The sequence below is a fragment of the Pipistrellus kuhlii genome, unplaced genomic scaffold (assembly GCF_014108245.1).
Source record: "Pipistrellus kuhlii isolate mPipKuh1 unplaced genomic scaffold, mPipKuh1.p scaffold_m20_p_23, whole genome shotgun sequence".
In the NCBI taxonomy this organism is placed as follows: domain Eukaryota; kingdom Metazoa; phylum Chordata; class Mammalia; order Chiroptera; family Vespertilionidae; genus Pipistrellus; species Pipistrellus kuhlii.
This window is the reverse complement of record NW_023425522.1, coordinates 9143063-9213629: the sequence shown is the minus strand read 5'-3', so window position 1 is coordinate 9213629 and position 70567 is coordinate 9143063. Positions and strand designations below refer to the sequence as shown.

At 48.8% G+C, this 70567-nt stretch overlaps 3 protein-coding genes and 2 long non-coding RNA genes across 10 annotated transcripts in view; 1 reads left to right on the top strand and 4 right to left on the bottom strand.

The window, feature by feature from the left end:
- LOC118726936 (C-type lectin domain family 10 member A-like) overlaps positions 1–101 on the bottom strand; it is a 3362-nt gene extending 3261 nt beyond the window's left edge. For 2 of the 4 annotated variants that reach the window (XM_045586588.1, XM_036452284.2), the window contains exon 1: positions 1–101. This exon is cut by the window's left edge. The gene's annotated coding sequence lies outside the window, so the exon portion shown is untranslated. The other 2 variants (XM_036452282.2, XM_036452283.2) reach the window with 1 other exon arrangement.
- Positions 102–4814: 4713 nt separating this feature from the next.
- LOC118726942 lies at positions 4815–8700 on the bottom strand. The gene is made up of 3 exons (XR_004990441.2): positions 8565–8700; positions 5808–5815; positions 4815–4825 (listed from the first exon to the last, which is right to left on the bottom strand). It is a non-coding gene; the product is annotated as an uncharacterized LOC118726942 (long non-coding RNA).
- Positions 8701–10491: 1791 nt separating this feature from the next.
- CLEC10A (C-type lectin domain containing 10A) lies at positions 10492–16250 on the bottom strand. The gene is made up of 10 exons (XM_036452280.2): positions 15973–16250; positions 15181–15260; positions 14490–14606; positions 14063–14158; positions 13899–13970; positions 13725–13796; positions 13535–13621; positions 13299–13450; positions 11094–11200; positions 10492–10958 (listed from the first exon to the last, which is right to left on the bottom strand). Exons 2-10 carry the CDS (start codon positions 15245–15247, stop codon positions 10802–10804), a joined length of 927 nt encoding a protein of 308 aa, XP_036308173.1. The 5' UTR covers positions 15248–15260; positions 15973–16250; the 3' UTR covers positions 10492–10801.
- An 8318-nt stretch (positions 16251–24568) lies between these two features.
- On the bottom strand, positions 24569–34579 carry ASGR2 (asialoglycoprotein receptor 2). Of its 3 annotated transcripts, XM_045586589.1 has the most exons (9): positions 34563–34579; positions 34081–34234; positions 30320–30439; positions 29806–29901; positions 29240–29311; positions 27339–27425; positions 27106–27251; positions 25206–25312; positions 24569–24807 (listed from the first exon to the last, which is right to left on the bottom strand). In XM_045586589.1, the coding sequence occupies exons 2-9, from the start codon at positions 34202–34204 to the stop codon at positions 24651–24653; spliced, it is 909 nt and encodes a 302-aa protein (XP_045442545.1). In that variant the 5' UTR covers positions 34205–34234; positions 34563–34579; the 3' UTR covers positions 24569–24650. The 3 variants fall into 3 exon arrangements, with proteins under 3 accessions (XP_045442545.1, XP_036308185.1, XP_045442546.1); XM_036452292.2 differs by lacking the exon at positions 34563–34579 and having other exon boundaries at positions 34081–34304; XM_045586590.1 differs by lacking the exons at positions 30320–30439; positions 34563–34579 and having other exon boundaries at positions 34081–34305.
- LOC118726943 lies at positions 32970–53100 on the top strand. The gene is made up of 3 exons (XR_006742537.1): positions 32970–32979; positions 37603–37621; positions 52858–53100. It is a non-coding gene; the product is annotated as an uncharacterized LOC118726943 (long non-coding RNA).
- Positions 53101–70567: the final 17467 nt, after the last annotated feature.

Sequence of the window (70567 nt, the reverse complement as noted above, 5' to 3'; positions counted from 1 at the left end):
AGGAGTCAGTCACCTGGGATCTACCTTTTCCTCAACTTTGGCAGTCAATCATAATTGGAACCCCGGCAGAGATTATGTGAGTGAAGATGCTATATATAGGGCAAGCTTTGCTCCCACCTCCCCAACCCCATCCATCCTGGGTGTGTCTGGTCTTTTTGGTCTTCTGTTGAGTTCCTTGACTTCCTCATTGTTGCCATTGTGAAGAGGAACCCCTCTCAGAGGGGTCGACAGGTGGAGTCTGTTCCTTCTTCTTTGCCCCATACCACATTTCACTTCCTGCATCTGCACTTTCCAGAGATGATGTTGTCTCCACCATTGCACACCCAGATCCAGAGGAGCTTTTTTCTCATTTCTTCCTCAATCATAACCCAAGTTCCTGGCATCTAAGCTTCCTCCGGGGCATGAACCACCAAGCTTCCCCAGCTCTGACCTAGTTCTGCTCACTATTTCAAGAAGGACGGAAGAGAGGGGAGATTCAAGATAGCGGCAAAAGTAAACATCTAAACTACTGCCGGGCACAACAATTACAAAACTACAACTAAAAGACAAACGTCTATCACCCCGAACCATGGGAAAGCTGGCTGAATGGAAACTCTACAACTAGACTGAAAGAGAAAAGAGATTCAGAGCACAAGCGCTGAAAAACTGAGATACAGGGGTGCGCGTGCAATATGGGCTGACGGTGGATCCTGGTTTGAGGCGGGCAATGCTTTCTTCAACTAGAAGGAGACAAGCTCCCAATCTCTCTGAAATCCAGTTTCTGGGGAGAAGCTAGACTGTCTGCCATCGCGTTAGAAAGTGAGGGTGGCTTGCTTACAGAGCTGAGCGCAAGAATAATTGTTTGCTGTTCCTAGGCGCAAGATACAGAGATGTGACTCGGGCAGAAAGGCAGAGAAGGCTGATGGGCAGCCATCATTGTTTGCCACGCCCTAGCCTAGTGATGCCCTGAGACTGCACCCTGAGACTCCGCCCTGCACAATCTACAAACACACCCAAGCTCCAAGCAGCAGCTTTTGCATATGAATGGCCTCCTCTATTCCAGTTTAACCTAGCAAACTTGAAACCTAGTGCAGACAGCTCCAAAGCCTCCAAGCTCCAAGCAGGGAGGAGAGGACTGTGGTTCTTGTTGTATCTCCTGTAGATTGGCCTCAGACAGTAGCTGAACTGCACCCCATTGAAGATCCAGAAGCCAGTGTACCTAGTGGTCAGTGTGAGACACCAGATTTCAACTCCTTACATCCATAAGTGACACATTCAAGAGGCAGACTCAGTGAGCACCGAAGCCCCACTGAAACAAGGCCTGCACCATAAGCATGTCTCCATCACAGCAGATCTTTCTTTATAGACACAGTGGGCCCTCACAGTCAACTGGCCTGGAGGTCAATTCCTCCCAGTGTACCAACAGCAATCAAGGCTTAATTACACCAAGTCTTTGCACTCAGCCCACAAAAAGGGTGTACAAAGGGAACCACCTTAGGTGATTGGGGAAGCTGAGCTGCTGGCCCCTATAGGTCACCGACCACACAAAGCCACTCCATCAACACAGAGAGGCAGCCAAATGAGGAGACACAGAAGCATGTCATAAATGGGAGAGATGGAGAAAAGTAAACTACTGGATGAGACAGAGTTCAGAATCACATTTATAAGGTTACTCGAGAATATTCTAAAGACCTTTGAGAAACTTGATGAGACCTCCAAGAAGCTTTGTGAGACCTTCAAAGACCTTAATGAGAATTCAAAAAAAAAAAAAAAAAAAAAGGAAAAGAACCAGTCAGAAATTAAGCATACATTGTCCAAAATAAAAAATATTCAGAAAGTCAACTGTAGATCAACGTACCCCAAAAGTCAAACCAAAGTTCTGGAATATGAGGAAGCAAAAAACACCCAACCAGAGAGGCAGAAAGAAGAATCCAAAAGTGTGAGGATAGCATAAGGAGCCTCTGGGACAGCTTTAAGGGTACCAACATCCAGATTTTTTGGGGTGCCAGAAGAAGAGAGAGAGCAGGACATTGAAGGCCTATTGGAAGAAATAATGACAGAAAACTTTCCCTACCTGGTGAAAGAAATAGACCTACAAGTTCAGGAAGTGCACAGAACCCCAAACAAGAGGAATCCAAAGAGGACCACACCAAGACACATCATAATTAAAATGCCAAGGGCAAAAGACAAGGAGAGAATCTTACAAGCAGCAAGAGAAATACAGCTAGTTACCTACAAAGGAGTACCCATACAACTGTCAGCTGACTTCTCAACAGAAACTATGCAGGCCAGAAGGGAATGGCAAGAAATATTCAAAGTGATGAATAGCAAGAACCTACAACCAAGATTACTCTACCCAGAAAAGCTATAATTCAGAATTGAAGGTCAGATAAAAAGTTTCACAGACAAGAAGAAGTTAAAGGAGTTCATCACCACCAAACCAGGATTACATGAAATGCTGAAGGGTATTCTTTAAGAAGAAAAAGAAGAAGAAAAAGGTAAAGGTAAAAATTATGAACAACAAAAAGACATCAAATACATACCTACCAACAAGTGAATCTAAAATCAAGTGAATCAAAAATCTGAAGAACAAAATGGACTGGTGAATATAATAGAATCAGGGACATAGAAAGGGATTGGACTAACAATTCTCAGGGTGAAGGGGGTGTGAGGGGTACAGGAAGAGATTGGACAAAAATCTTACACCTATGGATGAAGACAGTGGTGGGGGTAAGGGCATGGGGTGGGGTGGGGAATCAGGTGTAGGAGAGCTATGGGGGGAACACCTGTAATAATTTGAACAATAAAGTTTTATTATAATTTTTTTTAAAAAAAGGAGGAGGGAAGAGGGTTAAGGACAGTAACATACCTGGCCAGATAGGGACAGGAATATCTGGGAACAGGAACAAACTTTGATTGAGCATCACATTAACCATTCAGTTCCCATAGACCCATGGGAGAGGGGATTTGAAGATGGCAGAGGAGTAGGTGGACCTTTCTCCCACCTCCTCCCAGAATTTAACTAGAACTGACCTAAATGGGGAATAATCAACCCTGAAATACCAGCTGAAGACTGGCTGAAGAAGAGACTTTTAAACAGGGAAAGGCAGAGATCTCCTCAAAACTGGTAGGAAAGGCAGAATACGGTTTGGCTCAGTCAATAGAGCATTGTTCTGTGGACTGAAGGGTCCCAGGTTCAATTCCAGTCAAGGGCATGCACCTTGGTTGTGTCTCCAGTGAGGGGTGTTCAAGAGGCAGCTGGTCAATGTTTCTCTCTCATCGATGTTTCTAGCTCTCTATCCCTCTCCCTTCCTCTCTGTAAAAAACCAGGAAAATGTATTTAAAAAAAAAAAACTGGTAGGAAAGGCGGGGAGCCAATGGGCACTGGGCCAGCACCCAGGAGCAGCGGGCCAAGGGAGAGGAGGGTTCCCCCAGAGAGAAGAGAGGCCTGGAAACCAGGCAGGGCACAACAACCTGGACAGTCAGAACTAGCAATAGCCAACACGCACCAATCAGCATCAGTGCTTCTAGTAGCCAGAGACCTGAACCGCCCAGGGACAAAGCCACTATTTTAAAGGGCTTGTACACAGGATTTTCCCTCCCAGACACGCATCCTAGATTTAGGCAAAGGGAGAGCAGTGTGAACTGTGAGCAGATAAAAGTGGTCTCGGCCCTCATAGCACTTCCATTCTGGTGGGTGACAGATACAATAAATGAGTAAATATATATATATATATATATATATATATATATATATATATATATATATATATATATATATATATATAATTTACATGGTGATAAGTGCTATTGAGGAAAATATAGCAATGAAGTGAGATGGGTCAGTTCTTCATAGGCCATCAAAAGGGTATCAAAGGGGTCCTCCAGGCAATTGCCAGCAGAATTATCAGAATAGTGAGAGTGGGGAAAAGCATGAGGGATTGGACAGCACTCCTGAAGGCCATGCCCGCAGCACCTGTCCTACCACAAGCGATAGTTCCCGCCTTACTACCTATAGAGACCCTATTGGCATCCACCACAGTATCCCAACCCTCCTGTGCAGGAACAAGTGATGGAGGATGCTGACATCCAGGGTGCAAGAGAACAGGAAGAACCAGTGTGACAGAACATGTATAGGGGCCATAGACCACGACTCCACAGGGGCCCTCCTTCCAAATGATAGCCTACCGTACAGAGCTAACTGGTTTGACTCAGTGGATAGAGCGTTGACCTGAAGACTCAGGGGTCCCAGGTTCGATTCTGGTCAAGGGCATGTACCTTGGTTGCAGGCACATCCCCAGTAGGGAGTGTGCAGGAGGCAGCTGATCAATGTTTTTAACTCTCTATCCCTTTCACTTCTTCTCTGTTAAAAAAAAAAAAAAAATCAATAAAATATATTTTAAAAATGACAGCCTACAGAGGATGCAATGAAGAAGATAAAGAATATCCAAGAGATGAGACCCAAACTCAGCAGCCTCCTCCATATTGGTCCCACTGCCAGTTCAATGACCATCCTAAAGCACAAAATGGCATGGGGACCAAAGTAGCTGATTCACCAGCTCAGAATTTGTCTGCTTCAAAAGCTGAGCAGGGAGGGGCTGAGTAAATGCTGACTTACCATCTCTACTATTAGCTAGTTTAGTCATCCAACAAGAAGAAATTAATATGAAATCTCAGCAATAAGAACAGAACAAAAGATTAAAACTGAAGCTCTCAAATGCTTGCTTTTTGCCCATTGATCAGATACCTAGAACTATCTGCATTATCCATATAGCATGCAATTTTATTATTTTTATCTAAAGGTATCTATTTCAGGTAATGGCACATGTGCTTGCTTTTTATAAGCCTGGTTTTTCTCAATACACTTTTAAAGGTTGTTAAATTGTTTCATCTCTGGTAAAGTTGAGATTTTCAAGAACCTTGTTTTTAATTTGTAAGAAAAGTTTATAATTTGAGCTGAAACCAGTTTGGCCCAGTGTATAGAGAGTCAGCCTGTGGACTGAAAGGTTCCAGGTTCGATTCCGGTCAAGGACGTGTACCTTGGTTGCAGGCACATCCCCAGTAGGAGGTGTGCAGGAGGCAGCTGATCGATGTTTCTAACTTTCTATCCTTCTCCTTTCCTCTCCATAAAAAAAAAATCAATAAAATATATATTTTTTTAATTAAATCTCATTTTTTTTAAAGTTTACAACTTGATTTTTTTCAAAAGTCGACAAACTGCAAGCACCATTTAATAAAGGTCTTAAATTAACAAACAAAAAAAGTATTGGGAGTCAATAAAGACCTTACTGAGAAAGTGATAACTGAACAAAAGCCTGAAGGAGGTGAGGGCGTATGCCATGAGAAGCTCTAGTAGGAAGAGTTTTCCAGATAGAGGGCTCAGCATGTGCAAAGGCCCTGGGTGAAAGCATGTCTGGTGTTTACAAGGATCATCTCTTTGCCAGAGATTCTATAGAGAAGTGAGCTTGATAGAAGAATAGATGAGTCATACAGAAAAAACATGGGTCAGCAATTCTTTGGGGTCTTGTAGGTTCTTTTTGAGGATTTGTTTTCTCCACGTTAGGGGGAAGACTTTGGAGGGGTCAGAGCAGAGGATTGAATGACATGGCCTATATGTTAACTGTACTATGTGACTGCTATCTTGTGGATTTCATGAAAAGGGTCAAGAGTAGAACCAAAAGTCCAGATAAGGATCTATTGTGATACCTAGGAGATAGATGATGGTGACATAAGCTTGGAGGTGATGAGAAGTGTTCATTTTGGATATATTGTGAAGGTGGAGTTGACAGGATTTTGCTGACAGCTAGCATGTGGGCTCCATAGTTCACCTTCTAATCTCCAAAATAAATTAAACTTCGAGCATTTTCCATATACCACTGACTCCCTAGAAAATGCAACTTATTCCTGACTTTTGCAATGACGATGCTTAAAGCTATGTCATCACATTTTGTGAGCATGGTAATAGTGTGAGAGAAGCACTGTTTTGCCATCACTGGCAAACTGAGAAAACTTGTCCACATGGGTAATCTTGGAGAATTTTCCTTTGAATCCCTGCTGTAGTTCTGTTTGGTAAGCCTCTCCTCCCAAAGTCTGACTCCCTTGCCACGTTCCTGGAAGTATCCTTTCCTTTCCTTCACCAGGTTCAAGAAGTTTTCTGTCATTATTTCTTCAAAAAGGTTCTCAATTTCTTGCTCCCTTTCTTCTCCTTCTTTCCCAATAATGTGGAAACTGTTATCCTTTATGGTGTCCCAGAGCTCTCTTAGATTATCCTTATTTTTTTAATTATTATTATTTTCTTTTTCTGTTCTGATTGGATGTTTTCTGCTACCTTGTCTTCCAAATCACTGATTTGATAATCTGCTACACCTAACCCATAGTTTATACCTCCTTTTGAAGTGTAATTCTTCATTTCAGATATTGCATTCTTCACTTCTGACTGGTTCTTTATCATGGTTTCTATGTGCTCTTTTGTGCTTACTATCTCTTTGTTTATGTTCTCACTGAGTTCATCCGTTCTTCCCCTAAGTTTCTTGAGCATCCTTATAATCGTTGTTTTGAACTTTATATCTGGTAGATTGCTTGTTTCCATTTCATTTAGTTCTTTTTCTGGGAATTTCTCCTGTTCTTTTATTTGCGGATGTTTTTGTCTCCCCATTTTTAATTTTTTGTTGGTGTTGTTAATACTCACCCAAGGATATTTTTTCCACTAATTTTTAGAGAGAGTGGAAGGGAGTGGGGTAGGGGAAGAGAGAGAGAGAAAAGCACCATTGTGTGAGAGAGAGAGAGAGAGAGAGAGAGAGAGAGAGAGAGAGAGAGAGAGAGAGACATCAATTGGTTGCCTCCCACCTGTGCTCCTAATGGGGCCAGGATTGAACCTGTAACCCAGGTACATGCCCTTGACCAGGAATCAAACCCACAACCCTTTAGTGTGTGAGCTGATGCTCTAACCATTTAGCAATGCTGGCAGGTTTGTCTCCCCATTTTGGCTGCCTCTCTGTATTTTTTTCTATGCATTAGGCAGGTCTGCTATTACTCCCAGTCTTGGTATGGCGGTCTTATGTAGTAGTTGTCCTGAGGGACTCAGTCACACAGTCTCCCTTATAACCTGAGCAAGGTGCTCTATGAATGTTCCTTGTGTGGGTTATATAAGCTATCCTATTGTAGTTGAGTTTTTATTGCTCTTGGCCCCTCTATGTATAGACTTGAACCTCAGGCTGGCTGACTGTGAGAATTAATCTCAACCATAGAGTATGAGATGCTGTCTGGGTACTAACCACATTAAATGGAATTCACCCCAGCAGGATCTGCTGCCTTCTGAGGCCTCCCTTTGAATATGATGCTTTTGGATCCTGCTCTGATGTGGTCTGAAGCCCACCACTGGATGTGTTTCTTCTGGGACATCTTGGGAGGGACTCTGGTGCATGTCAATGTCAGATGCTTGCCCTGGGTTACTTGTTTGGAGCAACAAAGCAATCCACCATTTGTGGTTGCCTCTGTTGGGCCTGGGTGTGCATAGGAGGGGTCAAGATGTGCACCAAACCTGGCTTCCAACATCACCAAGCCCAGGAACAGGTCAGCAAAAGGCCTACCCTACGACATGCCAAGATCTGCTTCCACTGCCTCTGCATTCTAGCTGCCTGTGAGGTTCAGTCACTGAAAGAGCTTCTGGCAGTATGGGACCTGCATGAAGAAGGTTCTCAGTGATTCATCAAGCACCCACTCTGATGATTTTCATGTGATGCTGGTGGGCAAAGAAAAGTGAAGTTGTGCTGCCTCCAGGGGATAATTTTGTCCTTCCCATACCTTCCCTCTGATATCAACCTCTTATTTTAAAAATATTTTTATTGATTTCAGAGAGGAAAGGAATGGGAGAGAGAGATAGGCACATCAACGATGAGAGAGAATCATTAATCAGCTGCCTCTTGCACACCCCAAACTGGGGATGGAGCCTGTAACTCAGGCATAGGCCCTGACCGGGAATCGAACTGTGAACTTCTGGTTCCAAGGTTAATGTTCAGCCACTGAGCCATGCCAACTGATTGTTAATTAATTTTAATTAACACTTTTCTATATGCCAGGCAGTTGTCTGGGTGCAAGTAATACCACAATGCATGGGTCCTGGCCTCTCGTAATGGGAGCACTTAGTTATGGACTGGTTCTTTAAGGGATGTCCCAATATGCTTCACCTGTGTGCCAAATTTATTGAAAAACATAACAATCTCCATACCTCCCTACATCCATTCTCTCCACAATGTCACTTTGAGGCTCCTCCCATCAGAAGCTGTTCTATTTCCTGACTCCTAGAAGTGGGGCTGCCTTGTGATTTTGGCCAACAGGAGTTAACAGAAGTGATGCTTCAGTTCCAAAACTAAGACTGCAGAGTCCTTGCACGCTCCCAGTTACTCTTTGGAACCCTGCCCAAAGGCATAATGCCAATCAGCCCAGGCTAGCCTAAAATGGCCCAGTCACCCGCATTGTCCCAGAACTTAGTCAGCCAAATGTCAGACATGGAAGTGAGGCTGTCCTAGACCAGCTCCCAATCAGCCCACCAGCTGGCCTCAAATGCATGAATGAGACCAGCTAACGCAGTGGTTCTCAACCTGTGGGATGTGACCCTTTTGGGGGTTGAATGACCCTTTCAGAGGAGTTACCTAAGATATCCTGCATATCAGATATTTATGATTCATAACAGTATCAAAATTACAGTTATGAAGTAGCAATGGAAATAATTTTATGGCTGGGGGTCACCACAACATGAGGAACTGCATTAAAGGGTCATGGCATTAGCAAGATTGAGAACCACTGAGCTAAGGTGAGTCAAGTCTTGCCAGACCAAAAACACCCAGCTGATCTATAGACTCATTGGCTATAACAGATAGTTATTGTTTTAAGCTGCTAATTGGGGTAGATTGTTAACAATAGCTAACCACTACAATTGGGGGTGTTATCTGCTTCTCCTAACAACTTTGGGATATTCAAAAAAGTTAAGAGTCATCTTTCCTTATCACCCTAAGATTAAACAGCTTTTAAGTGACAGAAAATAATGTAACTCAATCTATAGGAAAGAAAATGCTCTATTCATTATAACATAGGACTTTCCAAGGCCTCACCTACCTTCCTCATTCTGTTATTTTATGGTTGCTAAAAATTAGTCTTTGTGAAATGCATAAGGTTCCACAAAAGAGTATATACTGTGTGGTTTCATTTATATGAAATTCTGGGAGATTTTTGGGGGTGAAGGAAATTTTCTACACCTTGTTGGAGTGGTAGTTACCTAGGTATTTATATTTGTCAAAAGTCATCTCTACTCTTTCAAGGAGTTCATTTTACTGCGTAAGAATTGTATCTCAATAAAGTTTACTTTTAAGGTTACAAATTTTATAGGGAAAGGGAACTCTTTTTTTAAAAATATATTTTATTGATTTTTTACAGAGAGGAAGAGAGAGGGATAGTCAGAAACATCGATGAGAGAGAAACATCGATTAGCTGCCTCTTGCACAGCCCCAACTGGGGATGTCCCCGTAACCAGGGTACATGCCCTTGACTGGAATCAAACCTGGGACTTTTCAGTCCCCAAGCTGATACTCTATCCACTGAGCCAAATCAGTTTCGGAAAAAGGGAACTCTTATATACTACAGGTGGAAATGTAAATTGGTGCAACCACTATGGAAAATAATATGGAGCTATCTGCAAAAATTAAAAATAGAACTACCAAGTGATCAAACAATCCCACTTTTGGGAATATATGCAAGTGAAATGAAAATGGTATATCTGCATCCCACGTTCATTGCAGTATTATTAACAATAGCCTAGATATGGGAACACTTAAGTGTTCATCAATGGATGAATAGAGAAGATGTGGTACATATGAGCAATGAAACATTATTAAGTCACCAGTAGAAGGAAATCCTGCCATTTGCCACAACATGAATGGATTTTGAGGGCATTATACCAAGTGAAATAAGCCAGACCAAGAAAGGCAAATACTGCATGGCATCACTTATAAGTGGAATCTGAAAATATCAAATTCATAGTAAGAAATAGTAGAAAAGTGGTTGCCTGGGTGGTGGGGGTATAAAATATGGAAAGGTTGGTAAAAGGGTACAAATTTTCAGTTATAAAATGAATAGGTCTGAGGATCTAATGTAAGACATGGTGACTATAGTTGATGACACTGTATATAGTTGATAAACACTATATAGTATAAGTGTACTTTGCTAAGAAAATAGAACTTAAGTATTCGTACAAAAAAGATAAATATGTGAGATTATATATGTGTTCATTAACTAGATGGGATCTTTCCTTTACTATATATATATGATCACCACCATGTATACTTAAGTAACTTAAAGTTTTATATGTCAATTATACCTCAATAAAGCTGAAATTTAATTTTTAAAATATATTTTATTAATTTTTTTTACAGAGAGGAAGGGAGAGAGATAGAAAGTTAGAAACATCGATGAGGGAGAAACATCAATCAGCCGCCTCCTACATACCCCCTACTGGGGATGTGACCACATCCACGGTACATTCCTCTAACCGAAATCGAACCTGGGACCTATCAATCCGCAATCCGACGCTCTATCCACTGAGCCAAACTGGTTAGGACTGAAATTTAATTTTTAAAAGCACCTTAGGAACTCTATATAATCTTTGAAAGTTAAGGAGAAATTCAAAATGATGGCAATGCTCCAATCTCCCAGAGCTTGTTTCTCTCCCACAGAGATCTTATTAGGGGTGTCTGGGGAAGACTCTCTCCCCCATCCCTGCCATTTCCATGGCTCAATGGTCCACAGGAAACAGCTCTAAGGAACACTCCTATCTGGACTTGCTAATGCTGGCCTCACAGGTCCAGCGGTAGAGCCTCTGGCAGACGTCGTCATTCCATTTGCCATCCGGGTGGAAGTGGGCACAGTCCTCACCTCCACCGAGCCCGTGCCCCTGCCAGTCGTCTGGCTGTCCTGGCTTCCAGTTCCTGAGGGGGAAGGACACGGCAAGTTGGGAAAGTCATATGGAGCAGAGTAAGGGCTGAGGAGAAGAGGCTGTAGGTCAGATCCTGGAGGAGTAGAACTGAAAGGGGAGGAAGAGCACAGGAAGCAAGAGTACTCACTTGAAGTTGGTCTCATAGTCTGTTCCATCCACCCATTTCCAGGCTCCTTCACGGTCGCTGAGGCCCATCCAGGTGTAGGAGGAGCCTATGTGTGCCTGGACAAAAAACTGGGACGACAGAATGACAACAATGTCTTCTCCCCATCCCAACCGATTCCTTGGACTAGGAGTTCTAAACGTTACATGTACGTTATATCAGCTGAGGAGATTTAGGATGTTTATCCCAATGCCCAGGCCAATTTCTGTCACGCTCTGCTTCAGTAACAGAGACTGGTGATTCCATCACTGTGCGAACATCATAGAGTGCACTTAACAACCTGGGAGGGGCTAGCCTACTGCACACCTTGGCTGTAGCCTATTGCTCCTGGGCTATCAGTCTATATGGTGTGTTACTCTACAAAACCACAAGAGATGATAAAAATCAAACACAAGAAGAAAGGATACACAAAAGGGGTACAGTAAACACGGGTGTATGATATGAGGCTCCTGGCAGCAAAACACAGCATACGGTTAAACAACAAACTCTTTTTATAAGTAGAAAGAATACACTCTAACATAATAATAGTATTTATATATATAAAACTCTATGCAACCGGTTGACAGAACAACCAAACAGCCAGCCGGTCACTATTTCACACACTGACCTCCAGGGGGCAGATGCTCAATGAAGGAGCTGCCCTCTGGTGGTCAGTGTGCCCCCAAAGTGTGAGTGCCACTCAGCTGACCGACAGGAGCCGGACACTGGGCTCATGACTGGTGAGCACAGCTGCAGCAGTGCTACCAAGCAGCAGCAGGCACAGCGGGTCTAGGATGAGTGGAGCAGTGCAGAGCCCAGCCTGGATTTAGGCTCCTCCCCAGCTGCCAGCCACTTCACACACTACTACATCCCCGGAGGGGTCCCAGATTGCAGGAGGGCACAGGCCAGGCCAGGCTGAGGGACCCCACCAGTCCACAAATCTGTGCACTGGGCCTCTAGTAGTATTATCCTACATAATAAAAGAGAAACATGTAAATTGACCATACCTCCGCTACACTCACCAGCCAATCAGGAGTGGGTATGCAAATTAACCCAACAAAGATGGTGGTTGATTTGCATACACAGGTACTGGGCAGAGAGCAGAGAGGGAGAGTTGGCGGCTTGGAGGACTTGGCAGAGTGGGAGACCATGGGCCAGAGACAGAGCAGGAAGGGAAAACCAAGAGCAGGGGGAGCACAAGGAATGCTGGGAATTGTAGTTTTGGTGGCAGATGGATATCCTAGTAGGATATCATGTGTCAAACCCAAGGCCCGCGGGCCAAATCCGTCCCGCCAGGCCTTGCAATGTGGCCCGCACCGCGCTGTCATTACTGCACTCCGCTGCGTTTCCATCACAATGACAGTTTATGACAGTTCAGTAAACCATTCGGCCCGCGATTTAGGCTGGATTTTAGATTTTGGCCCCTTCTCTGATTGAGTTCGACACCCCTATCCTAGACACTAGAGCAAAGTGAGTCTGGAGCAAGTTATGGTTGTGGTGAGGGATGGAGGGAAAGCAAAGGTGAGAGACATAAGTAAAGTCAGAGTGTCTGGGAAAAATTAAAGGGAAGATATCCTAAAACTTCCAGGAATCTCCACCAATGAAGCAAAGGGGGGGAAATGCCTCTATTATTCTGTGAGCAACAAACCAAACTGGGTTGGGGTCTCAGACAATTCACTCATATGATTGCAAAGACAGACAGAAACTCCTAGATTGGAGAGGGTGCAGGTGGGGCTGAGGGACCCACTCCCCCCCCCACCCCACCCCCGTGCACAAATCTTTGTGCACCAGGCCTCTAGTAAATGCATAAACCAGAAACAGTTGTTTATTACCATTTTCAAGTACACTGTCCTGTGCATAACTGTAAGTGCTGGGCTTTTATACATATGGCTGGCAATGAGGTAGGTCTGTTCACACCAGCATCAGCACACACACACCTGAGCAATGTGCTGCACTACCCACTGCCCACTAGGTGAAAGGAATTTTTTGGCTCTAGTCTAATCTTATGAGATGACTGTTCTCTCTTTGGTCTGTCCTTGCTGACATGTCACTGTGTGGCCCATGATTATAAATCCCTCAGGGTGTGGCTCACATCCCCATGGTTTTAAAGCTCCCTGGTGATGCCCATGTGCAGCAAGAGCGAAGAACCATTTCTTTAGCGGGGCCAGTTCTCGGGACCTGAGCCCTCACCTGCTCCTCTCGGGAGTTGATGACAACCAGGTGGGCATTCTCCAGCTGACAGTACTTCTCAGCCTCGGTCCAGGGCTTCCCAGAACTGGAGAACCAGTAGCAGCTGCCTCCATACTCCAGCCAGCCAACAGGGCAGCAGGCATTTTGAGAGTCTGAAATGGAAAGAGAGGAGGATCTGATGTGCTGCCAGATATGAGCAAGATATGGGGCCAGGCGCTGCCTCACACACCACTCACCATTGCTCTGGAGCGCAGCCATCTGACAGTGCAGGGTGTGCAGGTCTTTGACCAGCTGCTGGACTCTCAGGAGCATTTCAGAATAACCTGAGACACACAGAGGACAGTGGGGACAATGCAGGGGCCCCGCTGAGGGCCCCCCATGCCCTCCCACCACATCAGGCCTAGGGACAGGGAGAAGGGGCCTGACCTGCTTGGAGTTGCTGCTGCTCCTTCTCCAGCTTGCTCTCCAGAGAAAACACCTTGTCATTCAAGCTGCGGGCTGGAGGGGAGGGCACTCAACACCCTGGCTGCTCCCACCCCACCTCTGTCCTGAGAGCCCAGCCCCCACCCTTGCACACTCACTCCTGGAGAAGCCTCTCACCTGCCTGCAATTCCTGCTCCTGGTTTTCCACCACAGCTTTCAGAGATGTTATTGCTGCTTGTAAACTGCCACCTGGAGGACATGGAGGCTCAGTGTTTAGGATTGAGCTCCCCTCTTTCCCACCATGACCCCTCCCATCCAGAGCCCCTTCCAGCCAGGCTCACCCTGGGAGTGCAGTGCCTGGACCTCAGCCACCATGTTGGAAGTGAAGTTGCTGAAAGTTGTTCTCAGGGTCTCCACATCACTCTGAATCTTGGCACCTGATCAGACAGGTGGGACCACGAGTGCTAAGCTTGGTCAGTCCTCTCTGCGCTGGCACTGAGCAGGGCACTGGACATACATTGGCTCATTGGGTCCTCACAGCCACCCGACTTAAAGGGACAGGCTCTGTTGTTATCCAAGCTTGTAGAGGAGGACACTCAGGCACTTGGACTACATTACCCATGAGTAAGTAACAGAGCACATTTCTAACCCCAAATAACCAGATGGCAGGGCCAGTGACCAGCCATCTTTATCCACCATGACCATCATCAGTGCCTGGATTACCGAACCCACTATTGCCCCCATCCCTGCTTGTCCCGTGACACTCACTTTTGGACCCAATCACAATGATGCCAATCATCAGGAGAAGGATGAGGCCCAGAGTGAGCAGAAGGGGGCAGGGTCCAGAGCAGAAATGCTGCAGGAAGGCTGGGAGAGGAGGCAGCCCTACAAGAGGAGAGGATATCAGGACATGGAGGTTGAGGACAGGAGAGACACAGGGGAGGAGGAGAGGGCCACAGGGACCTGTCAGGGATGAAGGGTGGTGCAGGGAAATCTGGGGAGAGGTTGTGATGCAGGAGGTGCCCAGGCATCTGACCCCTCTTGCAGTCACCTGAGCCCCTCATCCCTATGTCAACACGATGGCAATATGTAAGGTCTTATCATCAGGGCTGGGACAGGGGGCAGGAGGACAGAGTGCGCTGGGGCAGCTAGCCCTAGGCAGGCTTGTGCGTATCTGTTTTGTCAGGTTAGCCAACGTTTTTTTCCCAAACATGACTATTCACCCTCCCAGTATAAATGCTCATGACCTTCCCCAGAGTATAGCAGGGCTGCGTTGGTGCACCCTAATCCTGTCCTTCAGAGGATTGTGAATCCTCTTTATACTGGAACCCCCTGAGTGGGGGACCCTACAGTGTACACGGTAGAGGTGCAGATATACCCAGATATACTGTGACAGCACTGATCCTTCTAAACACATTAACAAAAGTATTTTAGGAGACACCATTACTTTTCCTCTTACCATTTCTAGAACCCTGGCTTTTCTTCTCACTCTCCAAGGACTGGAGATCTTCATATTTCATCGACATCCTTGGACCAACTCTGAAATGGAGACAGGGCCAGAGACCAGGCTAGGGATGGAGTTAGGGGATGGGGGAGGTTGGAGCTGAAGTCAGGGCTGATGTTGAGGTGAGAGAAGTCCGGGTTGAGGATGAGCCAAGGGTTAGGGAGAGGAATGGGAATGGGCCTGGGTTTGCAGCAGAGGTTGGAAGTGGGGTCAGGACTGGTCTTTGGGCTGGGCTTGGGTTGAACGTGCGAATGAAGGTGACGGTAAAGTTGGAGCTGAATATGTGACTAGGATTGGGTCTAAAATCGGGGATGCAATTGAGTTTGCATCTCTTCCTTTGATCAGGGTCAACACTTCAGCTTGGCCCTGAAGTTGGAAACAGAAGAGAGTTAATTTGGGGCTTTTGTTAAGACTCATGTTGACTTGGGAGTTGAAGCTGTTTGGGGGTTAAAGAAGATGATGGTATTTCTAATGGGGTTAGTACTGAGGCTAGGTGGGGGCCAAATATGGGACTGGAGATGGGGCTGAGTGAGCCTCTGCTTGTGACCGAGGTTTGGCTGCCATATTTCAACCCAAATCCAGTTAAGTGAATAGAGTCTAAAATTTCCACTTGGCCATTAAATCTCCAAGCTGTCTTTTTATATCTCTTCCTATTCAGTCTCTCCTGAGACCCACAGCCCTATCTCCCTGCTTTTTCTAACTCCCTCCCTGTCCCCTTGGTCCCACCTGCATCCCCAACCCAGTTACCTGTGCAAAATCCGAAGGCTGTGATTCTTGGGGTTGCCCTGCAGCAATGAGCAAAGTTGAACAAGATGAAATCCTGGAGAGTGGAGTGGAGGTCCCTGGGGGAGGAATTGGATAAGTGACTGGAGTCCTGCTGGTCTCTGTGTCTGAAAGCCCAGGAGTCTATAATCTGGAATCTCTCATTTCCTTGACTTTGAGAGGTAAATAATAATCAAATCACAGGCTGAAACTGTGTGTTTGGAGTGATAGATATCAAGCCAGCTCTGCTCTCCTCCTCCAGGGTGTGTCTCCTCCCTTTTTGCTTCCTTTCAGCCTTTCTAACTTCCTCATTTCTTTCATTTGGGAAATGAGTCCTGACCAGAGTGGATAAGAGGTACAGTCTAATCCTCTGCCCATGCACTCTTTCACTTCTGGCATCAGGATTTTCCTTAGTGGATAATGTCTCCACCATTGCACACCCAGATCCAGAAGATCCTTTTTCTCAGTTCTTTCTCAATTATAATCCAAGTCCCTAGCATCTGAGCTTCCTCTGGGGCCTGAGCCACCAAGCTCCCCCAGTTCTGGCCTAGCTCTGCTCACTCTTCTAAGAAGGAGGAAAGAGGGTGAAGAAAGTAGGATCCCTGGCCAGATTGGGACAGGAGGATCTGTGCACATGAACAAATTTCATAAGGCCCTGCCCTCATAAAACTTGCAAATAAACAAAATAAATTAGCAATATTTTTTTTGAGGAAAATATAGCAGGGAAGTGAGAGACAGGGTCAGTACTTTATAAAATATAATTTAATGATTTTTAAAAAATATTTTTTATTGATTTTTTACAGAGAGGAAGGGAGAGAGATAGAGAGCTAGAAACGTCAATGAGAGAGAAACAACGACCAGCTGCCACTTGCACACCCCCTACTTGGGATGTGGTCGCAACCAAGGTACATGCCCTTGCCCAGAATCGAACCTGGGACCCAAACCAGTTAGGGCAGGGTGTCAGTATTTAATAGGCCATCAAGAAGAGGATGGCAAGCCCTAGCCGGTTTGGCTCAATGGATAGAGCATTGGCCTGCAGAATAGAAGATCCCAGATTCGATTTCAGCCAAGGGTGCATGCATGGGTTGCTGTTTTCATCCCTCCCCAGTAGGAGTCATGCAGGAGGCAACTGAGCAATGATTCTCCCTCATCATTGATGTTTCTATCTCTCTCCCTTCCTCTCTGAAATAAAATTTTAAAAAATATTTTAAAGGGACCTTTCTTTTTAAAAAGAAAGGAGGAGAAAGAGGAGGAGGAGAATGAGGAGGAGGAGGAGGAGGAGGAGGAGGAGGAGGAGGAGGAGGAGGAGGAGGAGAAGGAGAAGAAGAAGAAGAAGAAGAAGAAGAAGAAGAAGAAGAAGAAGAAGAAGAAGAAGAAGAAGAAGAAGGCAAGAAAGGCCTTTCTGGGAAGATGGTATCTGAGCAAAAATCTGAAGGAGGTGAAGGAGTGAGTCATGTTTAGCTCCAGGCTCGGCCAAAGTGGCTCAGTGGTTGAGCATCAGCCTATGAACTAAAAGGTCATGGTTCGATTCCTGGTCAGGACACATGACCAAGTTTCAGGCTCCATCCCCAGTAGAGAGTGTGCAGGAGGCAGACAATCAATGATTCTCTCTCATCATTGATGCTTCTATCTCTCTCTCCCTCTCCCTTCCTCTCTCAAATCAATTTTAAAATATTTTTTTAAAGAGAGAAGGGGAAAAAGAAAAAAAAGAAAAAAAGAAAAAAAAAACTAAAAGAGAGAAGGGAGGGATAATGTCCCAGACACATGGCACCACAAAGCGCAAAGGCCCTGGAATGAGAGACTATCTAGTGTGTGCAGGGATCAGTCCAAAACTGGCTCTCTGACATCCCCCGAGGGGTCCCGGATTGCAAGGTTCTCAGTGATGCACCCCAGAATCAGTCTCCCTCCTCTCTGGTTTCAGGTGTGTCACAAAGAACCGCAGCTGCCAAGTCAATGCAGCTCGGCAGCTCCTGCATTGAGTGTCTGCCCCCTGGTGGTCAGTGCGCATCATAGCTACTGGTTGGCCAATTCCTTAGGCATATATATACACACACACACACACACACACACACACACACACACACACACACTAGAGGCCTGGTGCACAAAATTCATGCACAGGGTGGGTGTGTTCTTTAGCCTAGCATGCACCCTCTCCAATCTGGTACCCCTCAAGGGATGTCCAACTTCCCATTTAGGCCCAATTTAGGCCCCCAATCCAGACCTGCTGGCTCCCAACTGTTCGCCTGCCTGTCTTCCTGGTTACCCCTAACTGCTTCTGCCGGCCACCCTGGTCACCCCCTAAACACTCCCTGCCAGCCTGATTGATGCATAACTGCTCCCCTGCCAGCTTGATTGCCCCCAACTGCCCTCCCCTGCAGGCCCAGTTGCCCCCAACTTCCCTCCTCTGCTGGTCTGGTTACCCCTAACTTCTCTCCCCTGCAGGTTTAACTGCCATCCCTTGCAGGCCTGGTCCCTCCCAACTGCCCTCCCCTGCTGGCCATCTTGTGGTGGCCATCTTGTGTCCACATGGGGGCATCCATCTTGTGTATTGCAGTGACAGTCAATTTGCATATTACTCTTTTATTAGATAGGATAGAGGCCTGGTGCACAGGTGAGGACTAGCCGGATTGCCCTGAAGGGTATGCTGGATAAGGGTGGGGGTTTCCTTGGGGTGAGGGCAGGCTGCGTGCCACCCTCCCCCCATTCCCCCACCCCCGCTCCAGCAACCCAAGCGGAAGCCCTGGTATCTGGGATTTATTTATCTTCTATAATTGAAACTTTGTAGCCTTGAGCAGAGGCCAGGGCTGGCCAGAGCAGGCAGGAAGCTTGGCTTCCTCCATTGCCAGGGAAAACCAAGCCTCCTGCTCACTCCGTGACCGTAGCCATCTTGGTTGGGTTAATTTGCATACTCGCTCCTGATTGTCTGGTGGGCATGGCTGGTAGGCGTAGCAGAGTTACAGTCAATTTGCATGTTTCTCTTTTATTAGTGTAGATACATAGTGACTCTTTTTTCCCTAGTAATGAATTTTGCCTTGAAGTCAATTTTTTTAAATCCTCACCCAAGGATATTTTTCCATTGGTTTTTAGAGAGAGTTGAAGGGATGGGGAGAGACAGAGAGAGAGAAACATCAATGTGAGAGAAACACAGCAATTGGTGCCTCCTGCACATGCCCCAACCAGAGCCGGAAGATCCAGCCTACAACAAAGCTACGTGCCTTGACCAGAATGGAGCCCAAGACCTTTCATCCTGCAGACCGATGCTCTATTCACTGAACCAAACTGACAGGGCTATCATTTTATGTTTTGATCTACCATATTTTCTTACCTTTTTTCTGACTTTGACAGATTGTTGTTGTTTTTACATTTCCTTTCTTCTAATGGTTTAGAAATTTTCTTGCTTCTATTTTTCAGTGTTTACCTTCAACATTTTCTCACTGGGTATCTTTTATTGTCTCATTGAATAGTAATGTTATTTTATCCTGTTCCAAAAAAGTTAATTGGCATTCAGGTCACACTTGCATTATTTTTATATATAATTTCTCTGACATTTATAGAGCATAAATGCCACCCGAAAACAGCAGAATACACATTAATTTTAAGTATTACATTGAAATGTAGTGGCAACCATACTTTGGTAAAAACTGTTTGGATTTTAACCCTTCTAGTTTGGCTCCTGCACCTGATTAAAACACTGGGTACTTACCTCAGCTTCCAGGTGGAGACCTGGAGGCTAAGGCAATTTTTCCTTGCCTGGGACCAGATTGATTCCCACTGACTCAGTAGCTTCAGGGATAGAAACTGTAGATAGCCTTTAGAGACTAACAGCTGAGCTCTACTTCTGTATTATCGGCTATTGCAAGATAGGGCCACATTCCAATGTCCAGCAGGATGTGACTGGGAACCAACCCTGCAGGCAGTCCCCAATCTTTAGGATTTAGAAACAAAGGAAAATTCTCGCGGTTTAGGCCTTTAAAAACACTTGCCTACACCTGGAACACTGCAGTCGTATGGAGTCCATCTGTGTGTGGTGCTCTTACGGCTGTCCTGGCCAGTTTTTATTTCAATAAATTCTTGCCTGCTTTTTTAATTAATCATCAACCTCCGGTGGTCTTATTTTGAACCCAGGGTTTGACCCCACAACAACATAGAACTTACTTGAAGATATATCATATCGTGGATCATACAACAAACTTTAACAAATGTAAACAAATTGAAATTGTATAACTTATGTACTCAGATCATAACAGAATTCAACTAGAAATCAATAACAGCAATGTAATTTTAAAAAATCACCGTAACCCAAAAATTAAGCAACATGTTTCTAAATAATCCGTGGATCAAAGACAAAGTCTCAAGAGAAACTAGGAACTAATTTTGAACTCAACTACAATTAAAATACATATCAAATTTGTTTAAAAAAAAAAAAAAGGAAATACAAGGTAGAGAGGCCTGTGATCTGGGGCTATGGTGGTGATCAAGATGTTCTTCACATCAGGCGTCTAATGCCAGTCTCTCATTGGGTCCTTTGGTTCCTTTGAGACACCCCTATGGGACCCTCCCATGGAAATCCCTTATGAGGAATATGAACTCTCTGGCTTTTCTCTGTAGTGGTCACCATGGGCTCCTGCCCTGTATGGCAGCTGTACACCCACAGTCTCTTTCAGCCTCACTCTGCCACACAGTCCTCTTGGGCAGGATCCTTCCTATATGGCTCCAGCCTGACATCCATGGAGTCCATGAGGCTTCCTTGTCCTGGCAGACGGCCAAGTATAGCCTGATCTGCTGATGCATGTGACAGCTCCAGCCCAGGATGACAACTGAAATTTCCTTGAAATATAATCTCCGTAACTCCCTCCTCTCTTACAGAGGCTGGGAAGCGTGGTGGTTGCTTGTTTCCCCCCTGCCTACATGTGTTCAACGCCTGTTTTAATGGATGGGCACTTGCCAACAATCATTTTCAGCTTCAGGAACCCATCCAAATTTCTATGAAAACAGGAAAAGAGTCATTAACTTCCTATTTTATGTAGTTGTCACTTTTCTGTTCCTTAATTGAGATGGCCAAGATTGTATTTATCACATTACTCTTTTTGGAAAATAAATCTCTGTTAAGAAGATAGAAAGACAAGCTGCACACTTGGAGAAAATATTTGCAAACTACATAGCCAACAGAAAACTGATATCAAGATTATATAAGGAATTCTCAAAAGTCAACAGAAAAAAAAAAAAACACAAAACACACAAATAATTGTGGGATCCCATATCACTCCAGAGTCCGGTTTCTGGAGAAGGCTGCACACAAATGAAAAGAGACTGAAAAAGAGTTAATTTGGGGAAATGGGGGGCCAGGAGGGTGACCACCTCTAGAGGGAGGCCCACCCCTGCTCTGGCTTTGCTATCCCTTTTTATTGAGGCTGTGGGAAACACTCATATCCTTTAGGCAGGAAATTCCAATAATAGACAATCAGCAAGAATTGACATTATGATTAACAGGTGGAGGTTGTTTTAACTACCAAAATCTCACCTAAACAATGAGTTAATGGCTCCGACCATTCAGAGCGATTAAGGTTGGCCTTTTCACATTTAACTACTAGTGACAATGTTAGGTTTCTGGCAATAATCCAGTTAGAAAATTGACACACATACACACACACACACACACACACACACACACGAAGAGACATTTCTTCAAAGAGAATTACACATGGAAAATAAGCACGTGAGCCTGGCTGGCGTGGCTCAGGGGTTGAGCATCAACCTATGAACCAGGAGGTCATGGTTTGATTCCCCATCAGGACACATGCTCATGTTTCTGGCTTGATCCCCAGTGGGCAGGAGGCAGCCAATCAGTTATTCTCTCGCATCATTAATATTTCTCTCTCTTTCTCTCCTCCCTTCCTCTCTGAAATCAATAAAAATATATTTAAAACAAGAAAATAAGCACAAGAAAATTGTACAAATTATTTGCCATCAGGGAAATGCAAATTAAAACCATGGTAATTGGGGGTGGGGGGGTGAGAAGGGTATTGGGGGAATAAGGACACATATGTAACACTTTAATCAATAAAGAAATTTAAAAAACAATACCATGATATTATTTCATTACACACTCACCAGATGGCTAAAATTTTTAAATAGTGTTAGCAACCAAATGCAGGTGAAGATATGAGCAATCTGGATTATTCATACACTGGAGATCCTCCTATATAATAAAATGCTAATATGCAAATCAACCCAACAGTGAAGTGACCAGTCACTATGATACTCCCTGACCACCAGGGGGCAGATGCTCAACACAGGAGCTGCCCCCTGTGGTCAGTGCACTCCCCCAGGGGGAGCACTGCTCAGCCAGAGGCCGGCTCACAGCTGGCGAGCACAGCAGTGGTGGCGGAAGCCTCTTTAGATTCTGCAGCAGCGCTAAGGATTCTGACTGACAGCTTAGGCCCGAAGCAGGCCTAAGCCATCAGTCAGACATCATCCCCCGAGAGCTACAGATCTGTGAGAGGGCACAGGCCAGGCTGAGGGACACCCGCCCCCCCCCCCCCCATGAAGGACCTGACAGCAGTTCATTATTTGGAGTTCATTACCACCAAACCAGTATTATATGAAAATGCTGAAGGGTATTCTTTAAAAAGAGGAAGAAGAAGAAAAAGGTAAAGATAAAATTATGAACAACAAAATGACAACAAATACGTATTTATCAACAAGTGAATCTAAAAATCAAGTAAATAAAAATCTGATGAACAGAATAAACTGGTGAATATAATAGAATCAGGGACATAGAACTGGAGTGGACTGACAATTCTTGGGGAGGAGGAGGTGTGGGGAGTTCGGAAAGAGATTGGACAAAAATCTTAACACCTATGGGCAAGGAGAGGGAGTGGGCGGTAAGGGCATGAGGTAAGGGGGAACCGGGTGGAGGGGAGCTATGGGAGGGGGGAACAACTGTTATAATCTGAACAATAGATTTTTTCTTAATGCCAATTCCTTATATGGCACAGGGAATGATTAACCATAGGGCACATCCGTATTTTGGAATTCTCCACCCTTGCTGAGTTCCACGGGAATAGCAAGGGTTGGATCAAAGCCCACAGGCACAGGGAAGTGGGAAAAGCCCTGCGCAGTGCAGTGCGGTATTGCAAATGTGCACATACGCAGGCCACACCCAACAGGAAAACTCTTATGTCCACAGGGTGCCGGGAAGCAGGGTCAGTCCCATGTGGGTGTGTCTGGGAGGGCATTTTCCAGGAGAGGAGCATTTGAATTGGGAAAGCAGAGTGCTCTCCCCAAGAGGGAGGCTTCACCCCACCAGCTGAAGCCCTGCACGAACCAGAAGGCCGAGCCCCCGCCAGTCCCAGAGAGTCCTTCCTGCCTGACCCCTCCACACGGGAACACTGGCCTCTTCCTGCCTTTGGACTCAGGGAAACATCGCCCCCCACCCCCGGTGTTGGGCCTGCTGCCTGGGTCACTCTGCCACCCATGGGCTCCCTGGGCCTCCAGCTGCCTGCTCCCCACAGGTCTTGTCAGCCTCCGTAATCACAGGAGCCAATTCCCTGTAATAAACCCGTGTGTGTGTGTGTGTGTGTGTGTGTGTGTGTGTGTTTAAAACATTTTTCACTAACTGTATATAGTATTTTTGTAATAAGAATAAAAGAAAAAAATTCGTTGCTTAGGCCCTTCTAAGACTGGCTTTAGGATGGTCTGGGAGGATGAAGCTGCCCACTGCGGACATGGCGGGGACACCTGAGCTGGACGCCGTCTGCATCTGTCTGGGTCAGAAAGAGGCTGCCACGCTGAGCACAGCAGGAAAGTGTTGCCCCAACGCCCCCCTCTCAGCAAACGTTCTCCAGCGCCTTGCGGCCACACCACAGCTCCCGGGCTGAGGGAAGTGGGGGGCCCTGAAGCCTCTTCTGGGGGAGACCCCAGTGCGGGCAAGTGCTTCCTCCAGGAGCCCCTCAGGCTGTGGGCAGCCCCTCCGGCCGGCCCGCCAGCTCCTCCCCGCGCCCCCAGCCCCAGGCCTTCCTTCCACTGAATGCCACTGCTCCAGGCTCTCCCCTCCCCTCCCTGATCCGGGTCCCTCAGAATGGGGACCCGGGAGCCCCTGTCTGGGGCTAAACTTTCTCCCAGACGCTCTGCGCTCCCCCTTCTTTGCACCCTGCACGTCCCAGTTCCCAATAACCAGTCCACACGGAGTGTCAGCATTGGTTTCTCTTTTCCTGCTCCACCGAGGAGGCCGGAGGTGACAACCCTCCCAGTGAGCGGCAGAAGGAGGCGGGATCTGTGCCCCTGGGGTCTGAGATCCTTTTTACTTTTTAATTTTTTAATTTTATTTTATTGATTTTTTACAGAGATGGCTAAAGAGTCAGAAACATTGATGAGAGAGAATCATCGATCAGCTGCCTCTTGCACACCCACTACTGGGGATGTGCTCGCAACCAAGGTACATGCCCTTGACCGGAATCGAACCTGGGACCTTTCAGTCTGCAGGCCGAAGCTCTATCCACTGAGCCAAACCGGTTTTGGCGGGACTGAGATTCTTAAACCACTTTGCTCTCTCTCTTCCCTCAACCCCTCCCGACTATCTTTCCTTCCTTCCAAATCCCCGTAGAGAAGCGGGGAGAGGGTGGGGGTGGGGTGGGGGTGAAGGTCTGCGGGGCCGGCTCCTAGCCCGTGCTGTTGCGCGCCATCTCGCACGCCCAGCGGTGCAGCTGCAGGCAGAAGTCGTCGTTCCAGCGCCCGTCCTCCCGGACCGCGGCGCAGTCTTCACTTCCGCCCTCCTCGTGCCCCTGCCAGTCGTTGGGTTCACCGAAGGCCCAGTTCCTAGGAGTGCAGGGCAGAGCTCAGGCTCGGACCACCCCAGCCCAGCACCCCTCGCCCACCTCAGGAAAGCACAGCCGTGCCCAGCCGTGTGGCCGTAGGAACCACACTGAGCATCGGCCTGTGAGCCGGAAGGTCGCGGTTTGATCCCCGGGCAGGGCCCATGCCCAGGTTTCAGGCTGGGTGCCCAGTGTAGGACTGGCAGGAAACAGCCGATCAAGGGGTTCTCGTCGTGGATGTGTGTCTATCTCTCTCTCCCTTTCCCTTCCTCTCTGAAATGTAAAACAATAAACAAAGTACAGCCTTGGAGAGTTCAGGGAACAGGAAGGAGCAGGCGGGAGGCTGGAGGGGAGAGGGCTGGGGAACGGAGTCGCTGGGCGGGGGAGGGGGGGGGCACTTACTTGTAGCTTTTGCCATAGTCTGTGCCGTCCACCCACTTCCAGGAGCCATCGCTCTCCGTGAGACCTATCCAGGTGTAAAAGGGGCTCGAGTGCTGAGCGACGAATTTCTGGAAAACAGGAGGAACGGAGGGTCTAGTCCTTGTGCCCTGTGCAGGCCTTAGCTGTGGGCCCCAGCCTGGTCTGTGATAGATCCTCCTTTCCTCCAGGTGATGGACGGACGTAAACCCCACCTGCAGCCAGACCTTCCTGAGCTCTGAACCACCAATCGCCCTGCCAAATACCCTAAGCCCCCGATTCCTAAGTCTCTAGGTCCCTAATCGCCAATCAGCGTGTGCTGAGTGCCCTAAGCCCCATCCCCTGTCCTTAAAGGTGCTTGTACCCCGGCCCTCGCTCTCCTCCGCCCCTCTCTGTGGAAGCAGCCGGCAGGGGTACTCTTCCCTCCAATAAAGCCTGTGTGTGTCCTGCCATCCCGGTCTCCGGCTACCTTCTCTATTTAATCTATCAGTCTGCCCCCAGGTGAAGCACCAGCTCCCAGCACGAGGGCCTCGCTTTTTCCTTGGTAGCCTTAGCCATTGTTTGGAGATAACTGACTGGGCTAACGCGCACGCTGTGTGCTTCATGGGTTTTATTTGATTTAATGCTTCTGACCTCGCGGGGGTTGGTAGAGTCCCAAGAGCCAGTGCAGTGCTGTTTGTGACGCCGCCCCCACCCCACCCCCACTTCATTCTGAATGCCCGGCTGCTGCCTGGACTCCAGTCCTCTCCTTGTCTTCTGCCCACAACCTCAAACCCGGGATCCTGACTCTGGCCCCTGCGCCTGCTGCCCCCACAGACCCTCGGTGTCACCTGCCCCTCAGGGCTCCTGCCTCTGTGTGGCTGTCCTCTCCAGAGGCTCACCGGGCCCTGGGGCCTCCAATGGGACCCACTGCCCGGAGCCGCAGACGGTGCTGCAGGTGCCCCCTGCCCCCGCCACCACCACACCACAACCCAGGCACCAGTGCCCGGGGAAGAGCCAGCCTGTTGGAGTAGGCGGGTCGTGTTTAAGGAGGATCGTCCTGGTAACACTTGCTCAGTCTTTACTATGTGACGGGGATCCCGCCCACTCTGCTCCTCTCGCCCAACTGGCCGCCTCACCCCAGGCAGCCGCAGCGAGAAAGGCTCTCAGTATCTGCCCCCGACCCCGAACCCACCCCCGCGCTCTGCACCCAGTCCTGCCTCTACTAAGTTCATCTTGTCTTGCGTTCTGTCTCCTGACCTGCTCCTCACCCTGCTCCCCTGGCTCCTGCCCCTCTGCCCTAAGCTCCTGGCTGTAAGCCCGCCTCTTAGCTCAGGGCTGCTCCACTGTGACCCGCCCAGCATCCTGCCAGCCTGCGGCTTCTGGGCTCTTCCCCGGGTTAAAAATAAATAAATTAAATTAAAAAAAAAAAACTTTAAATAGTGGCCCTAGCTGGTTTGGCTCAGTGGATAGAACATCAGCCTGCGGACTGAAGGGTCTCAGGTTCGATTCAGTCAAGGGCACGTGCCCAGGTTGCAGGCTGGATTCTCTCTCATCATTGTTGTTACTATCTCTCTCTCCCTCTTCCTTCCTCTCTGGAATCAATAAAAATATCTTAAAACAATAATTAATAATAATAAAGTGCCTGGCCAGTGTTGCTCAGTGGTTGAGCGATGACCTGTGAACGAGGAGGTCATGGTTCAGTTCCCGGTCGGGGCACATGTCTGGGTCGCGGGCTCGATCCCCAGTGTGAGGCGTGCAGGAGGCAGCCAGTCAATGATTCTCTCTCATCACTGATGTTTCCATCTCTCTCTCCATCTCTTTTCCTCTCTGAAATCAATACAAATGTATTTTATTAATAATAATAACAAAGCACCGGGCCCAGGGTCTGCATTCCAGGCGTCACCTGCTCCTCTCTGGAGTTGATGGCCACCAGGTGGGCGTTCTCCAGCTGGCAGTACTTCTGCGCCTCCGGCCAGCTCGATCCGGAGCGAGAAAACCAGTAGCAGCTGCCGGCGTGCTCCAGCCAGCCGATGGGGCAGCACTCCGTGCCTGCGGCCGGGCGGGCGGGGTGAGTCCGCGGAGGGACAGGAGCGCCGCCTGGAGGGCCCCGCCCCCGCCGCCCGCCGGCCGCCCTACCATTGCTCCGCAGGAAGGCCATCTGGCAGGACAGGATGCGCACGTCCGCGGGGAAGTGCTTCAGGTGGAAGAGCAGGGTGGCGTGATCTGGGGATGGAGCAGCAGCCCGGTGGGCGGTGCGGGCGTCCACCTACCGGCACCCCACACAGGACACACACCCCACTCACCCCACACCCCACACAGGACACACACACCACTCACCCCACACCCCACACAGGACACACACACCACTCACCCCACACCCCACACAGGACACACACACCACTCACCCCACACCCCACACAGGACACACACACCACTCACCCCACACCCCACACAGGACACACACACCACTCACCCCACACCCCACACAGGACACACACACCACTCACCCCACACCCCACACAGGACACACACACCACTCACCCCACACCCCCACACACCACACCACTCACCCCACACCCCACACACACACACCACTCACCCCACACCCCACACAGGACACACACACCACTCACCCCACACCCCCCACACACACACACCACTCACCCCACACCCCACACACACACACACCACTCACCCCACACCCCCCCCCACACACCACTCACCCCACACCCCACACACACACACACCACTCACCCCACACCCCACACACACACACCACTCACCCCACACCCCACACACACACACACCACTCACCCCACACCCCACACAGGACACACACACCACTCACCCCACACCCCACACAGGACACACACACCACTCACCCCACACCCCACACAGGACACACACACCACTCACCCCACACCCCACACACACACACACCACTCACCCCACACCCCACACACACACACACCACTCACCCCACACCCCACACAGGACACACACACCACTCACCCCACACCCCACACACACACTCACACATCACTCACCCCACACCCCACACAGGACACACACACACATCACTCACCCCACACCCCACACACACACTCACACATCACTCACCCCACACCCCACACATACACTCACACACACACACACATCACTCACTCCACACCCCACACAGGACACACACACCACTCACCCCACACCCCACACACACACTCACACACACACACACCACTCACCCCACACCCCACACAGGACACACACACCACTCACCCCACACCCCACACACACACTCACATCACTCACTCCACACCCCACACAGGACACACACACCACTCACCCCACACCCCACACATACGCTCACACACACACACACACATCACTCACCCCACACCCCACACATACACTCACACACACACACACACACACACATCACTCACCCCACACCCCACACATACACTCACACACACACACACACCACTCACCCCACACCCCACACATACGCTCACACACACACACACACATCACTCACCCCACACCCCACACATACACTCACACACACACACACACACACACATCACTCACCCCACACCCCACACATACACTCACACACACACACACACCACTCACCCCACACCCCACACATACATTCACACACACACACACCACTCACCCCACACCCCACACACACACACACACACACACACATCACTCACCCCACACCCCACACACACACACCACTCACCCCACACCCCACACACACACACACCACTCACCCCACACCCCACACACACACTCACACACACACACATCACTCACTCCACACCCCACACAGGACACACACACATCACTCACCCCACACCCCACACACACACACTCACACACACACACACCACTCACCCCACACACACACTCACACACACACACATCACTCACCCCACACATACGCTCTCACACACACACACATCACTCACCCACACCCCACACATACGCTCTCACACACGCACATGCCACACACCAAGGGGGTCTCAGACCTGCTCTCAGCTCCAGCTGCTGCTTCTCCAGCTTGGCTTCCAGGGATGTCACTTTGTCACTCGTGCTGCCCCCTGAGGAAGAGGAAAGCCGCACGGGTCCCCTCCATCCGCCTCCTCAGCACCCTCCAGCTCACCCACTGGAGCACCAGCACGTCACTCACCTGGTCACAGGCTCTGCCCCCCCCCCACCCCCAGCTCCCAACTCTGCCCCTGCCCTGCCCCCGGCTTTCTGAGGAACAAACCCGCTCGCCCCCCCACTCCCGCCTGCAGCCCCTCCCTGGGCCCCACGGTCCCAAAAGGAAGCCCACTCACTCACACAGCCTGCTCCGTGGCCGGCCCGGCCCGCCTCGCCTCCTGGGCAGATCCGTCCTCTCTGCCCGGCACTGACCCCTCTTCCCCTGCCCATCCAGCCACCCCTCAGGGCCCTCAGCCGGGGGCCTGCCGGGCACCTGCCCACGGCCCACAAACACCCCTCTGCGGCCCGGCCCGGCGCCCCCGAGGCCAGCCGGTGCTGCTAAGCGGCTGCCTGGCCTCCCCTCCGCGGCCCGGCCCTCCGGGAGCCTCACCGTGGAAGCCGAGCGTCCGGATCTCCGTGAGGGTGCTGGCCGAGAAGTTGCTGAAAGCATCCTTTAGGGCCCAAAACTCCCTCTGCATCTGGGCTCCTTGTCAGGAGAGAGAGGGCACGGGGCAAAGTGGAGGGGGCTGTGCCCCAGGTGACAGCCTCATCACTGTCATGGCACCGACCCCCCCACCACCATCCCAGCACTGCTCCTTACTGCCTCCAAGGCTTCCCTGCCATAGCTCTCACTGCCCCCCGTACTGCCCCCGCCCCCGCACCGCCCCCCACACCCCGCACCCCCCCCCACGCCCCGCACTGCCCCCGCCCCCGCACCGCCCCCCCACACCCCGCACCCCCCCACGCCCCGCACTGCCCCCCCCACGCCCCGCACCGCCCCCCACGCCCCGCACCGCCCCCCAACGCCCCGCACCGCCCCCCACACCCCGCACCGCCCCACACACCCCGCACTGCCCGTATCTCCTCCCATCACGGCCCATCCCACCGGCCTCTGCGATGCTCACTCTGGGACCCGATCACGCCCACGGCCACCAGCAGCAGCACGTTGAAGCCCAGGACCAGCAGGCTGAGCCAGAGGCTGGAGCTGAGCCTACGCAGCAGCGAGGGCTGGGGAGGGGGCGCTCCTGCGAGGGAAAGGCTGTCAGGGGGGGCTGGCCGGAGCCCGCCTAACGGAGCGTCCAGGGGAGCAGAGGTCTCAGGAAGTACATCCCGGGGTGGGTGGGGGGGAAGACTGTGGGCTTTGGCCCCAGCTCTTCAGCATTGCACACACATGCATTTGCACGCTGGCACCCACGTGAATACATGAATGTGCACACACCTACACGGGCATGCAACACCCCTGCGCATGGCACCAGTAGTCACGCCATTGGCCATTGGTGTGTAAAGGCCCCACTCAGACCTGGGGGCCCAGGGAGCAGGCCCCCTGCTCTTAGATCCATGCCTGGGCTCCTCCAGCAAGTCTGAAACTGGAACCCCCACCTCCCAACGCCCCTGGTCATCCCCCATGGGCTGCAGTCCGAGGCCAGTCCTCTCTCACATTCCACCCGAGCTCCTTTCCCACGTCTCTCTGCCCTTCCGCCCCAGGAACCCTTGTTCCTCCCTAAAAACTCCCCCCACAGCCTCAGTCACCTCCCAGAAGCCCCTCCTCCCCTCGGTCAAGCGGAATCCTGAAAACACACACACACACACACACACACTCACACTCATTACTGACACATCGGGCCTCTGACTGCTCTCTCATACTGTCCGTGTATGGGGGCCCTTGTCCTCTTCCCAGCCTGACCTACGACCTGTGAACCTTCAACTCCGGGTCAGCTCAACAACCTGGCTCTGCCCGCCCCTCTGCACGGACCCAGACCGCCCGTGGCTGAGTCCCACTGTGCCGCCAGCCAGCTCTGAGGCCAGAGGCAAGTCATCCAGCCTCTCGGTGCCTCCGTTTCCCGTGTCCACGTACACAGTCTAACCGTCAAACTCATGGAGACGGGGCGGGATGGTGGCTGCCAGGGGCTGGGCTGGGAGATCGGGGATTGCTGCTCAGCGGGTGTGAAGTTATGATTGCACAAGATGTGTGAGCTCTGCACATCTGCTCATCACTGCCATGGCACCGCCCCCCCCCCCCCCCCCCCCCCCACTGTGCCTGCTTCACAAGCAGCGCCGCGCACTTTCAGCGCTGTGGAAGGGTCGGCCCCACTGTGCGCTCTTACCACGATAGGAGCACAGTGGGTAAGCACAGCAGCTACCGATGGGCTGTTCTGAGCGTGAAATGGGTTTATCGTGTGGGGCACTGCGCAGGCAGGTTGGAAAATTAAAGAAAGGGTCAGCCCAACGGAACAATAAGGATGAGACGGGCCCTCCTCCCAGAGACACCAAAACGAGAAACAGCTTTTCTTTTATAAGAAACTGCCACTTTCAAGGCTCCGGCTTTCAAGCAACACAGAGCAAAGATCCCTGGCAGACAGGAGGCGAACAGAGAAGCCTATGGCTGTCCCAGCCTATGCCGGGAAGAAGTTTCTGTTGTTGTTGTTTTTTAATTGATTTTGTACAGAGAGGAAGGGAGAGGGATAAAGAGTCAGAAACATCGATGAGAGAGAAACCTCCATCAGCTGCCTCCCGCTCGCCCCACACTGGGGATGTGCCCGCAACCAACGTACATGCCCTTGACCAGAATCGAACCTGGGACTCTTCAGTCCGCAGGCCGATGCTCTGTCCACTGAGCCAAACGGGTTAGGGCTGGGAGGGAGTTTTCAGGCCACGGGGCAGGGAGCAGCAGGCCCAGCAGAGGCCAGCAGACTCGCCCAGTTGAAGAGACGGGGCCAAGAGTCTGAGGAGACCGGGGTCGTTACACATCACAGGACAAAGTATCGGGGAGAGAGCTGCCCAGAGCAGTCCAGACATCTGTGCAGTGTTCCCTTCAAGCAATCAGTGATAAACAGAACCACCCGAGACCAGGCAAAAGCAATCTGCAAGGATTGGGGAGCGGGGCCTGGCCCTCACACAGGGCCGGAAACAGTGCTGCCCCCACCGGCCAGACTGGGACACATCCCCTACAAGGCGCTGGGTAGTGGACCCAAGAAGCCCTTGCCCCCACCATGTTCCAGACCCACCTGACAAGTCATAAACACAACACCCAGAAGGACCACAGTGAACTGTGGGTCCGCTACATCCCAGAATAAAGCTCAAGAATATTGAGAGGAACACAAAAATACAGCACTCAAATGTAAATCGCAGTGTCTGGTGTCCAACCAGAGATTCCTAGACATACAAAGAAGCAGGAAAACACATTTTGTAACAAGGAGGTTAATCAATCCATCAAAAGTGACCCAGAACTGACACAGGTGTTAGAATTAGCAGAAAGGACATTAAAATAGCTATGGTAACTGTGCCCCATATATTCAAAAAATTAAGTAGAGTATCAAGGAGGATATTTAAAAGGCCCATGTTGAACTTCTAGACACAAAAACTACCATGTACGAGATAAAAAATAAAAAATACCCTGGGTGGAATTAATGAAAAATTAGACAGACATAAGGAAAGATTTGTAAACTTTAAGATATAGCAATAAAACTCCATAAAAAGGAACACCGAGAGAGAGAGAGAAAAAAAATTTTAATGGAAATAGCATCAGTGAACTGTGGGTCCGCTCATGGATGCAGAACTGGAGTCCGTGAAGGACAGGGGAGGAGGGGGAGGCAGACACTGGCCAAATGTTTCCAAACTTGCTGAAAACAGAGGCATAAGAGGTGCTTGGAGCGTGGGAGGACGGCGGGCAGGCAGGAGGACAGTCAGCTCCCCCGCCAACCGATGCTGGCACACCTCAGCGCTGCCCTGCAGTGTCTCCATCCGGCCTGCTGGGCGAGCACCTTCTCCCATGAAACCCCAAACCTCTGGGCTGTCTCCAGACCCCCTGCTTACACGCGGAACCCTTTCACCTTCGGAGGATGCGACAATTCCCCAAATCATTGTTGAGTGTTCTCTGCATCCCAGTATCACGTGGGTATTGACAACGCAGAGGGCGTGAGGCAGTGTGGCCTTTGCCCACTCACTGCCAAGCCTCCAGTGGGAATGCCTGTGCCTCCTGCTGCTCCCGCCCTGCCCAGCTCCCACCGGCACCAGCACTGGCCTCCGCTGCCCGCCAGCCTCAGAATGGAGGGGTTTCTCCTCCCAGCCCAGGCTAGCCAGGTCCTCTCCCTGAGCTCCGAGCCCCAGCCCCTCCTGTCTCCACTGAGCCTCACTCCGTCACCGGCACCCACACACCTGACACTCCCACCCCCACCCCTGGCTCCAGCCCTTCAGCCTAGAACGGCTCGGGTCTCTCTTGCCTTAAAACCATCTCCCAGACATGGGCCTTCCATCAAGATCTGCCAGAGAAAGATCAGGGGAGGGGTGTTGGGAGGAGTGAGAATGTTCCAGAATATACCTATGTCCATTATTCCCCTTACCCATCCCCACACCCTCCCGCATACACACATACACACACACTCTCCCGGCTGAACGGGCTTCCCAGCACACAGCACACGTCGGAAGGAAGAGGGGAGGAAGTCACCTGCAGCCCCCACCCACTCCTCACCTCTGGGCACGCACCTTTCCCAGGGCCCTGAGGGTGGAGAGGAAGGTGAGGTCAGGGGTACCGGGAGTTTGGGCACCACACGCCTATACACGCGTGGGGCCTGGACCTGCCCGCGGAGTGACCGTGACAGAGACCTCAGAGAGGCAGAGCGGTCGGGAGCTAGAGAGGGGAGGCGGAGCCCAGAAACCGGGTACTTGCCTTTCCAAAATGCCTCTGCTCCCCTGGGCCTGTTTCCACGCCTGCCTGGCCCCTCACCCCAGTCCAGCTGGTGCTCATTCTCCTCGGGGTCCAGCTGCTGGGTGTCGGGGAAGTCCTTCTCCATGCCGGGTCCAGGGCCGCGCTGCACCCGGGGCTGAGCGGAGGCTGCTCTCAGGGCTGGGGCTGGTTCGGGGCGGACGTCGGTGCTAATTCCCGTGGAGGCTGGTGATGGTGTTGGAAGTGGGGTGAGAGCAGATCGAGGAGACGGCTTGGGTTGGGTCTGAGGTTGGAGGTGAGTTGTTTGGGGCTGAAATACAGCCAGTCCTGTGCCCTCTCCGATGACTGCTTAGGCTGTGGCATGGCCATGAGGGAGCCTTCCCTCCACACACTCACCTTCCCATCCGGCCCCCCACAGCCCCTCCACCACGGTCTCCTTGATACCAAACATCCCCAGTCCCACCTGCCTCCCCGGCCCTGGGTACCTGCTAACGCTGTGGAGGGCTCACTCCGGTCCCACGGGCACCCCCCAAGGCTGAGGAGGAGCTGGAGCCGGGAGCAGTGGGACGGAGGGGGGAGGGGGCTGGTCCAGGTGAGGGCCCTGAGCCGGTGTGTCTGAGTGCCCCAGTGGCTGTCACCTGGCATCTCCTGACCCCGGGACTTTGGACAGTAAACAGGAGTGGACATGGAGTTGGGAGGCAGGCCAAGCATGGTGGGGGCTGGGGCGGGACTGACTCCGCTCTTTCCGGAGGAAGGGTCTCCTGGCCTGTCCCCCTCCCCACTGTGAGCCGGTCACCTCGAACCCCATTGCACCGTTTGGAAGGGAGGCCAGGCCAGGCGGGTGGAAGTGCCCTTCAGGGTTTCCCCTCCCCCCTCCCCCTTTCACTTCCCGCCTCTGAGTTTCCCAGAATTGTTGGTGTCTCCAACACCCTGACCAGGATCAGAGGGGCCTGTGCTCTGTTCTTGCCCAATCTGGCACCAGAGCCCAGGCCCAGCGTCCTGTCAGGGGCTCAGCCCAGGCTCCCTGTGCTGTGCTGACAAGCAGCGCCCCCTGGGGGACTGACCCCCCCCTGGAGACCCAGATGTGCAGGGGGAGGAGGTGTTAGGGGCAGAAACAGAATATTGGGGGCCAGCTACAATGATAAGAAATACCGATCGTGCTCTGTTCACCAGGATGGTTCTGTTCTGCTTAGAGAAAGCGCATTCTAAGCTGGCTGGGGGTTGCACGCCCTGGCACATGGGAGCTAAGGTCAGAATGCAGTCCATCCTCCCGCCCTGAGAACTGCCTATGTTTATGGAAAGATTCACAACCTCGTGGCTAGTCCCAGAGGCGCCTGCTCTTTCTGACCCAGCACTATTGCCTGTAATCCGGTGAACCTGGAGGCACCTGCCCTCTACAGCCCCACTCCAGCCCACATTGTTACAGAGTTCCCAAACAATCAAACAACACAGGAGGAGAGTCTGGAGAGACTTACTTTATTCATCCCGCGATGAGCTTAGAGAAAATGAATTCAAATTCTAAGCAAGGCTACAAGCAGAACTTCCCTTTTTATTCAAGATCCAGCCCTCCTGGGAGCGGCCAGGCCCAGAGTGGCCAGGCCCGGAGCAGCCGGGTTGGGTGTGGCCAGGCCCGGAGCAGCGGCTGCCAGGCTGGGGGCGGCCAGGCCCGGAACAGCCTCTGCCAGGCTGGGAGCGGCAGACCCAGAGCGGCCAGGCCCGGAGCGGCCGGGCACAGAGCATCCAGGTCAGGTGCGGCCAGGCCTGGAGCAGCAGCAGCCAAGCCCGGAGCAACCAGGTCGAGAGTGGCAGAGGCCAGACCCGGAGCAGCTGGTTGTGGAACGAACCAGAGCAACAGAGGCCAGGCCCGGAGCAGCCAGGCCCGGAACAGCTCACTCCTCGCCTGCCCCCGCCCCAAGGCTGCCTCTCAGACATGGCTGGAAACTTTTCTGGGAACTTGAGGGTCTGCTGAATCAAGTGATGAAGGCTTAGATCTGGATATGTTGAGTTAGTATAGCACTGGGGTGTTGATCTGTGAGTGCCTTGGGTGGGGCCTGGATGAAGTTGGTTGACCTATTTGGAAATGTCTTTTGTGTGAAATGTATCATTGGGCATGTGGAGGTATTATTGATATGAGAAAATGCTAAGTAACTGATTTACTATCTGAAAAGGGATTTACTATCAGGGAAAGGGAGGGAGGAAGAGACTGAACATAAACTGTGCACCTATGGATGAGGACAATGGGGGAGGGGAGGGGGGCGGAGGGTGGGATGGGGACCTGGTGGAGGGGGGAAGAAATGAGGAACCTTTGTAATAATATGAACAATAAAGATTGATTTAAAAAATAAAAATAAATAAAAAAGAGCCAGCCCTCTGTGCACTTAGTGGTTATCTCGATGCTGGCCTTGAAAACAATACAGTTCTATCCAACTAAAAATGCAACTGGCATGGCCTTGAGATTATGGGCATATCTAGTCTCCGGCCTACAAGGTCATACAGCTAAGTTTATCTTCATCACCATTCAAACAGGCCAAAGCAGCCTAGAAAGCAACATTTTATCTAAGAAAAACAGCAGAAAATTCCAAACAGCGGTTTTTATAAAACAGGGGTTTTCCTTCTCAACATGACTTATAACCTGTGATGATTGTCCCGGGCCTACTCTCCCAGGCCTCCAATTCCTACTCCCCCACGTACCCTTTGTCCTTCTTCCCATATAAGCAGCCGGCTTCTGGTGGGGGCAGAGCAGATGTTTGGGGGTGACCCGCTGCTCTCCCACACGGCCGGCAGCATTGGAATCGACGCCCATATCTGATTCACCCCTGTCGCTGCCGAACTGGCTCAAGTGGTGACATGCAGCCCGGACCCCTTGCTTGTCCGGTTCCAGAGGGAGGGCTGGGCAGGAGGGGTGCCACCCCAGTGAGCCTCTTCCATAGCCCTGGCCACACAAACCTTTGTCCTCACTCCCAGCCAGTTTCTCGTGTAACTCTCACCACACAGCACCTCGGGGGAGACAACTGCCCCCAAAATTTTAAAAAAATAAAATAAATAAAAATAAAGCCGAAACCGGTTTGGCTCAGTGGTAGGGCGTTGGTCTGCGGACTGAAAGGTCCCGGGTTCGATTCCGGTCAAGGGCATGTACGTTGGTTGCGGGCACATCCCCGGTGGCGGGTGTGCAAGAGGCAGCTGGTCGATGTCTCTCTCTCATCGACGTTTCTAGCTCTCTCTCTCCCTTCCTCTCTGTAAAAAAATCAATAAAATATATATATATTTTTTAAATTAGCCTCGGGGAGGTTAAGCGACTTGCCTTGGGTAGAGGGACTGAGGGGAGGGCAACGGGAAGCAGAGCATAAAAGAGGGATCTTCACAGTCAGTCCGACAGGAAGGGGGGCTCCACGGACTGAGGAACGGGAGTTATCGCTACGCTCACACTCACAACGGTCTGGGGAGAAAGCACCGTCTGGTTTTCAGACCCTCGCCTCCTGGGCTGCTTATAAAGTGTGCCCTGGTGCTGGAAAGGGGTTGAGACAGAGACCTGTGCTTTCCTTCTGTGTGTGTGTGTGTGTGTGTGTGTGTGTGGTGTTTTAATTGACATTTAACATTGTATTGTTTCAGGTAAAATGCATTTTTTGTGGTAACTTCCTGACACACACACACACACACACACACACAAACAAACACGGGAAATAGCCACGTGATTAGATATCAGGACTTTCCTATGAAGCCACCAAGGCAGAGGTGGCTGCTCTGCTGTTTGACTGTCGCCCACAGTAAGAGACGCGCTCTACAACGTGATCCGGGACACACACACGAGCACCTGCGCACACGTGCATTTTTGTAGGTTTTACTGCTTTCTGAATCCCCAGCACATAGTAGGTGCTCAACAGGTGTTGATTGAATGAACAAGTGATTGGATGGATGAATTTGTAGATATACTGTTGACATGAAAGTTTCGTAAAGCAATGCTTACCTTACTACTTGCATTCTATTTCTTTTCTTCATAGATTTTATGATCTTTTTAAAATATGTTTTTATTGACTTTAGGAAGAGAGGGAGAGCAGGGGGGGAGGGAGGGAGGGAGAGAGAGAGAGAGAGAGAGAGAGAGAGAGAGAGAGAGAGAGAGAGAGAGAGAGAGAGAGAGAGAGAGAGAGAGAGAGAGAGAGAGAGAGAGAGAGAAACATTGATTGGTTGATTGATTGGTTGGTTGGTTGGTTGGTTGCTTCCCATAAGCACCCGGGGATTGAACCTGCAGCCTGGGCATGGGTCCTGCCCAGGACTGAAATGGCCACCTTCGGGGGCATGAGATGACGCTCAGCCAGCTGAGCCACCCCGGCCAGAACTAATTGCATTCTGTTTCATGAACCAACTAAGTTGAATTTCCCTGGTCCATTAATCAGTCACAAATCAAAGTTTGGAAAACACTGTCATGAAGACCTACTTTGGCAGGGACAAGGTCTCAGTTCTGAGATATAAGCGAGAACTCAGCAAACAGATTGTCAGCTGCATGTGCAGGTTCACCAACTGCCATCCAGGGACAGAGGGAGTCTCTGGCCGCCCACCTCGACTGAATACATTCCAAGTTTCAAGGTACAAACTCCCTCCTGGCACTGGCGAGATGGGGCAGAATGTGAGAGATACCTGCTGCCTCCTGTTCTTTCTAACCATCTGAAAGCCAGCATGTTCGTTTGCCAACACCTAACGTATACTTGGAGTATTTCTTACGTTTCCACGTCGACTCATTACTCTTATGTTAGGGTTTTTCTGATTTGGGTTATTGTGGGAGCAGCCACGGTGTTTGGACAGGTTCAGGCCTTGGACTAATGAGAGGGCACAGTCCTCTCGTGGCCACGTGCAAGTCCCAGCCTGGAGGGCAGAGCCCTCCCCGCACAGTGATAGCCGACGGCTGTGGTTGTGAGCGTGACCCTGTGGTCCGAACACGCGGTCCCACGTGCCTGAGTGATAGAGGCTGCAAGTAAACAAAGCCTGATCAGGTGCATGGAACTGAGTAGGTTCAAAACCCACGAGAACATCCTGGCCACGCCCTTACTTTGCCTCATGGCATCTGACTGTAAAATAAAGACAGGGCTTGCAGTCCGTGGCGCTGGTGTTAGCTCTGTCAGAGAGGACAGTGTCCCACCGAGACCCAGCTTGCTTCTCTTGTCTGTCTTTTCTAATCCTTCACCGCCCCCTCTCAGGCTCACCGAACCTGGCTGAGCTGGCACAGCACATAAGGCTCCCTGGGGCTGAGTGTGCCAGGGCCGTGCCAGCCCGCCACAGGTATAAAGTCCTGTCTTATGGGGTTGGTTTTGGTTTTGGGGGGAGGGATTTTGGTGGGGAGGGTGGGTTGTGTACCTAAGGCATAGAAAGTGAAGTTAGTCAATTTCTGAGTTCATGACACCAGTCTTCTTCTGAAGTCTGAGCAAAATCTTTCTCTTGTCTTATATAATACTTTCCCTCCTGCACTCTGTTTCGCCACACCAATTTCCCCGCTCTCCACAGGCAACCAAAGCGGTGTGTTTACTAAATACGGCAGTCTCAAAGATGGCAGCCATCAGCTTCTCCCTTCACTGTGTATGCAAGTCAAAATAGCCATCCAGGGATAGATTCCATTCTCCTCCCTTTGAGTCCAAGCTGACCATGTGACTTGCTTTGACCAATAGGAAGTGCTTGAAGCCACACTCTGCCTAGCCTTTAAGACACCTGGAAGGTTCAGTTTTCACTCTTGGAAGCCAGACATCATGCTAGAAGGAAGTCCAGCTATTAGGCTAGAGCACATGTGTCAAACACAAGGCCCAAGGGCCAAATCCGTCCCGCCAGGCCTTGCAATGTGGCCCGCACCGCGCTGTCATCACTGCACTCCGCTGCGTTTCCATCACAATGACAGTTTATGACTGTTCAGTAAACCATTCGGCCCACGATTTAGGCTGGATTTTAGATTTTGGCCCCTTCTCTGATTGAGTTTGACACCCCTAGGCTAGAGAGAGGGGGTTCATGGGGAAGCCTAGGATGGAGGCTGGGCTGGGGACGGGGTGGGGTGGGGTTTAAGACACAATATGGAGAGAAAGAGAGAGAGAGGGAGACCACACACAGGAGCACGAGGCCCCCAACATGTGAGCAAAGCCTTCTGGGAGCTTCCAGAGCAGCATGGCCAATGGCTGGAGGCATCCAAACATATGGGCAGAACATTCCTCCGGTGCCAGCCTAGGAGGCTGGGAAGGTGGGCATCCATCCTGGCCGACTCATTCCCACACCAGGAGACTGTTTCCATCACCACCATGCTGCCCCTGTCCCCTTCTGTACTCTCTTTTTCTCCAAAGCGCCAGTCAGCATTTCACGCATCATGCATTTGGGTCTGGTTACTCTCTTCCTGTGAATGCGAGAATGCAGGCCCATCGAGAGCAGGACTCGTCTCATTCAGTCCCGGCTCCCAGGTCTGGGTCAGTGCTTGCACACCGTCTGCTTCCGGGACCAGTGAGTACGTACTGCACGAGTGAATGGGTGGCCCGTGCCTCTCTCCCTGTCCGCACGCCAGCTCTCTGAGCTCAGGAACTACCTTCCTCACCACTCAATCCCCCCAAAAGCGAGGAGAACGGAGAGCCCAACCCTGTACGGGTGTCTCCCTGTCTGAAGGCAGATGGAGAAGACCAGGGCTTTCGGAGTCAAACACAAGTAGGAGTTCTGGTCCTGCCGCTTACTAGCTCTGAGTGAACATGGACACACTACTTACGGAGCTTCCATTTCTTCAGTGGAAGTGATATGGTGGGGAACGGGTTTTTATCGAGCTCCTGCCTCATGTAGCCCTGTGGGCATTAAGTGCGTTCAGGAAGAAAAGGTATCAAACCCTGAGCCTGTCCACAAAGCAGCTGCTCGATAAAAACCCGTTCCCGTCCCCCTGACCGCAGGTGTCCACCTGCACCCAGTCCCCGGAGGAGACGCCACAGCAGGAGCTGGGAGCCTGGGGCCCAGAGGAGCGCCCGCCTCCCGTGGCTCAGGCAGGGGTGGCGGAGAAGGACGGGCCCTGCTGGGCACTCAGACAACCAAGAAGCTGGGCAGGAAGTGAAAGGAGGCGTGAGGCAAAGGGGAAACAGCAGCTTCACCCCTGGCCCCTTCTGGGCGGTCCACACACTCCTGCATCACAAAATGAGGAAGCAGGAGAGCCGGCAGGAAGGGGCAGAGGGAGACTCACTGAGGAGGAGAGTCAGAGCGGCCCTGTGCACACACACACTCTCTCTCACACACACACTCACACACACTCTTAACACTCACACACACACACACTCTATCTCTCTCACACACACTCTAACACTCACTCACACTCACACACACACACACACTCTCTCACACACTCTTAACACACACACAATCTCTCTCACACACACTCTAACACTCACACACACTCATACTCTCACTATCACACACACACACTCACACACACTCTTAACACTCACACACACACACACACACAATCTCTCTCACACACACTCTAACACTCACACACACACACACACACACACTCTCACACACTAACACACACTCACACTCTCACACACACTCTTAACACTCACACACATTTTTACACACACACACACTCACTCCCACACACACACACACACACTATCTCTCTCACACACACTCTAACACTCACACACACTCACACACACTCACACACACACAAACTACACACACACACACACACACTCTCTTAACACTCACACACACTCTCTCTCTCACACACATTCTCACACCTACACTACACACACACACACACAATTTTTACACACGAACACACTCACACACTCACACACACACTCACACACACACACATACTCTCTCTAACACACACACACTCACACACTCACACACACACTCACACACACTCACACACACACACTCACTCACACACACACTCACACACACACACACACACATACTCTCTCTAACACACACACACACTCACACACTCACACACACACTCACTCACACACACACTCACACACACACACACACTCACTCACACACACACACTCACACACTCACACACACACTCACACACACACTCACACACACACTCACACACACACACACACTCACTCACACACTCACACACACACACACACACTCACTCGCCCCGATCTTACAAGCCCATTTCCCTGCTCTCCCAGGCTAGTCCCGGGCCACTGGCTAGGCTGGCTCAGGTCTGTGTCTGCTCCCCCACCCACCCGCATCGCCGCCTGCAGCCTGACAGGCGCATTCCCCCTGCATGTCACCCAGACTTCCCATGGGGGGGCACACTATGCTGAGAGGACAAGCATGTGCTTAAAGTTCAGGGGCACTGGAAGCAGGGGTGGTTCAGATGGCAGCCATGGTGGGGGTACGGAGACCTGAAATGCCAGCGAGGATGTGAGAAAGGCGCCGGTCGGGAACCTTCCTCGGAGTCTCTCAGCCACGTTGCTTTCTGCCTCCTGGACGTGACTGCAAGTTCTCAGGCCAAACACAGGCACGGGGTCCTGGTGACGGACTCAGACACCCACTGTGGGCTGCCCAGGGAGACAGAATGAGCTGGGCCGCTCCTTAAGGCCACAGATGAGGGAAACGGCTTCATACACAGCACCAGCCCAGGATGAAGAGGGGCATTTGGGGCGGGGGTACTTTCTGGAGAAGATGGGGGCTCAGCTGCCCTTGGAGGAGCTTCACACTCACACACACACACACACACACACACACACTCACACTCACACACACACACACACACACACTCACACACACACACACACATACATACCCCCCAAGGTCAGAGGAGAGTCCACTCTGGTAGATCTACTTGCCGCACCATAGAGTGTTTACTTTAATACACTTCTGCTTTTTAATATAAAAATAATTTTAAATTAAATATTGAGTTGAGCCCTAGCTGGTTTGGCTCAGTGGACAGAGTGCCAGCCTTTGGACCAAAGGGTTCCTGGTTCATTTCCGGTCAAGGGCACACACCTCAGCTGCAGGATCCTCCCCAGCCTAGGCCCTGCTCAGGGTGGGTGCAGGAAGCAACAAATCAATGTGATGTTCCTCTCTCTCTCTTCCACTCTCCCTAAAAATCGATGCAAAAATATCCTTGGGTGAGGATTTAAAATATACACTGAGTGGCCAGATTATTATGATCTCTAAATGAATAATAATCTGACCACTCAGAGTGTGTGTGTGAGAGAGAGTGTCTGTGTGTGTGTGTGTCTGTGTGTGTGCGTTTTAGAGGCCTGGTGCATGAATTTGTGCATGGGTGGGATCTGGCCAACCTGGCCAGGGCGAGGGGACATGGGAGGTTGGCCGGCCAGCTTGCTGGTCAAACTCCTGGATGAGGGGACAATTTGCATATTAGCCTTTTATTACATAGGATACACACTGAGTTGCCAGATTATTATGTGTTCAGAGATCGTAATAATCTGGCCACTTGGGGTGTGTGTGTGTGTGTGTGTGTGTGTGTATATATATATAATCTGCGTTGAAATGGACTTTCCAGGGAAAAATGCACTGATACATAACCAAGCGATGACATACAATAGTGTAATGCATTGAATGCTTATTGTATTCCAGGCTTTGGACAACATGCTCTACCTCCCAGACCACCTCGCCCTTTCCGTCTTCTCTTCTGGCTATTCGTTTGCTTCCTTTATCGTATCCTTTAGTAAACCAGTAAACGTGTTTCTTGTAAATTCTGGGAGCAGCTCTATCCAATTAATTGAACCCAGGGGAGGGGTCATGGAAACCTCTGATCTATAGCTTGGTGCGTCAGAAGCACAGGTGACACTGGGCTGTCGACTGGCAAGGGTAGGGGCAGTCTTGTGCGCTCTGACGCCATTGCCAGGTAGATACCGTGTTTCCCCGAAAATAAGACATCCTCTGAAAATAAGACCGAGCACATGGAAAGATAAGACATCCCCTGAAACTAAGACCTAGCGCAACTTTGGGAGAAAAAATTAAGACACTGTCTTTTTTCGGGGAAACAGGGTATTAGAAATGAGTTAAGTTGCAGGATGCCCAGAGAATTGCTTGTTGCGGGGGGTGGGGAGTGGGGGGCTCCATACTTTTGGTGACCGGAAGTGTCAGAAGTGAAGTGTTTGGGGTAAAAGTAAAGGAGGAACACAATAGGGCAGACCTGGATTTTTCCTTACCCAGGAAAGTGTCTGTAAAATGCCTTTAAGTTACTGTGATAGGCATCAAAAGTTACTTTGCCTTGGGGTGGGGGGGGGGGGCATCTGTAAATGTGTAAACAAAAAGTTGCACTTTTTCTTACGCTCCCAACATTCATAGTGGCAGCGCCACCTTGTGGTCACCCCTGTGATGCTCTAGTCCACGAGGAATGAGCCTCTCCCCACCACCAGGCTTCTTACTATCATGCTTCTCTCCAAACAGCTTAAGTGAAACATTAAATAGCAAAGAGATCATTCTTATCATTAAAAGTGTAGGCCTGCCCAGCCGGTGTGGCTCAATGGTTGAATGTTGACCCATGAACTAGGCCAGGTGTCGGCAACCTGCGGCTCCAGAGCCACATGCGGCTCTTTTGAAGCTTTACCGCGGCTCCGACAACTGGCAAGCCCGTGTGAAAATGAAGGTAACGTCTTACAGCCCTGATGTGCTGACACTGTGCACTGAGGTTCAGGAGCAAAAATCCCATTAACCAGGTAAATTAAATATTTTAATTAGCTATTAATTTGCAAAAATATATTTTACATTGTTAAGTGAAAAAGTCTTTTTTTTCTTCAGATTGACAGCTAACTGCACGATCCGGTATATAGCATTAAGGTAAGAAACAATATATGCAGTGTTATATTTGTTTTAAATGTCGCAATGGTTTTGCGGCTCCCAGGTTTTTTTCCCTTCGGAAACGGGTCCAAGTGGCTGTTTATGTCTTAAAGGTTGCAGACCCCTGAACTAGGAGGTCACAGTTTGATCTTGGTCAAGGCGCTTGCACTGGTTGCAGGCTCGATCCCCAATATGGGGGCAGCTGATCAATGATGTTCCTCTCATCCATGCTTCTCTCTCCCTCTCCCTTCGTCTCTCTCTCCTCTCTGAAATCAATAAAAACCTTGTTTAAAGTGCTCCAAGGGGATTCATGTACTGCAGGTGATTGTCTGTATTGGATGATGTGATCATCTGTACTGAATGATGACCAGTGACCACAAAGCAAAACTGGCTTTCAAGCTTGGTGCTACTAGAGCACAAAAAGGAGCCACATACCAACCTGACAAGCTCGGGGGAGGCCTGCATGGAAGGACTTATAAACTCAAAGGCCTCAGGGAACCACATAGGATGGTCTGAAATTAAAACTTCTTAAAGGTGGGTCATGACTGGTACTCTTAATGGCATCCTACGCTGGTACTCTTAATGGCAAAATGGCACCAGATGTCACCGGTGAAGCTAGACCTCAGTCCTTCAGTTTGGCCAAGAAAGAATTCAGAGCCAAGAACTCAAATATAAGCAAAAGTTTTAGAAAATCACAAAGACAGTGAGCCAGCAGTGTGAAATCAGGAAACAAGTTACTGCGGCAAAAGGAGGGACTTTGGAGCTTAGGAGGAAGCAAAGGTGCATGCCCAAGAGAAGAGAGGGGGAAGGAAAGGCAGGGACCTGCTCTAGAGAGAGAGTACGCGTTTCTATCTGGTTTCCGATGGCAGGGAGTATAGGGGAGGATTTCAGAATAGTCATCAGCTTCCCAGGTGTGTCCTCTCATGGTTGTGGTTTCTACCAATTGGTCAGCACTAGAGGGTGGGAGGGTATTAGTCATTGCACCTGGCCCTCAAGTCAGCCATGGCGTCACTTCGTCTGGTTTCACTACTTGTCTAGGCCTGGCGCTGAAACACAACTGAGGCCCAGATGCGATCTCTAGTTTGACAAACTCTCTGTGGTCAATAGATGTGAGGCTTTGGCCGAAGCCGGTTTGGCTCAGTGGTAGAGCGTCGGTCTGCAGACTGAAAGGTCCCAGGTTCGATTCCAGTCAAGGGCATGTATTAATACATTGGTTGCAGGCACATCCCCGGTAGGGGGTGTGCAAGAGGCAGCTGGCCCATGTTTCTCTCTCATCGACGTTTATAGTTCTCTCTCTTCCTGTTAAAAATCAATAAAATATATATATATATTTTTTTAAATGGATGCAAGGCTTTGTACCCAAGTTTATTTGGTGCAAGTCAGGACCTCGCTGTGCTGAGGGCTAGCTGCCTAAGGGAGTGGCCTGTGCGGGGCTTTATGCGAGTTACATGAGGCTGTTCTCTGGCCCCTTGTCCTCCCCTAAGGGTCGCCATGTGACGAGCAACATGCCAGGGGAGACAAGGCCAGAGGTTCCAACCTGCATGACCAGGATTATGAAAGGTCAGGAGAGGAAAGGTCATGCTGGAGGCGAGGTCCCATCCTACAATACTTGTTTTTCCCAGTTTTGTCCATTGCCATGCACCTGGCTTTCTGCCCTGGTGACCTTCAATACCTTCAATATCACTCCTCCTCTGCTCATGTCTAACTGCCTACTATATCAGTATCTTCCTGGACAGGAGTCAATCTTTACCTTAACTAAGCCAGTCTACTGTGGGTTTGGGTTTTTTCGGGGGGTTTTGGGTGTTTTTTTTGTTTGTTTGTTTGTTTTTTGGTGTGTTTTTTTGCATCTTCAATAACATACCTTTGGACTATCAAAGTAATCCCATTTATTCCCAACCCTCAGGGCACAATCTCCCACCAGAGCAGAGACCATTGAACTTATTCTGTTATCTTGTTGCCCAAATACCATGTGCTGTAAACGTTCACTGTTAACTAGCCTATACCCTTTACCAGCCAATGTAAAAAGTATTTGTCTCTTCACTTTATCTTTATCCAATCTCAGAGACTTCCCTAATCTCCACCAATGCATTTCATGGAAGCCTCCTTGGATTTTACTGTAAAAAATAAACTACAAAACTGCCATTCTCTGGAGCATTCCCCAATCTATTGAAATTTTGCTTCCTGGCAATTGTCATCAGTTTGGCTCAAATAAACTCATAAAAATTCTTTACAGGTTTGGACATTTCTTACATAAACATATTTCATTAAGTTGTTTACAGTTAAGCAATTTTGAAAATGCTCCCTAAAATATAAGTGGACTTTATGTCACATCACTTAAGAAAATGTAAAACCAGCCCTTCCTGCCCACCCCCCCCCCAGCCCCTGGTGTGGTTCAGTGCTAGAGCACAGGCCTAAGGGTCGCAGGTTCAACTCCTGATCAAGGGCGTGCACCTTGGTTGCAGGTTCAATCCCTGGCACCTTGGTTGCAGGTTCAATCCCTGGCACCTTGGTTGCAGGTTCAATCCCTGGCCTTGGTCAGGACACATACAGGAGGCAACCAATTAATGTCTCTCACATGGATGTTTCTAACTCTCTCTCCCTCGCCCTTCCTCTCTGAAATCAAACTAGATAATAGAGAGGGAGCCGAAACCAGTTTGGCTCAGTGGATAGAGCGTTGGTCTGCGGACTGAAAGGTCCCAGGTTCGATTCCAGTTAAGGACCTGTATCTTAGTTGCAGGCACGTCCCCAGTAGGGGGTGTGCAAGAGGCAGCTGATCAATGATTCTCCCTCAATGTTTCTCTCTCTTCTTCTCTGTAAAAAATCAATAAAATATATATTAAAAAAAAAAAATAGAGGTGACATGCAAATGGTCATCACACCATGATGCATAACAACCAAACAAGAGGGCGGGACAGTGAGCTCCGAGCGGCGGTGGGCTGGGCAGCCAGCTGAGGCAAGCTGCAGCGAGCTACTCGCGCATGGTATCATGCGCAGGGCCACTAGTAAAAATGTATTTTAAAGAATAACTATTCTTGCCAAAACCGGTTTGGCTCAGTGGATAGAGCTCCGGCCTGTGGACTGAAAGGTTCCAGGTTCGATTCCAGTCAGGGACATGTACCTTGGTTGTGGGCACATCCCCAGTAGGGGGTGTGCAAGAGGCAGCTGATCGATGATTCTCTCTCATCGATGTTTCTAATTCTCTATCCCTCTCTCTTCCTCTCTGTGAAAAATCATTAAAAAAAATAAAAAATAAAAAATAACTATTCTTAACTGCTACTCTAAAACCCCACTATTTCAGGTGAATAGCTTATAGGTCTTTACTAGTCATCTAGTGTTATGGAATCTTAGCATTAGCACTTTCGTGTACAATTTATCTGTCTTGCATGTTAGGCCCTCTCCTTGCTACCCTGGGAGCAGCGGCACCGTTCTCTAAATGAGCAAAGCAGGAGGTCATTGTCTTAGCCAAAGTCACACGGTCAAGACAAGATTCAGACAATGCGCCCCAGGTCTTCCTGGCTGGGCACTTTCGTGGCATGTCCTAAACTGACTGAGTCCAGGTCCCGTGTCTGGGGAGCATTCCTCACCTCCAACTCCTGCTCTTTCTAGCCACCCTGGGCTTCTGTCCTCTCATTGACGTAGCTCTCACTTTTCCATTGTTCCGTATTCCACTCTGCCTCGGAAACCTTTACTTCTTGCTGCTCATTGAAGCTTCATTAGGAGGCCTGTTCTGCAGATGAGCTCGCCATAGGCCAGTTGCACATTGACCCCAGAGCAGTCCATTTTCAAAGGAGGGATAACATGAGAAATGAGCCTTCCCAGGCCATTGCTGGGGAAGAGGTCTGTAGCTGCTGGCTTAGCTGAGTTTCAAGTCCATCACCCGGGGAGAGAACAAAGGGAGACTGAAGCCTGCAGATCTGGAGGGAAAGGCAGTGGTATTCCTGATGCCTTTCACTGGCTTAACTGTTGGCATAAAGTTGTCTGTAGTAACAGCAGAATCTGCAGAGAACAGAGACCTCTGTGCAAGCATCACTCTAGTTCATGGCTGGCCTAGAAAACTAGTTTGAGAATCTCTGATTCGATACGTAAAAAACGGACTCAGCCCAGCCAGCGTGGCTCAGTGGTTGAGTGTGGACCTATGAACCATGAGATCACAGCTCAATTCACCAGTCAGGGCACCTGACCCAGTTGCAGGCTTGCTCTGCAGTGGCGGGTGTGAAGGAGGTAGCCAATCAATGATTCGCATCATTGATGTTTCTCTCCCTCTCCTCTCCTCTCTGAAAGCAGTAAGAAAACAAACTGTTCCCAATCATTTACATTTTGATGAAAAGCTCATCCTCATTAGCATCCTGCGGCTTTGCACCATTTCTTGCCTATGATGAACTGAGAGGTCCAAACAGTCCTCAGCCAAAGAGGCCACCTTCTCCAGAAACGTCCTCCTCAAAACCAACAGGAAAGGGATTAAAAATGGCAGCAGAGTCGGTGGATACTGCATGGACATGCTCCCGGGAACAAAATGGAATTACAACTAAACCACAGAAACACTTCCTGAGTAATCAACAGGAAAGAACCCGGATACCTGAGGACCAAAGTGGAGACTGCAGAGAGACTGTATGAGCAGTATGCTGATTTCCTGAGAAAGCTAAGATCATTCAAATAAATAAGAAAAAAAAGTATATGCAAAGCAATTGAGGAAGGAAGACAACCTCAGGGCAAGATGGCAGGATGGGGCCCTGATGATCTTACCATTAAAAGCGCAGCAGTTAATCTGATTGTAAAGGCTCTTACTTACTATTAATATATGGTAAGAAGACCACAGCAGAATCCAATGTCCCAGGTTCAATGCACTCTACGCAACCATATTCCCAACTGCGCAGGCTCCCGCAGTTGACTTACCTCTGGCTCTTGACTTTCGTGAATCAGCAGTCTGGCTTAGTGCACAAGGACTAGACATGCCGATTCTCAAGATGTTACTATTTGCTAAGGAAGCAGACTTACCCGGGCCAACTGGAAGAGCGTGTACCACAACCAAAGCTGGTTTCTGCATGTGCAGAGATGACGCCATACCTCACAATCAAATCCTCCTAAATGAGGGTGTATCACAAGCTATACACTACCTCCTCTTGGGGATGGAGCTCACCATTTCCATGATGCTGAAATAGTCTAAAGGAGAAATAGCCACCAGACCTATTTCCATATACCACAGTGTTTAGATTAGAAGGTCATGAAACTATTGCGCCTGCAAACTATCCGAATCTCTTTAAAGTAGCCAACACCTGCCGAAACTGGTTTGGCTCAGTGAATAGAGCATCGGCCTACAGACTGAAAGGTCCCAGGTTCTATTCCCATCAAGGGCATCTACCTTGGTTGTGGGCAAATCACCATTAGGGAGTGTGCAGGAGGCAGCTGAAACTTATCGATGTTTCTAACTCTCCCTCTCTATAAAAAACATCAATAAAATATATATATTTTAATCAGAACCAGGAAATGGGGGGGAAAATATTTTGAGGACATTGAAGTTGTCAAAGAAAAGAATGACCATCTTCAAAAGACAATAAAACTGATGAATGAGGAAACATTAATAAAAACAGTATTTCAATATAATGGACAGTTTGAAGTTCTGAGGGCTGAGAAAACAATGCTAAACTGTAAACGGGAGAATGAAAAACAAAACAGAGGAAGACTGAAGCAGAAGTTGAATCATACCGGTCTAGACGGGCTACTGTTGCACAGCATTGTCAGACATCAAAAAGAGATCTAAAACGAGGTGGCTGAGTGGTTAAGGCGATGGACTGCTAACACTTGCTTTCCAGTCCATCGCCTTAACAAGAGATGAATGGTATTGTTGCAGGACAAAATGAATTTTGATATGTCTAACCTAAAATATAAGGAGCTTCTCAACAACTTTCGAAAGTGGAAGTTTCATCCACAATAGCTTAGAAATGGAGCTTTATCACACAAGAAAGGCTCTCAAAGAAAGTACAATGGTTTTAGAAGGTGTAAACAGGGACATCAGCCAAAAACAGGGTCAAAAGCAGGAAACTGAACACCTGTTCAAGGAACAAGGAACGTGAACAGACACTGTAAAACAGGAATCATCGCAGAAGAGCATCTCACCTACAGAGTGAAAATATGTTGCTTAGACAGCAAGTGGATCATGCTCAAAACAAAGCGAACAGGGGAGAAAAGACAACAATTAATACCCATGATACAAATACTTAATGCTGAAAGTGAAAAGCATTTCTTATGTTGATATTACTAATCAGCAAATGGCATCATCTTGAAGGAATGTATCAGTAGGAAATGTTACACATCCGGGTGAAGAACGCCTCCCCAGGAGTTAGCGGTGGAAGCACTCACTGCTGAGGAAATACAAAGACTGAAGGATGAGAGAGAGAAGTGGAAACAGTAAACTCGGGACACATGTGGAAATGCCAATGGCAGAAATCAGTGAAGTAGAAGAGCATCGACTGAAGACTGAAGAAGGCGCGTTCCATAGTGTAATGGTTAGCACTCTGGACTCTGAAGAAAGCGCAAAGGATGTAGGAGACTAATTGACACGAGTCAACTCATTTTTACCGAGCTCAGAAGCAGCTAGCCGAGGTGTGCTGCTGCTTGCAGAAACAGCTAAACAGATGACTGAGCACTGCTAAAGCGAGACCAGTCCTGGAGACACCTTGTGCTGGGAATCCTAATCACAGAGTGTATGCGATAGGAAACTTGGTGATTCCAACTCTGAGAATCTTTTATGAATTAAATAAACGTGTCATACTAAAATGATTAATTTGTTTTTAAGTGAAAATTTTTGACATTTTCTTACATGAGAGAACATTCTTAATTGCTACTTGACGTGCAGCATTTTTCAGTTTTTATATCTTGCTGAGCAGTTACACATGTTTACAGTTAAATGAAAGAAATCTTTAAATTTGAGTTTAAACATAAAAAACAGGGAAATGTGAGCTCTGTGTGTCCCCTGCTTTGTCCCATCTTTATCCTCCTCAAAGTTACCCCCATCTTGCATTTGGGTGGGCATCTCTTATGCCAGAAAGACAGGAGAGCGCCCTTTGGAAGTAAACGCATGCCGACAATTAGTATCCACGCCGTTCCATGTCTCTGGCACATACAGCTGTCTTATTAGGGCTAAACGGGTCCATGGGTCCACACTCATGAGCAAAATCACCACAGACCTGGGACCCTGAAAACCAGCCCTTGCATGCTGGGCTTTCAGACGTTCTCTGTGTCTGTTTAAAAAGCCCCACAATGTGTCTGGGGAGACATGGCATGGAGGACAGGCAGGACTTTCAGCCCCATCACTTTCTTGGCCCTTGGCCGTGTCCTCATGCAGCGAAAAAATGCGCAGCCACGCTGGGCAGAAGCGGTTTCTCTCCACAGCAGCACTTCACCTCGGTCCCTTAGACTGTCTCACAGGCACCCTTGGCGGGCGCTTTTCTCTTCCTCACTTCTTTGATCCTGGAGTTAAATCACACCAACTCAAAGCAGCTTTCTGGCTCCTTCTCGAATCTCTGCCTGGTTCAGAGGAGGCCCAGACCCCTCACCTCCGCTCCGGCTCCACGGCCCCCGGGCCTTCAGCAGCCGCTCACACCCGATGGGCCCGGCACCCACGGGGGCTTTTCCCGGGTGGCAGCGGCTACCAGGCTGGCCCGGGTGCCAACGTGAGTCTGACCGGGGGTGACGGCGGGGCTGGGAATGTGGGGAACATCACAGCTTCCCGAGTGAACCTGCTCAAGGTGGAGGTGGACCCCAACTTTCAGGCGGTGCCCACCGGGACAAGGAGCAGATCAAGACCCTCAACAACAAATCGGCTTCCTTCATGGGTGAGGTGCGGAGCGGGAGCAGCAGAATGAGATTCTGGAGACCCAGTGACGCCTCCTGCAGCAGCAGACGACTCGCAGTACAATGGCCAACATGTCGGAGAGCTACATCAACAAATTCCAGCGGCAGCTGGACACGCTGGCCCGGGGCAAACTGAGGCCAGAGGCAGAGTTAAGCAACATGCAGGGGCTGGTGGAGGACTTGAAGAATTAGTCCGAGGATGAGATCAGCAAGCGCACAGAGATGGAGAATGAATTTGTCCTCATCAAGAAGGATGTGGATGGCCCTGGTCGGTATGCTCAGTGGTTAGAGTGTCCGCCCATGGACCAAAGGGTCTTGGGTTCGATTCCCAGTCAAGGGCATGTACCTCAGTTACAGCTTCCCCAGTCCCTGTGGGAGCATGTGCAGGAGGTGCCAATCGATGTGTGTCTTTCACGTCAATGTTTCTCTCTCTCTCCCCCACCTCCCTCCCTTCCCCTCTCTGTGGAAATCAATGGAAAGAATATCTTCAGGTGAGGATTTTTTTAAAAAGAAGAAGAAAGATGTGGATGAAGCTTACGTGAGCAAAGCAGAGCTGGAGGCCCTCCTGGAAGGGCTGGCCGATCAGATCCACTTCCGCAGGCAGCTGTATGAAGGATGCGTGAACTGCAGTCCACACCTCCCACACATCCATGTGCTGTCCATGGGCGTCATCCCGAGGTCAAGGCCCAGCACAGGGAGATCCCCAACTGCGCTGGGCTGAGGCTAAACCATGGACCAGATCATGTATGAGGAGCTGCTGACGCTGGCTGGGAAGCACGGGGTGACCTGCCTCGCACGAATGCTGAGATTTCCGAGAAGAACCAGAACATCAGCCAACTCCAGGCTGAGATCGAGAGCCTCACAGGCCAGAGGGCTTCCCCGGAGGCCCTGTCGCTGTTGGTGAGCAGCATGGGGAGCTGGCCATCGAGGATGCTTGGACCCCAACGCCAAGGAGGGTGGGCGCTAAGGGGTGGACGAGGCAGGACACATGCTGGCTGGCTCCTTGTGCTTCTCAGGGCAGCACTGGCACCTTCGGAGCTCTACTGATTATTTCTGAGAGAGAGAGAGAGAGAGAGAGAGAGAGAGAGAGAGAGAGAGAGAGAAAGAAACAGAGAGAGAGAGAGAGAGAGAGAGAGAGAGAGAGAGAGAAAGAAAGAGAGAGGGAGGGAGGGGGAGAGAGAGAGAGAGAGAGAGAGAGAGAGAGATGAATTTGTTGTGCCACTTATTTATGCATTCATTGATTCTTGTATGTACCCTGTGCCCTGACTGGAGATTGAACCTTCAACCTTGGCATATAGGGGTGACATTCTAACCTAGTGAGCTCCCCAGCCAGGGCCTATAATTCCTCACTATCAATAAAAGAGAGACCCCTTTTGATCATGAAAAACTCATGGGACAGCTTTTTGTCAGTCCATACATCCCAGCCAAATAAATTGGGAATCAGCAAGCATTTGACTGCCATTTAGAGAGAAGAAAAATAAGCCCCAAGTTAAACCTACGACTGGTAACACAACAAAAGGAGAAAAGGCTTCTTTGGAAAAAGTGGTTATTTATCAAAACGTTCCAAAGCGGCAACTGTAGTAACCACAGTGAGGCTCAGTCCCTCAGGCCCCAAGGCCAAACGCCCGGACTGAAGAAGCGCCACGGCTAGGAGAGCCCACTCAGTGAGACCCTCTGCAGATCTCTGACTCCTTCCTGCTCTGCCTCCGGCGCGGAGGGAGCCCGAGGCGAACTCTCCACTCCTCAGGGTGCCCGTGTTCTTGCCACCATCACAGATGGCATGGCTAACCCCCACTGTTGACAGGCCCTCAACTGGACACGCCCTTCTCCATTTACCCACCGATTCTTCAGTGTGGCCCCTGCTCCCACATATCCCAGCCCGCACACCAGAATGCTGGCTACGGAAAACCACTGTGTCCACCCTTGCTCTTTGCTTATATTTAGGCAGGCATCTGGGACGCAGACTGAGATTTGCCGCGTTGTGTGCCAATGTGGAAGGTTCGATAAAACTATGGAATAACACTTGGGCCCTAAAATACAGAAGGGAAAAGCAACTGTTGTCAGATGCCTACTTGGCTTTCATTTCTTGTCATTTCTTTTCTTTTCAGCTTTATCTAAGGAAATGTACAAAGCTCCTGACTGCATGCAGGTCAAGTGTACCATTGCGTAGCAGGGTGGTGAGGGTCAGGGGGTCGGTATGGGCTCTGAGAAAGGAGGAATATGGGCTTGCCAAGCCCCTAAAACTGGGAGCCAGAGACCTGGGCAACAGAGGATAGCACTTCGTACTTCCTGGTTGTGTTTTTCTCACCTGTGAATGGAGATTAAAATGCATGTCCTACCCACCCTTGGGTTGGAAGGGAGTAATATAATTGGTCAAAACATTGTTTTGAAAAATAAGCAGCACCGTCTTTCTATAAGTAGCACAGCATTAGTCCTTATGATGTGCCCAGAGCACTGACAGAGACCGTGTTCAAGATGTGTAGGCATGAAAGCACATTTTGCACATTATTAAGTAGATGCCAATAACCTAATATGTAGGAAAATATTCAAAGCAACCGAGTGTCCGGTGGGTAGAAAGCCTGGAGCTTCAAAGCAAGTGGGAGCTGGACGTCTAAGTACACAGGAGCCCTCCCTTCCACGAGAAGGGCTGGGCAGCAGCCGCTGGTGACAGAACTAGAAACTCTCAGGTTCCAAATAAAACCTTCGTAAAACAGTATCGTTTGTACTCTTTTTATAAAACTGCAAAAACAAACAAAATAAACATGTATCTTCCTAGCCAGTGTGCTCAGTGGTTAGAGTCTCATCCCACAGACTGAAGGGTCCTGGATTCAATTCCAGTCAAGGGCACGTCACTCACTTGCAGGCTCGATCCCTGGCCCCAGCCGGGGTGCATGTGGGAGGCAACCAATCAATGTGTCTCTGTCACATACGTGTTTCTCTCTTTTCCTCTCTCCCCCTCCCTCTCTTCTACTCTCTCTAAAAGTCAATGGAAAAAATATCCTCATGTGAGGATTAACAAAAATAGTGATGATAATAATAATGCAGTTACATTATTTGTTTGCAATTTTATCATTGATTAAAAATAAAATATTAAATAAAAATTTTAAATTTTATTAGCAGGCAAATTCCAACTCACCACAATCTGTGTTTGTCAGACATTCCGTGTCAAATGCAGTTTGATTGTCTTGCCCACAGTCTCAATATTATTTTTAAATTGGCAGAGGTAGCAGGCCAAACAGCTAGGTAAAATCCTATGAGTGGAAACACAGAATTCAATTAGTGGCAAAGGAGTTACTAGAGTAGGCAGAAGAGGCAGGCCACTTGCTACTTTTTTTTTTTTTTAATATATTTTATTGATTTTTCACAGAGAGGAAGAGAGAGGGATAGAGAGTTAGAAACATTGATGAGAGAGAATCATCTATCAGCCGCCTCTTGCACACCCCCTACTGGGGATGTGCCCGCAACCAAGGTACATGCCCTTGACCAGAATCGAACCCGGGACCTTTCAGTCCGCAGGCCGAGGCTCTATCCACTGAGCTAAACCGGTCCCGGCCACTTGCTACTCTTGAACACTGTAAATAAACAGAGAGGAGGATAGACGTGCCCAACAGGAGGTAAGTGGGCAGGGGTACAGGATGCCTAGAATAAAGGTGATAAGGATTCGGAGTGGGTGACACTAATGCATAGTTTAATTCTATCTCCCTCTCCCAACCCAAAGCCTCATTTTGGGTTGAGAGTCCACAGAAAGAGAAAGACTTCTCAGAAGACTCTGAATAAGTCGCCAACTAATGGAGTCCCTTTCTCAATTCCTAACTGTGAGTGGTAAATATATACGAAATTACTTTAGGCATAAAAACATTGTGTGGCAGGAGAGATCAACCAAAGGACTTGCAGGCATGCATATAAGCCTAACCAATGGACACAGACACCAGGAGGGTGAGGGCATGTGCTGGGGGGAAGAGGGGTGGGGATAAGGACACATATGTAATACCTTAATCAATAAATGGGGAAAAAGAAGAAAAAATACTGTGTAGCTAAATAACAGATTACAATGGTCAAATCTGGGCAATTTGAACATTTGAAAGAAAAATGATAAGGTACAACATAATTTAAAGAAGAGCATAATGATACTCAAAAAGAAAAGGGGAAGTTACCCTGCTTCCCCGAAAATAAGACAGTGTCTTACATTAATTTTTGTTCCCAAAGATGCGCTAGGTCTTATTTTCAGGGGATGTCTTATTTTTCCATGAAGAAGAATATGGCACACATTTATTGTTAAATGAAAATAAAGGAAATTTATTACCTGTATACAGTACGGTAGTATGGTAGTTGTCAACACAAACCAGACAAACTGTGAATCCTACAGTATCAAGAATTTACTCATTTATTCAGTGACAATCATGTCATCATCTTCTGGAACATCATCATGACAATCCAATTCCTGAATTTCCTGGTGAATTTCTTGTGACTCCATTTCTTTTAGAATCAGTGGACCAAATCTCTCATGTTTAGCCTAGGAGGGGGCCTTATTTTCGGGGGATGCCTTATATTTCACTCAGAAGGAAACCTGTAAGTAGGTCTTATTTTCGGAGGATGTCTTATTTTGGGGGAAACACAGTATTATTTATAGAATAAAGCTGCCAGCTAATAAATGTATAAGGAAGAATAGAAGTAGAATTAAAAAAAAAAAAGTGTCCTTTTGTAACCTCCAATAACTGATTCAGACCCAGATTACCATTGATGCACACTGGTAAAAAGTTGAGAGCAGACACACCTGGGCCTGCAGGGGAGGGCTCAGCAGAGGAGCAATGGCTTCTGCCAGCTCTGTCTGGCAGAAAGCTGCCCCTCCAGCTTTCCGTGTGAAGCAAGGCAACGCAGTTCCTCCCCGCACAGCCCTGGCACCTCCTGAGGGTCTGCCCAGAGCTGGAGCTCAGAGCCAGCGAGGCCTCTACCAGCTTAGAACTTCAAGTAAGGGAGAACCGAAGAGGCTTCTGCTTGGGACCAAGACGGAGAAACAGGGCCAGATTTATTCGACCTGTAACTACTAACAAGCTGGGCCTCACACATGATTCCGGATGCTGGACTCTGGCAGCACAGGACAGCCATCCCTCATGGAGGAGGAACAAATGAGGCAGGAGGAGAGGGGCACCACGTGGACATCTGAAAACACATGAAGGAATGAAGAGCAACGGAAAAGCTGGAACTTACCTGGTCAACAGCAGAGGTTTTGTCCAGGAAACTGGAAAGAGCAAACCCTGCGGCCGCATCTTGATTTCTATCCGCCACACGCATCGCCGCGCCCCTCCCGTGGACAAGCCTCCTGGAAGAGGCAAGAGTTCACTCAGAAGCAGAGCACGTGCAACAACGCTTCACAACAAGATACACCGGTGCCAGCCTTCCTCCGCTAGTCTGGAAAAATAGTGCCCCATCTGTAAAGGTCTCCATCTAAGTTAGTCTACTTCCGATGGCACAGATAAGACCAGCTCTGAGTCCCACCCACGTCATCATAGGGAAGGATATTTAATAATAAACATGATTGCTTTGTTCAATTCTAGCTCATTTTTATCAAGTAAAAAGATTTATAATAAAAAAAAGTTGAGAGTAGAATCTTCCCTGATCCCCAAGTACCATCCCACAGGTTATTTATTAGTTACCAAGGGGGAAATAATCCAATAATATAAAATAATAAAAGCTGTTAAATTCCTGAGTTTGTTTCAATCACTAACTCTGTGGATGACTGAATCTTTGCCTTAGGTTTGTCCTCTTCCATCAGCAATAATAATAATAATAATAGCTGACACAACTTTCCTATTCAGTTTATACACACATTTTTCGGGAAGGTCAGAAAAAGAAAGATTCCTGTCTGTCCCATTTCCACTCAACCAGAAGCCTTCCTTCCCACCTGCTGTGCATCCACCTGTTCCACCGCCATCACTCTCATCACCAGGACAGAAATTTCCTCTACATCCCACCCCCACCTCCCGTCAGTTACTAAATCTTGTCAGTTTTGCCTTCATAGTGTCCCCAGGATTTTCTTTCTACAATCACTGTGGTCCAGCGCCTGCTCACTTAACTCCTAGATTTTGCTAGAGCATTCTATTTGGTCTCCCTAAATCAAGCTTTCCACTCTAGATCGCTCTGCATATGGAATGTAAAATAATCATATTTTAATCATCTGTCTCTCATTTGAAAACTTTCAGTGGCTCTCCCTATTTCAATGTAACTTTCACATCCTTAACAGGTTTTCATAATCATTCCAAAGGCTCGGTGCACAGATTCATGCACCGGTGGGGTCCCTCGGCCTGGCCTGCGGGATCAGGACAAAACTGGCTCTCAGACATCCCCCGAGGGGTGCTGGATTGAGAGAGCGCGCAGGCCAGGCAGAGGGACCCCGCCAGTGCACCACTGGGGCGCAGAGGGACTGCGGGAGGACCCCAGGGCGAGTCCAGCCTGTCTCACCCAGTCCTACTAGGCCAGACCCCAGCAGCAAGCTAACCTACCCGTCGAAGCATCTGCCCCTGGTGATGAGTGCGTGTCACATAGCAACTGGTCGAATGATGGACTGGTCAGACACTTAGCATTATTAAGCATTTATACACATAGATTTTTCACTGCTTCCTAAACCACTTCTTTACAGACAGGCTGGTCCATTAAGTCCTGATCATTCCTGCAGCCTTGCTTTTGCCTATACTGCACTCACTGATTTTTCTCTATTTAACAAACCATAGACTCCCTTTAAGTACCAGCTAAAGTTCCAGCTTATTCATGCAGCTTTCTCTGACTCCCATGCCCCAGTGACTACAGGTTCTGGTGAGTTACAGTATCTCTTTTAGTACTTAATTATATATCACCTTCCCTTTTATGCAAGTTTCCTTACCACCCGCCTACCATTTGTTATGTTCTTTGGTCGATGTCATATTTCTGTAGCTTCCACAGCACTTTGTCCTGGATTGGGCACAAAATGGGTGATAGAAATAGAAAGCCAGGGGGCAAAGATGAGTTCTGGACATAACGGAGGGATCTAATAATAATAATAATAATAATAATAATAATAGCTGACACACACATTTGGCAGTGATATGTGCTTTACATATATTAACTCGTCTAAATCTCACAACAATCCTATGCGGAGGTACCTATCTAATCTTCATTTGACAGATGAGGAGATTGAATCCCAACGCTAATAAAAGACAGACTTAAGTGCAAACCCAGTCTCTAGAGTCTCCACTCTTAACCACTTTGTTGTATCATCGCCAAGGCGAGGGGAGGGCCCTGTTGGTTTAAAGAGGATGGAGCCAAAGGGGGAGGAGAGTAGAAGGGATGAAATGACAGGGCTGGAAATAAGGATAAGGAAAAAGAATACGGGTAACTACACCTGCGTCCGACGACTCTGGGTGCTGAGTTATGGTAACTCCCGGGCGGGTGCTAACTACCTGCTCTGGACGTGGACGTGGTCACTTCGGGGAGCGTCGGGGAAGGAGCCGCGGGCAGGAGCCTCCCAACCGGGCAGCCCCGCGCCGCGCCGGTCCGCGCCCATCTGCCCCGCGCCGCGCCGCTCCGCCCGCTTCCCTCCGGGGAGGCCTCGCCAGGGTCCCGGATGCAACCGCTCCCGCCAGGAAAACGAACTCTCCAGTTTTCCGTTGAAAACGCTCGTTTTCGGTTAAAAATGCTCCAGCTTTCCGTTGAAAACAGCGTTCTCCCAGCCAGCGCGCGACCGGCTCCGCTAAAAGCCCCGCCCCTAGCCCCTAATTGGTTCGTCCTTGATTCTGAGCCTTTGATAAGTCCAAAGACACGGCCCTGATTGGTCAGCAAAGAACCGCTCTGATTGGTCAGAGCGGCGCAGCTGATTGGATGAGGAAAGCTGCGGTCCTATTGGTTGGAATGGGCCGCCAGGACACCTTTATGAGGGTGAGGGCCACTGGCCGGAGCACGACGCGGACCGGTAGCTCTGCTTTGTGCTGGGCAGTCTGGCGCGAAGGCAGCCGGTCCAGCCTGCGGATTCCCCGCAAAAACAGTTTGCGTGCGAGCCCCCTGTGCGGAGGTGGCTGCTAGGCTCTGCTTTTTTTTTTTTTTTTTTAATGATTTTATTGATCCTTAGAGATAAAGGACAGGGATAGAAACATCATCCATCAGCTGCCTACTGCACGCCACCTACTGGGGATCAAGCCTGCAACCAGGGCATGTGCCCTGACCGGAATTGAACCGGTGACTCTGGGTTCATGGGTCACACTCAACTACTGAACCACACCGCCTGGGCTAGGCTCTGCTTTTTTTATATGACTCCGGTTAGACACCAGGAGCACTTCTTAGTAGGCGTTTTTTTTTGTTTGTTTTTTTGTTTTTTTCCCCCCTTTCTTTCTTTCATCTTCCTAGGGTTCACAACACTTATGGGTAGCAGCTCTCCAGGTACCCACCCAGCCCCCTTCCTGGATAATCCATCCCCGCCTCTATCCGCCCCCCATGCTCACTTCTGCTCTGGTCTCCTCCAACCCTTCCTCCCCTCCACAGAGGGGAAATGCGCCTACACAAGTGACACACACACAAAAATAGATTCGCCAGGGAAAGAGGCGCATTGTTCAAATGGAGATTGCATTGCTGCAGTTTGCAGGCCCCACACTTTCCTCTTCAAAACTCATGCCAGTGCAGGGCCTCCCACAGGACAAAATGGACCTTTGGCACTTGGATCCACTGCACTCATTGTGTTGGTTTGGTTTTTTGGAATGAACCTCTCTGCATTTCTAAGGTGGCTTCTTTTAGAATTTTATTATATAACTGTTCCTTTAAAAGGGTCCTAACTGGTTTGGCTCAGTGGATAGAGCATCAACCTGCAGACTGAAGGGTCTCGGGTTCAATTTTGGTCACGGACCAAATACCTTGGTTGCAGACATATGATTGATGTTTTTAACTCTCTGTCCTTCTCCCTTCCTCTCTGTAAAAATTCAAAAAAATATATTTTTAAATAAATAAAAATAAAATACATTTTTTTAAAAAATAAATAGACAAGTTGTGGCACAGACAGACACACACACACACACACACACACACACGCACACACCAGGCTTCTTTTCAGACCCCAGCCCTGTGGTTTTAAAATTCTGTTGAGGAAATGGATCAGTTTAGATTAGTAGGGAAGCCTTATCTGGTCTGTGTTTGTTTTTATTCCTGAGTGCCAATGGTCTCAGTTGCTGGTGAAGGGGTGATTAAAAAAAAAAAATGCAGAAAGCCAAACAAAACCAAAACAAACATGGTAATTCATCTATTCAAAGTCATTTTGGTAAAATTTGTCCTGATGATGGGAGCTTAGGTTGAAGGGAAGAGGAATGTCCTCTGCTGCTCAGCCTGGACACTGCAGGGAGGGCCGGACGGCGCCTGGAAAGAGTCAGACTTCACCGTCAGCTGCACCTGGGCGGTGCTCTTCAGAACAGGGATGTTTTATAACGGCCTTCTTTAATGATGCTGAATTTAGTGAAATTTATTTTAATTGAATCACTCCAATTGGGATTCCAAAACAGATTTCATTTGTACAAATTTTTTTTAATATATTTTATTGATTTTTACAGAGAGGAAGAGAGAGGAATAGAGAGTTAGAAACATCAATGAGAGAGAATCATCAATCAGCTGCCTCTTGCACACCCCCCACTGGGGATGTGCCCGCAACCAAGGTACATACATGCCCTTGACTGGAATCGAACCTGGGACCCTTCAGTCCGCAGGCCGAAGCTGTATCCACTGAGCCAAACCGGTTTTGGCACGTACAAATCTTATTAGATGCATTCCTCACTTGTGAGATTTTATTACTAGATAATCCTAACTTGGACAGAGAGAACATGTTATTGGTGGTGTCAAGTGAAGAATAATGCTGACTAGGTGTTTCATCACCAAGAGCAAGAGTAGGAGTTGCAAGCCAGTGCCACAGACACGGAAGCCAGGCACACCCCGGCCGATGGCCGCGCTGGAGGAGGGTGTGCGCGGGGGAAGGAGGGCCCGGGAGGGGGCGATGGAACCATAGAGCTTTATCAGAAACAGTTCTTCCTGGAGGGTGCCGCTGTACAGGGTCTCAAAATTACGCAGACAATTAGAATGTCCATGAGCTCTTCCCAAAGACCCTCCTGACTGATTACATTTTCTTCAGCTTCTAGTTAGTCTCTACCAGTGGATTTTGTATTTAGTGGCATTACGCATGTTCAGAGGTGTGCATGTAGTATCTGTCTCTGTGTGCATTCATCCTGGAGGGAGCTTTCCTCATCCCCTAGGGCTGCCACGGCCTGGGGCGGGGGTCTTATCAAACAGAACTCATTTCCTCGCAGTCCTGGAGGCTGGAGGCCCAGTATCCGGGTGTCACTGGCAGGGCCGGTTCCCCCGAGGGCAGAGAGGGAAGGATTTGTTCAGGCCTCTCCCTGGCTTGTAGATGGTAGTCCTCTCCTCGAATCTTCACAATGTCCTCCTTCTACGCGTCTGGGTATAAAGTTTCCCTTCCAGGTCATTTTGGGTTAGGGGCCACCCTGATTACCTCCCTTTAACTTAACTATCTCTTTAAAGACCTTATCTTGCCCTAGATGGTTTTGGCTCAGTGGCTAGGGTGTAGGCCTGAAGACTTAAAGGGTCCCATGTTCCAGCCGAATAGAGCGTCGGTCTGTGGACTGAAGGGTCCTGGTTTGATTCCGGTCAAGGGCATGTACCTTGGTTGCAGGCACATCCCCAGTGGGGGGTGTGCAGTAGACAGCTGATCGATGACTCTTTCTCATCGATGTTTCTGGCTCTATATCTCTCTCCCTTCCTCTCTGTAAAATATCAATAAAATATATATGTGTGTGTGTGTGTGTGTATATATATATATAGATATATATATATATTTATTTATTTTTTCTTAGAAGTGTCCCAGGTTCCATTCAGGTCAAGGACATATGTCTGGTTACTGGCTCAATCCCCAGTAGGGGATGTGCAGGAGGCAGCCAATCAAGGATTCTCTCTCGTCATTGATGCTTCTATCTCTCTATCCCTTCCTCTCTGAAATCAATAAAAATAAAATAGCCGCAACCGGTTTGGCTCAGTGGTAGAGCGTCGGTCTGCGGACTGAAAGGTCCCGGGTTCAATTCCGGTCAAGGGCATTTACCTTGGTTGCGGGCACATTCCCGGTGGGGGGTGTGCAGGAGGCGGCTGGTTGATGTTTCTCTCTCATCAACGTTTCTGGCTCTCTATCTCTCTCCCTTCCTCTCTGTAAAAAAATCAATAAAATATATTTTAAATAAATAAATAAAATAAAATAAAGACCTTATCTCCAAATAAGGTCACATTCTGAAGTACTGGGGCTTAGAAACTCAACACATGAATTGGGGGAGGAGGGACACAATTCAGTTCATAACAAGAGTATATTACAAAGTTTATGAGTATATAGGCTCTGATGGCCAACATAAAGATTTGCTTTTTTTAAAAATATATATTTTTTATTTAATAAGTTTTTATTGATTTTAGAGAGAGAAATATTGATTTGTTGTTCCACTTATTTATGCATTTATTGGTTGCTTCTTGTGTAACCAATAGGTCCGGGCTGCCTGTCACTACTTGAGATAATTAAGCAGAGACAGGGTTGAATCATACACGAGAGTTCATTCCAATGCTGCCGGCCGTGTGGGAGAGCAGCAGATCATCCCCAAACATCTGCTCTGCCTCTCCTCTAAGCCAGCTGCTTGTATTAGAAGGACAAAGATTACATGGGGAAGTAGGAACTACAGGCACGGGATAATCATTACAGGTTACAAGCCTGCAGGTTGGGGAGGGGCACAGAGGGAGTGGTCACAGAGGACAGGTGCCCCCGGACCAGACTGTAGGCACTGGGGCTCCGGGACTAGATTGTTTCAGCCACGAGGTTGTGAATCTTTCCGTGACAGGCAGTTCTCGGGACAGGAGGATGGCCTGCATTCCGATGTTCGCTCCCATGTCCCAGCCAGCTTAGAATGCGCTTTCTCTAAGCAGGACAGAACCATCCTGGTTAATAGGGCATGGTTAGTATTCCTTATCGTAGCTAGTCCCCAGTATTCTATTTCTGCCCCTAGCACTTCTATGTGCCCTGAGCAGAGACAGAACCCTCACCTTTGGTTTATTGGGATGATACTGTAACCACCTGAGCTACCCGAGAGGGCAAAGATTTGCTTTTTGAGGAAGAAAAAATTTACCCTTTGCAATAGCATGGATGGACCTGGAGAACATTATGCTGAGTGAAATAAGCCAGTCAGAGAAAGACAAGCACCGTATGATTTCATTCATATGTGGAATTTAATAAACAAACTGAACTACCAAACAAAATAGAGACAGACTCATAGATAGAGAGCAAGCAGACAGCTAAGGGAGTGTGGGGGAGAAAATAAAAAAAAAGAAAGAAAACTCATGGACATGGACAGTGTGGTGATGGGGGGGATGGAGGAGGCCATAGCAGGATAAATGGTGATGGGGGGAAATGAATTCACATTAAAAAATAAATAAAATTTATTTTATACATTAAAAAAAAAAAGATTTGCTTTTTGGACAAGCAAAGCCTGCCATTGGGGGACAGCTTGCACATTGTGAACAGGTACAGGCTGGTCTCTGAATAAATGGTCCTTCCTGTCCTTTCCACCCTAAGAATCCACCCCACTCTGGGGGGTGAGGGGGACATTGTACTTCGCTGGTTATTGTAATATTGAAATTTGGTCTCTTGAGCCCAGGGAGGCCAGTCCCAATGTCTCTGGTCATCAATGTGCAGAGTGGGACAGGATAACTCTGCAATCCACAATAGTCCTCCCCCTCTCCCTGAGAGAGGCACACCTTGCTGCCTTCACCTGCCCAGGCCTCTCTCGGCATCCTTGTCTATCCCTGCCACCGTGGAGTCTCTGTGGTTTCTCTCCAGCCTGGGCCACCCCAAGACACTTTGGGATTGCCCACAGCCAAGTAAGCTGTGACTCCAAAGCTGCCCCCGGTCTGGTCAAGATCAAGATTCCTTGCTCATGATCTGGCCAGGCTGCTCTTGACAAGGCCCTGAGACCTTAATCAGTCTGTTTTGACCAATTGGGTTTCAGGGACAGGACTGTGTACTGCCCCTTTATTTTATTGGTTTGGGTGTACTTCTTAGAGATTCTGGATTCACAGGGTTAATCAAAGCAGCGGAGAGCGGCTCTCACAGTTTGCTTAGCTGGTTGATTAGAATCTGGCCTCAATGGTGGTCTGTCCTGGTTGAGATTGAAGTAATGCCAAAACTTCCCTGGTAAACTGTAGACTGGAGAAAAGATCACAAAGCCTGGGTCTTGGGAAGTAGGTGTGGAAACAGGCCAGCCAGTCACCTACCTAGGAGCAGTCTGATGGGCTAATGGCACCCGACATCAAGGAAGGGCAGCTTGTATAGTAGTTAGTCATCATTCAGCACATAGGTTTGCCTCCATTGCCTGCAACATTTTTGCCATACATGAAATGTGAAGTATTTTCACTTCTTGTTGAAACATTAGGGGTAGCCATGGCTCCTTTGTACCAATTCTTCTATTTCTTAACCCAGTAGTATGAATCATAACATCTGAGCCAGAGTTTTTTTTGTTTTTGTTTTTTTTAATATATTTTATTGATCTTTCACAGAGAGGCAGAGAGAGGGATAGAGAGTTAGAAACATCGATGAGAGAGAATCATTGAACAGCTGCCTCTTGCACACCCCCTACTGGGGATGTGCCCGCAACTAAGATACATGCCTTTGACCGGAATTGAACCTGGGACCTTACGCTCTGAATCTGATTAAACTTCTCCTGCTAACGACCAGTTTATAGGGAATTGGATGGAGCGGTGAACGTGCTCACAGCTGTGCATTTCTTCAAATTCAGAGGTGGAACAGGTCCTGTCTCTGTTGGCATTCCCAGTCCTGCTCACACTTCAATAAACTGTCCCTTTGCTAAAACAGCCTTCAGTGGCCCATGTCTGGCTAGGACCCTAACTGATAGATTATCGTTGAGCTAGAGTTTTTCATTTTCATGCAGTCAATTTTACTAATTTTTGTTTTGCTTTGTCGGTATGTGCTTTGGAGACCTTATTTATAAAGTCTCTCTGTAACCCTAGATCCGTGGTCGGCAAACTGCGGCTCTCGAGCCACATCGGCTCTTTGGCCCCTACAGTGTGGCTCTTCCACAAATACCACAGCCTGGGCCAGTCAATTTTGAAGAAATGGTGTTAGCCCTAACCAGTTTGGCTCAATGGATAGAGCGTCAGCCTGCAGACTGAAGGGTCTCAGGTTCGATTCTGGTCAAGGGCGTGTAACTTGGTTGCAGGCACATCCCCAGTATGTGCAGGAGGCAGCTGATCGATGTTTCTCATCGGTGTTTCTAACTCTCTAGCCCTCTCCCTTCCTCTCTGTAAAAAAATCAATAAAATGTTTTTTTTAAAAAGAAATGGCGTTAGAAGAAGTTTAAGTTTAAAAAATTTGTCACTCACCGAAACCAGTTTGGTTCAGTGGATAGGGTGTCAGCCTGCAGACTAAAGGATCCCATTTCGGTCAAGGGCATATACTTGATTGCGGGCACATCCCCAGTGGGAGGTGTGCAGGAGGTGGCTGATCGGTGATTCTCTTTCATCGATGTTTCTAACTTTCTATCCCTCTCTCTTCCTCTCTGTAAAAAAAAAATCAATAAAATATATATTTTTAAATAAATAAATAAATAATTTGTCACTCAAAAGAAATTTCAATCGTTGTACTGTTGATATTTGGCTCTGTTGACTAGTGAGTTTGCTGACCACTGCCCTAGGTGAAAATATTCTGACTTCTTTATTTTTCCTATTACTTTTATAATTTTACCTTTTATGTCTGGGTCTTGAATCTATCCAGCCCACCTTTGTCTGTGATGGAGTTCTTTTTTCTTTTTCTTATAAAGAGCCAGTTTTTCCAATATCTCTTCTCCACACACTGAGTGCCCCGTCATTGCATATTAAGTTCCCACATGCTCATAGGTCTGTCTCTGATCACCCTGTCCCACACCATCGGCCTATTTGTCTGTTGTTGTATAATCAATGTGCGGCTTTTATAAATATGGCTTTGTAATACATTCTAATGTCTTTTTTCCCTTTCTTTTCCCCCAGTTTTTGCTTTCCCCCCCCCAAAATTGCTTTTTATTTCTTTTATTTATTTTTTACTATATTAAGTTGCTTTTAAAAATCCAACTGAAAAAAATAAAATAATAAAATAAAATAATAAAATAAAATAAAAATCCAACTGAAATTAATATTTTCTTGCATTGAGTTTATGTGTTAATTTGGAAATCTTTTAATATTTTTCTTATCTGCTCTTTCTACATTAAAGTGCTGGTAGCTGCCTGCTGCACTGGAGCCTTGTATTCAGTCTAATTATTTACGGGTGGAGTTGATTTTCTGTGCAGATGGTCATATAGCTTTATCCCTTCCTTTCCAGTGCTCCCTCCTCTGGTGCCTTCTCCTGTCTCACACACATTCTTTTCTTTTTTTCTTTTTTCTTTTATATATATATATATTTTATTGATTTTGTACAGAGAGAAAGGGAGAGAGATAGAGAGTTAGAAACATCAATGAGAGAGAACCATTGATCAGCTTCCTCTTGCACACCCCCTACTGGGGACGTGCCAGCAACCAAGGTACATGCCCTTGACCGGAATCGAACCCGGGACCCTTCAGTCCCCAAGCTGGCGCTCTATCCATTGAGCCAAACCGGTTTCGGCCTGTCTCACACACTTTCGTCAGGATGATGGCAAACGGCAGCAGTAATAGCAGCGTGGCAGACCTCTCATTGGCCCGGTACCCATCCTCCCCCCTCCTCTGCACCAGGTGTCACCAACATTCCCGCAAAGGGCCACGGGGCAAATATTTGCCAGCTTTGTGAAACTACCCAACTCAGCTGACAAGGGGAAAGCAATCACGAGCAATGCGTAAACAGATGGGCGTGGCTGGGCTCCAGTAAAACGTTATCTACAAAAACAGGTGAGGCCACGGTGTGCTGACTTCTGCTCTGTGTCAATAGAAAGCCTGAATTGTCCGCTGAAATTGGCCATCCAATATAATAAAACCCTAATATGCAAATGGGCCAAATGACAGCACGACCAGTCACTATGATGAGCACTGACCACCACGGGGCAGACGCTCAACGCAGGAGCTGCCCCCATGGTGATCAGTGCTCCCACAGGAGGAGGCCGCTCAGCCAGAAGCCCTGAGGCCACCTCACCGCTGCGAGCGCAGAGGCTCTGCAATAGCGCTAAGGATGCTGACTGACGGCTTCGGCCCGCTCCCCACCAGAGGGCGCAGGCCTGGCTGAACAACTCCCCTCAGTGCAAGAATTTCATGCACTAGAGAGAGTCTAAAATGGTGCCATTCATCACATTTCCGGCTAACTGTGGCCCTGGGACTAGTCCTGATCAAACAGATGTAAGATCATCCAACTTCCAGAAGTGTCCTCAGAGGGAGAGAGAGAGAGCGCCATTCTCTCCTCTCTCTTGCCTGGAATGTGTCATGGCTGGAGTGGGGCAGACATCTTAAAACGTGATAGAATCCACATGTTGAGGATAATAAAGCAACAAAATAGAAGCAGCTGAGATCCCAAAAGATTTTTCTCATAAGTAGGTGTTAAACTTTCTTCAAGTACTCTCTCTGCATTGTGATTTTTTTTATACTCCATTAATCTAGTCTTCTGCTCTCTCTAAGTCTGTTTTATTAATAAATGTGTTCTTGCCGAGGCCGGTTTGGCTCAGTGGTAGAGCGTTAGTCTGTGGACTGAAAGGTCCCAGGTTCGATTGCGGTCAAGGACATGTACATTGGTTGCGGGCACATCCCCAGTAAGGGGTGTGCAAGAGGCAGCTGGTCGATGTTTCTCATCAATGTTTCTAGCTCTCTATCTGTCTCCCTTTCTCTCTGTTAAAAATCAATAAAATATATATATTTTTAAATGTGTTCTGGCCCTAACTTGTTTGGCTCAGTGGATAGAGCATTGGCCTGCAGACTGAAGGGTCCCAGGTTTGATTCCAGTCAGGGGCACATGCCTGGGTTGTGGGCTTGATCCCCAGTAGGGGGTGTGTAGGAAGCAGCCAATCAGTGATTCTCATCATTGATGCTTCTCTTACTCCCTCTCCCTTCCATTCTGAAACCAATAAAAATATATTTAAATAAATAAATGTTTTCTGATGTTAAACCACCTTTTAATTTTTGGCATATATGCTACTTGCACATATCTCTTTTAATACACCATCTGATTGGGTTAGCTAATGTTTTACAAAGGGATTTTACACTTCTAGTTATTGTAGTAAAGAATTCTTTATTTGAGCCTTAGCTGGTTTTGCTCAATGGTTAGAGTTTTGTCCTGCAGACTGAAGGGTCCTGGGTTCCATTTTGTTCAAGGGCACAAGGGACTTGATCCCCAGTTGGGGGCCTTGGGACATGCAGGAGGCAGTCAATCAATGATTCTCATCATTGATGTTTCTATTTCTCTCCCTCTCTCCCTTTCTCTCAGAAATCAATAATAAAAATACTTTTTTTAAAAAAAAATTCTCTATCTGAAATTACTTAAAATTTGCCTTACGGCCCAGTATTTGCTCAAATTTTTTAAATGTCCCAGTATACTTGAAAAGAATGAGTATTCTGTAAGCAATGAGTACAGTGTACTAAATATGTCTATTGCATCACAATACTACAACCTGAAGTTCAAAACATGTTTCCTTGGTGATTTTTGTTTGTCTGCTTGATCTATCATTTGCTAGAGGTGCGTTACATCTGCTACTGTAAGTGCAGATCTGTCCATTTGTTCTTGTACTTCCAAAGCTTTTTGTTACAAATATCTCATGGTGCTCTTATTCCATGCACATATATTTAATACCAGTGTACCTTCCTATCA

Excerpts from the sequence above, each read along its gene's own strand:
- CLEC10A (XM_036452280.2), bottom strand. The coding sequence starts at position 15,247 with ATGTCGATGAAATATGAAGATCTCCAGTCCTTGGAGAGTGAGAAGAAA. Across the intron at positions 13,797-13,898 it reads GGAGCAGGAATTGCAGGCAG|CCCGCAGCTTGAATGACAAG; the intron begins GTGAGAGGCTTC and ends CCTCCCCTCCAG. Across the intron at positions 13,451-13,534 it reads GGCTGCGCTCCAGAGCAATG|ACTCTCAAAATGCCTGCTGC; the intron begins GTGAGTGGTGTG and ends TTTCCATTTCAG.
- ASGR2 (XM_045586589.1), bottom strand. The coding sequence starts at position 34,204 with ATGGAGAAGGACTTCCCCGACACCCAGCAGCTGGACCCCGAGGAGAAT. Across the intron at positions 27,426-29,239 it reads GCAGCTGGAGCTGAGAGCAG|ATCACGCCACCCTGCTCTTC; the intron begins GTCTGAGACCCC and ends CTCCATCCCCAG. Across the intron at positions 24,808-25,205 it reads GACTATGGCAAAAGCTACAA|GAACTGGGCCTTCGGTGAAC; the intron begins GTAAGTGCCCCC and ends CTGCACTCCTAG.